This window comes from Symphalangus syndactylus, chromosome 2 (genome assembly GCF_028878055.3).
Source record: "Symphalangus syndactylus isolate Jambi chromosome 2, NHGRI_mSymSyn1-v2.1_pri, whole genome shotgun sequence".
Lineage (NCBI taxonomy): Eukaryota > Metazoa > Chordata > Mammalia > Primates > Hylobatidae > Symphalangus > Symphalangus syndactylus.
The window spans coordinates 131,554,907-131,626,995 of NC_072424.2; positions in this window are offsets into that span (position 1 = coordinate 131,554,907).

Genomic DNA, 72,089 nt, shown 5'->3' on the forward strand with positions numbered 1-72,089 from the left:
TGTTTTTGGTAATAACAATGGTGAAATCTGATTTTGAATCACAAAGTTGACATGTAGTAGATGTCAGAATTTGTGTATCTTTCAGGTGGCAGCTGATAAAAAGCCTGGAATCTATTTTCTTATTAGTCTTTTTATAATTTGTGTATCTGTGTTTGTTAAAAGATTCTCATATTTTTTTACATATGAGAACCAAGCATTAAAATATTTTTGTTATTTTTCTAACTATTGCAGGAATCATCTCTGGTTATATGATTAGCGTTTTTACCATTATCAGTTCCTCAATCAAAGAAAGCTTTTGAATGAAAGGAAATGAAATTTCTAACATGCGCTGGTCAACTTTTGTTCACTGTTATGCAAGACTTCCAATGATAGAATGATTCCAAATTAATATCTCTTCAGGATTCTTTAAATAAAATTAACAAAAAAAGATTATTACTATTTTTAGTGAATGAAAGAAAAACTTTCAAAGCCTACACTGGTAAATTCATAAGAAAAATCACAAAATTGCTTAGAATTTTGATAATGATGCTTCTCAAAAGACCTGATGGGCTTAATTTATGTCTTTGTGTCTAAAAATGATCAACAATCCTTAATAGATAGTAGCACCTCTTTTTCTACTCCTTTATTAAAAAATGGCTTTTCTAAATTGGACAAGAATAAAACTTTACATATTCTAAATATAAAATATATTTAGAAGATGAATCTATACCTGTTGTCTAAATATCAGGTGAATTAGTAAACCAAATTATTAGATCTCTGAAAATAATGTAGTACTACTACTTCTGGCTATGGTAGAGTAACTGGGATCAAAAGTATCCTCTTGTTATTAAAAATAACTAAAAACTAGATAAAATTATTAAAACAACTCTTCTTACTGATGACAAAAGGACAAAGAATTGTGGCCTCTGACAGAAGTGATACAAATGAAGTGAGCACTACAATTGCCCTGACTTTCGGCCTAAATGCACTTTCTGAATTATGGTAAAGAGCGTAGGATCTAAAGCAGACAGGGTACAACAGTCTTTCTAATTTGAAGAAACAAAAACCAGAGGACATGGAGTCAGCTGCAGCAGTCATTTGTGAGTCAGACTACCAAGGAAGAAGGAGCTACAGCGAGTAAAGACTCTAGAAATTTGCATAGTGACTCCTCTATGGAAATCAAAATACATGAACTTACAATGGCCAAATATTTTACAAATTTGATGAGAAACAGAAACCTACTTTTATTCGTTTGCTAGAGCTGCTGTAACAAAATACTACAAATGGAGTGGCTCAGAACAACAGAAATTTAGTATCTAATAGTCTGGAGGCAAGAATTCCGAGATCAAGGTATTGGTGATGTTGACTCCATTGAGGCTATGGGAGAAAATCTTTTTTATACCTGCCTCCTAACTTGGAGTATTTCTTGGCATTTCTTAGCTTCTGTTGTATCACTCTAATCTCTGCCTTTAATGTCACATGGCATTCTCCCTCTGTGTATACGTATTCAAATTTCCCCCTTTTATAAAGCTATCAATCCGAGAAGCTCAGTTCATATCTGAAATAGACACCAGAAAACCCACACCAAGAAACATCATAATCAAATTGCTAAAAACAGTAATTTATTTTAATCATGCAGAGTAAAGGGAACATTAAATAAAAAGGAAAGAATAACTGAATAATTCTTATCTCAATCTATGAAAGCCAGAAGATGCTGAGATGACATTTTTAAAGTTCTTTTGTTCTCTTCTCTTCTCTTTTCCTATCTTTCCTGAATAATTCAGTATTTTTCTTTTCTTCCTTATTCTCTTCTCCTTCCTTTCTCTTTTATTCCAGAAGTATTTAATCCTAAAGTCATGTTTTTCAGAGAAGATAAAGACAATTTTGACATAATGGTAGCCTGATGTGATATGCAGAAACCTAATGGGGTTTGTATGGAGGTTATCCACACAGTGTGAATAGAAAATCTATTTGGGGACATGGCCTGGCACAGGGTGTTGGGTCCAAGTGGGGTGAGGAAGGCATCTATGCTTCCTAGCCCAGCATGGGAAGTCAAAGTCTACAGTAAGGAGTCAATAAACAAACAAAATCTAGAACAGAAATAAATACGTAAGCAAACCAGACCTTGGCTTCTACATGTCATTTTTCTTTTACAAAAACCTTGGTTCTTTGGAGAAATGACTGAATCCAGGGATAGAGCTGGGAAATATAAGATATGCCTGGTACTTCTTGTCATGCAAGTAAGCAAAGAAATATTCATAAAATAAAACAATAGGGGTGTCAGGACAGAAAAGCCAACTTGAATTACTCTGGCTAAATCTGGGACAAATATAAATAATAACACATTAACTTTTCTTAAAGTCTACAAATGTATGATTAAATTAGCAAAGATTAGTAAAGAACAGAGGAGCTGCCTAGTTTCAAAATTACTTATTAATAACAAATGGAAATAGAATAAATTTACAGCTGGAGAAGATGAGCACCACTTAAATCAAGCAATTACAATAAACATTATCAAAAACTGGACAAAGCAAAGTGATTCTACCCATTGGATGTTGTCTTCTTCCATTTTGTGTTGCTGTAACAAAGTATCCAAGATTGGGTAATTTATAAAGAAAAAGTTTACAGTCATGCTTAACAATGGAGACACATTCTGAGAAATTATTAAGTGATTTTGACACTGTGTGAGCTTAAAGAGTGTACTTACACACAACTAGATGGTATAGCCTACTACACACCTAGGCTATTATCCCTAGGCTATAAACCTGTAGAGCATGTTACTGTATTGAATACTGTAAGCACCTTTAACACAATAATAAATGTGTATCTAAACACTTCTAAACATAGAAAAGGTACAGTAAAAATATGATGTTGAATCTTGTGAGACCACTCTCATATATAATGTCTATTGTTGGCTGAAAGCTCCTTATGCAACACATGACTGTATTTGGCTTATGATTCTGGAGGCTGGGAAGTCCAAGATCAGACAGCTCATTTGGTGAGAGTTTTGTGCCACTTCAACTCATGGTGGAAAATGAAAGGGGAAGTGGATGTGTGCAAACAGACCAAATGTGAGAGGAAACTACCCACTCTCAAAGCAATTAATTCAGTCCCACAGAAGAAATAACTTACTCCTCTGAACCAGCATCAATCTATTCACGAAGGATCTCCCTCAGGACCCAAACACCTCCCATCAAGCTCTACTTCCCAAAACTGTCACCCTGAGAATCAAATTTCAATATGAGTTTTGATGGGATCCAAACCACAGCAGATGCAATGAGGACACAGCATCATTTCTTTTATATCCCTACCAAAGACAGACAAACTGAATCTAATCCCAAGGAAACATCAGACAAATTAAAATTGACAATACTTTAAAAAATAACTCGCCTATAGTTTCCATAACAATCAAAGGCATAGAAGTCAAGGAAAGGCTGAAAACCTGAGTCAGATTGAAAGAGACTAAGGAAATCTGACAACTAAATGAAGGGCTTGAATCTGAATTAGATCTTTCTGCTAAAAAGAACTTTATTGGGAAAATGCTGAAACTTGAATGGGGCATGATAAATAGGTGGTAGAAACGTATCAGTGTTATTTTATCTGTCACAGTATTGTGGTTATGCAGGGAATGTTCTTGTTTTTAGGAAATACATTCAAAGTTTTTAAATCTGTTAGAATATCAGATTGGCAGGCCCCTTTCTAATGGTTGAGGAAAAAAATCTTGTTCTTTTCTTGAAGCTTTTCATAAATTTTAGATTGATTTATAAAGCATTGCAATAAAAGTTTACATTCCACAGGGTTACACAGAGCTTTATTTCAAAAAAAAAATCATATATTAAAAATAAATCCTAAAAGTTAAAGTCAGGTGTATTGGGAGAGTGTATTTGTAAAACTTATTGAAAGCCAATTCCACATAGGTACAACTTTTTTAATAAATCAGGCAAATGCTTCTCTATTACACATAAGAATTTAAAAATCAGCTGGGTGCGGTGGCTCATATCTTTAATCCCAGCACTTTGGGAGGCCAATGCAGGTGGATCACAAGTTCAGGATTTCAAGACCAGCCTGGCCAAAATGGTGAAACCTTGTCTCTACTAAAAATACAAAAATTAGCTGGGCCTGGTGGCGGGCACCTGTAATCCCAGCTACTCAGGAGGCTGAGGCAGGGAATTGCTTGAACCCAAGAAGCAGAGGTTGCAGTGAGCCGAGATCTCGCCACTGCACTCCAACCTGGGCAACAGAGTGAGACTCCATCTCAAAAATAATAATAATAATAATAATTTAAAAATCACATTATAGCCTTGTAAAGATCTTGTAGGGACAGAGATATAAATAGGATAACATATTTAATGGTAAATTTGATTAATACAGCTCTCAGTAACACTGTATCAAGATGACCTCAGAAGGCTCTATGAGAATCTTGTGAACAGTTAGTGATCACGCATTTGCATGTGGCAAACACACAAAATATTTGCCTCACAGCAAATAAACCTACTAAGAAAATATATTTATTTGAACTGAAGAGTTTTCCAAGAGTATCAAGATAGACTATCTTTATGATAAAAATATATTTATAGCCATCCTTTCTCAATTTAATCTTGAGTTGTGTAAATCTGGTGCAAATAATGTTGATCTTTGATTTTAGTGTAAGTAGAAAAATGGAACACAAGAAAGACTTTTCTTTCAAAAGATTTATAGTTTCTAAAATTAAAAGACAAACATCAATAAACAAAGCCAACTGTCTGAGATGCATATATTGTTAGTTGAAACATAACTAACCATCAAAAATATTTTCTTGATCTATATACATAAGCAAGAATTAGTAGCACAGCTAAAAACCCCTATTCCCTGGGGATAACATGCACTTCCCATGTTACAAAGGCAATTAAATGAGTTAGCTTTTCTGTTTTAATCCAAAAGTGCCCCAAGACTATTTATTTACAAACGAAGCAGTGGCATACCAAGGGTTCCTTTGTGTCTGTGAAGTAATGAATGTGAGATCTAAATCCAGTCTGCTGAATTTCAGACTTACAAAATTGTTATTATTAAATAAAGAATGTGATTTTTCAAAACTTTCAAATATTTTCTCCAAAATCATTCCATCAAAAATATTTTCTTAAGGAAAAGTCCTAAGAAAGATATTTCTGTGCAAATATTTCCAAAACAGAACTTTCTAGTCTGAATTTTCCCTCTAACTTCTATATGTGTAACATTTTCCTGCTATTTAAATTGTGTAAGTATTTGAGGTAAAATAAATATTCTAAACAGCTCATACTAAAGGTGAATTGTAATTTTTTTAACTAATGAGAGGAAGGAGTATTAACCAGTATCTGGAGGAGCTGCTAGTGCAAAAGTAACCAAAAAAGCTCAAACATTACCAAAATAAGCATAGAAATAATCAAACTCCAAAATGTATTTTATTGATCAACGACTATTAAAATATATAGCCCTATCTTTATCATTCATATCCAATCAAGTGCCATGTTTTAATTTCTTGCCAGAAATATTACAACATTATGTGCATAATTACCCACACACCAACCATTTTTAACGCTTTTAGTAAAACAATAAGAGCTATTTAGGACAAACCTGCAGTCAATATCATATTAAATGGGCAAAAGCTGGAAGAATTCCTTTTGAAAATCGATACAACACAAGGATGCCCTCTCTCACCACTCCTATTCAACATAGTATTGGAAGTTCTGGCCAGGGCAATCAAGCAAAAGAAAGAAATAAAGGTATTCAAACAGGAAGAGAGAAAGTTCAATTGCCTCTGTTTGCAAAAGACATGATTGTGTATTTACAAAACCCCATCATCTCAGCCCCAAACCACCTTAAGTTGATAAACAACTTCAGCAAAGTCTCAGGAAAGAAAATCGATGTGAAAAAATCACAAGCATTCCTTTACACCAACAACAGAAAAGCAGAGAGCCAAATCATGAGTGAACTCCCATTCACAAGCACTACAGAGAATAAAATACCTAGGAATAGAGCTAACAAGAAAAGTGAAGGACCTCTTCAAGGAGAACTACAAACTACTGCTCAAGGAAATAATAGAGGATGCAAACAAATGGAAAAACATTCTATACTCATGGATAGAAAGAATCAATACTGTGAAAATGTCCATACTGCCCAAAGTAACATATAGATTGAATGCTATTTCCATCAAACTACCATTGACATTCTTCACAGAATTAGAAAAAAACTATTTTAAATTTCACATGGAATTAAAGAAGACCATGTATAGCCAAGACAATCCTAAGGAAAAAGAACAAAGCTGAGGGCATCATGCTACCCGACTTCAAACTATACTACAAGGCTACAGTATCCAAAACAGCATGGTACTAGTACCAAAATAGACGTATAGACCAATGGAGCAGAACAGAGACCTCAGAAATAACACCACATGTCTACAACCATCTGATCTTCAACAAACCTGACAAAAACAAGCAATGGGGAAAGAATTTCCTATTCAGTAAATGGTGCTGGGAAAACTGGCTAGCCATATGCAGAAAACTGTAACTGGACCCCTTCCTTATACCTTATACAAAAATTAACTCAAAAGGGATTAAAGACTTAAATGTAAAACCCAAAACCATTAAAACCCTAGAAGAAAACCTAGGCAATAGCATTCAGGACATAGGCATGGGCAAAGATTTCATGACAAAAATGTCAAAAGCAATTGCAACAAAAGCCAAAATTGACAAATGAGATCTAATTAATTCTGCACAGCAAAAGAAACTGTCATCAGAGTGAACAGGCAACCCACAGAAAGGAGAAATTTTTTGCAATCTACCCATTTGACAAAGGTCTAATATCCAGAATTTACAAGGAACTTAAATAAATCTACAAGAAAAAAACAACCCCATTGAAAAGTGGACAAAAGATATGAATGGATAGTTCTCAAAAGAAGACAATTATGCAACCAAAAAACATATGAAAAAAAGCTCAACATCGCTGATCATCAGAGAAATGCAAATCAAAACCACAATGAGATACCGTCTCACACCAGTTAGAATGTTGATCATTAAAAAGTCACGAAACAATAGATGCTGGCAAGGTTGTGGAGAAATAGGAACGCTTTTACACTGTTGGTGGAAGTGTAAATTAGTTCAGCCATTGTGGAAGACAGTATGGCGATTCCCCAAGGATCTAGAAGGAAATACCATTTGACCTAGCAATCCTATTATTGGGTATCTACCCAAAGGAATAGAAATCATTCTACTATAAAGACACATGCACCTGTATGTTTATTGCAGCACTATTTACAATAGCAAAGACATGGAACCAACCCAAATGCCCATCAGTGAGAGACTGGATAAAGAAAACGTGGTATATATACACCATAGAATACTATGCAGCCATAAAAAAGAATGAGATCATGTCCTTTACAGGGATATGGATGAAGCTGGAAGCCATCATCCTCAGCAAACTAACACAGGAACAGAAAACTAAATATTGCATGTTCTCACTCATAAATGAGATTTGAGCAATGAGAACACATGGACACAGAGAGGGGAACAACAAACACCAGGGCCTGTTGGGGGATGGAGGGTGAGGGGAGTGAACTTAAGAGGATGGGTCAGTAGGTGCACCAAACCACCATGGCATGTGTATAGCTATGTAACAAAGCTGCACATTCTGCACATGTAGCCCATTTTTTTAGAATAAAATTTTTTTTTAAAGTCAAAGGAAGAAATGAGAAGTGTCCTTCTTCCCATTCAAGAGTAACTTCTGTCTCTGAGTTTGTTCACTTACTCATTCCACCTGACGTTTACAATTAGCCTATCACGGGCCAGCTACTGTGCTGGAGGCAATAGAGAACAGGACCCAACATCCCTGGGCTTGCTTACCATCAGGGAGGAGGAGACGCATTAAATTAACTGTGAAGCAGATTAGGAAAGGGAAAGTAAGCAGCTCTGGACACAGAGCAGGGAACACTAACTGTGTTTACTGTAGAAATACTCACCAGGGAACTGATGTTAAAACTGAGACCTGAAGGAAGAGTAGGATTTAGTAAGATAAATAGGGAAAGAGAGACCAGAGATTCAAGCAGATGAAAGAGGATGTTCGAAGACGTGGAATCAAGAAAAACAGAATGAGGCATTTGAAGACCTGCAATAACTTTAGTACCCTGGAGCCACTGAAGGGAGAGTGGTGGCCAGGCTGCTTCATACTGGTTAAGGATGAGGCTAGAGATTCAAGTACCACACAGATGATTCAGGGCTTACATTTAAGTCAACTTTTTGAGACTGGAGTAGTTTTTTTAGAGTTATGGGAAGTCATTTAAAAGTTTCATTCAGGAAGTGACCGTTGGTGATGACTCACACTTTTAAAATGTCATGTCCAGGAATTGTTTATTGAATGCTAAACAGACCTAAGAGATCAAAACAAATTTCTGGTGCATTTTCTTGAATAGTTCTGTCATCTTTAGTACTGTTCTACAAATTCCATCCCACTTTGCCTCCTTGAATGGTGATCTCTATTTCTATTTATTTATTTATTTATTTATTTATTTTATTTTTAGATGGAGTTTTGCTCGTTGCCCAGGCTGGAGTGCAATGGCACGATCTCAGCTCACCACAACCTCGGCCTCCCGGGTTCAAGCAATTCTCTTGCCTCAGCCTCCCGAGTAGCTAGGATTACAGGCATGCACCACCACGCCCGGCTGATTTTGTATTTTTTTAGTAGAGATGGGGTTTCTCCATATTGGTCAGGCTGGTCTCGAACTCCCGACTTCAGGTGATCCTCCCGCTTCGGCCTCCCAAAGTGCTGGGATTACAGGCGTGAGCCACGGCACCTGGGTGATCTCTGTTTCTTTGATTCAGTGAGGCCTCTTGTGAGACAGCCAGGTGGGAGGGGCTCCCAGGCAAAACTGCAACCTGCCTGTGTACTGGAGTGGAGACACAGAAAATCATGCCCTTTGCACCAGGGGAGGAGCCTGACCCCTCCTCTTCTTGTGTGGAACCTGGGAGTCAAACAGCAAGGCAGGAGGTGCACAAGCAGGGACTCTGGCCTTGCAGAGAGTCCCTTTTTCTGCCCTGCCTTTTTTTTTTCCTTTCACCCAATAAAACCCTGCTTTACTCACCCTTCAAACTGTCTGCGAGCCTCAACTTTCATGACCACGGGACAAGGACCCTGTCTTCAGCTGAACTAAGGAGAAGTCCTGCAACGCTTGCTGTTTAGACTCTCCTCCCTGCATCCCTATTGGGACAGTGCCTCCAAATCCTTTGTGCTTCCCTGCTCTTAGGGATCACAGTCCTGACCTGCTGGTTGTCCAATGTCTAAAAATGGTTGCCACATATATTCTGTAGTTTTCTACTTGTTCATAGTGGAATAGTAAGTCTGGTTCTAGTTACTCCATTGTGTCAGGGAACAGTCTCTACCTACTGTTTCTACTTAGATGATATGTGTATTTTGGAGGTTTCAGGGGAGCCATGCTCCCTCTCCCCAACTCACTCCTTTGAACCACCAATGGAAGCAACTAGCTCAAAATTGTCTTATAATTTTAGACGTTTCACCAAAAAAAGCAAATTTACATTAATTGTATTCAGTTTACTGTTGCAGAGAAATACATGCTATTTTAAACAATAATAAAAGCAACTACATTATGATCTATTATTTATATTACATGCAAGTTTTGTGACATAGCTCTTCATAATTTTTTAACTTAATTTCTTACAAAATCCTTATAAAAGAGGGCATGGCATACTTGATTTTACTCATGAGGAAATCCACACAGTGGTTCTCCCAAAGTCAAATGAGTAGTAAGTGATAACAAACTTTGAACTTGTCTGTCTACCTCTTTTCATTATCTTCTAATTTACTATAGGTATGTCTCCTAACAAAATTACCTTTCAGGAAAACTTAGTCCTCTGAAAAACATTTCTCTGGGTGACAGTATCTCACTATAATTTTTAAAATCAAGGCAGTCTTGTTCATATTTAAGTATTTTCTTCTAATACATTCAGAATGTTTAAGAGGATCCTAAGAACAAAACTAAACTGAGAATCAATAATGTTTGACTTAAACTACATTCTCAGTTCCAACTAAAGGTTGGACCAATTGGAGCTGCTATTAAGGTTATGTCAGATTCTAAATCTAAATTTAAAATTGTTTCTAAGAACGGAGAAGAGTCTAGCATTTTATGTAGAAACATGCTGTGTTGAGAATGCTTATTGTTAAGACTATTTTTTAAATGGAAGAAATCTAATTTTCAGAAAGAGATGAGCTGACTCGAACAAAAAACTCTCAGTAGCAACATTTTTAAAAATAATTTTCAGATTAGTTCCATAATTAATGAAACAGCAAATTGATATGGTATTGGAGAATATGCAATTGAAAATTATTCATTAGTCAATATTACCGCTTACTTCTCAAAACCTCTGAAAACTTTATAGCCAATAAAAGATTCATTGACTAAACTAGAAATAGAAAACTTCTACTGCAGATACTACGGTTTCTATGGGACCTACTAGACAATAGTGCTGTACTTCCCACAACTAATGTTGTGATTATTTTCCTTTTTTCTTTTTCTGTTTTTTAAGTCTCATTTCTCTTTTTGATATCTACCAGTCTATTTTCTCTTTTCCAATTTCCTTTTAAATTTTTTTTCTATTACTTGGTTTTAGAGAGAGAGAAAAAAACGAAGGAACACAAAGGGAAGATTAAATTATAACTACTACCATTCTTGGCTTCATAAACCATTCATTAGAGTGGATTTATGTGAAAACTCTTTTGTTCTCCTGGAGCTGAGGCTGGTTGATGTATAGGTAAGTGATATTAAAAATTTGCATCAATATTTAAATTAATACCCAATTCAAACTGTAAATTATATTTTTAGTTCAACCATATGAAAATATAAGTCACTCTAACATTACTCAATTTGGGAAGGAGAAATCTTCCCTGAGTTTGTCAGTAACAGAAAGAACCCAGGTAGAACGGCTAGCCATTTCTAATGAGGGCTGCCTCCCATTCCCCTCATGAAGGCAAGCAGAGAGGCAAACAAGTCACAACAGTTTCAGAGGTTAAGGATAACATGCAACATTTGTTTTTTCCCCAAAAATGTGACAGAAAAAAAATCCATATTCTAGAACAAATGAGGTTGGATTAAGAAAAATCAATGATATATCAATGGATGCATCCTGCAACAGAACAGCAAATAAGACCAGAAGGAGGAAGGAAGGGGCTTGGACCAAGTAGCATAGAATGCTGGCAGAAACTGAAGAACCCTGTTTCGGGGTGCAGGTGACAAACAGTGCAAGGGTGGTCGGGAGAGGGTCAGCACCTCCCCCTTGCTGGACCACTGCAGCCAGACTCCAGCAGGGTGCACACAGAAGATGGTCCTCTGAGAGTCTGCCTCCTTAGCAGTCCCTGGAGGCCTCAGGAGGAACAGCAACCCTGAGATTCACAGCACAGAGGTTGTGGCTGAGCTTCCTGTTCTGGAATTCATGGGTCTGGAATCTGAACTCTAGATTGGAAGAGAGCCAATCACGAGTCAGCTCCCTCTGCAGCTGCACACACACAAGAGAGAAGACAGAGAGGATGAGTCGCATTCTCCTGACCCTTTCACACACAACATTAGTCTTCTGGAAAATACATTCTATTCAATGTACTCGAATTGGATGAATTTGATTAGCAATTTTTCTAGAATAAATTGGGAGGTTCAGCTAAAGTTGAGGAGGCAGAAGTATAAGCGAAAAATTTTCTCCTCTGGAAGTCTACTCGATGCGGTACCCATTGAAATTTCCTCATTCAGAAGGAAAGTGACAGAGCAGTCTCCAGATGCCTCATATACACGCCACTAAAGGAACATATTAGTCCGTTTTCATGCTGCTGATAAAGACATACCTGAGACTGGGTAATTTATACAGAAAAAGAGGTTTAATGGACTCACAGTTCCACATGGCTGGGGAGGCCTCATGATTATGGTGGAAGGTGAAGGAGGAGCAAAGGCATATCTTACATGGTGTCAGGCAAGAGAACATGGGCAGAGGAAGTGCCCTCTGCAAAACCATCATGAGACTTATTCTCTATCATGAGAACAGCATGAGAAAGACCCGCCCCCATGATTCAGTTATCAAGGAGCAAAAATTTATTTTTTCATTTGTCTCTCCACTGTCCTCCTCCCGAAGATTCAGCAGCAGAGCTATCAAACAAATAGAACAGGCAGCCAAAAATAGAGCTTCTGGGGTGTTTTCAAGAGTTTCTGGACAAGGCACTCAATCATGAGACATGTCCCCTCCATTAGTGATTGTATGAGTCAGGGTTCTTCAAAGAAACAGAATTCATAGGACATGTGTTGTGTAGAGAAAGATTTATTACAAGGAACTGGTTCATGTAATCATGGAGACTGGCAGGTTCAAAATCTGCAGGGTGGGCTGGCGGCTGGAGACCCATGTATGAGTCGATGTAGCAGTTCAAGTCTAACGTCTGCCATCTGCTGGCAGAATTCCCTTTTGTCTGAGGGAGGCCAGTCTTGTTCTTTTCAGCCCTCCAACTGACTGGATGAGGCCCACTCATATTGTGGAGGACAATCTACTTTGCTCAAAGTCCACCAATTTAAATGTTAATCTCATCCAAAAAATACCCTTGCAGAAACATCCAGAACATTTGACCACGTATCTAGACACTGTGGCCCAGCCAAGTTGACACATAAAATTAACCATCAGACCAGAAATTCTCTCCTGCCAGGAAGCTCTCACAGATACCAAACACAAAGAAGAGGAAGCAGGGCAAAGCAGCACTTTGTAAGAAAATGAGAGATGGTCATGGGCTCTAGGATTGAACCTCTGAGGTATCTGAGGCTGGCCACAAAAACGACATTTTTTTCATATTCTAAGTAAATCTTAAGCAGTCGCAAAGGTGACAGTACAATTGCAGATGAGTTATCAAAGTGGACAATATGAAATGCTTCCCTTATTAAAATGGTAGTATTAAATAGTTGAATAATAATAGTGTTACCATCAGTTTTGAAAGGCCAAACCAATCACTGAAAGAGCATGGTCCATCAATGGAATTACTAAAACCAGAGACTAAGCCAATACATCCTAGGTAGGAAGACTTCTACTCAGGACACCCCAGGGACTGCATCTGGTGCTGTTGCCTACTTCTAGCACTGTCACTTAGCCATAAGAAAATAGACTTGAATGTGCATAGGACAATAAAAAATCCAAATGACCTCCAAATGTTTCAGAAGAAATTTAGCATCACTCTTATCATTACAAAAAGCAAACTGAAACAAATTAATGCTAACATCTATCAATTGAGTGCTCATTAAATAGGCAATGTTCTAGAAGATTTACTACACATACTATTTTTTAAATATCAGAACTTTTCTAGAAGGTAGTAGTATTCTAAGTTTTCATGTGAGGAAATCTAAGTTTTCCAGGTTATATAACCTCCCAAATTCAGGAGCTGGAAAGTAAGTAATTTACCATACATAACTGATGAGCATTTTGCTAATCACTTAACCAGGAAACCAAGGATTGTAACAGAGAAACTGAGAATGTCAAAATTTTTTGATGTTGTATCTGCGTAATCCAGAACTGTGGAATTGTTCATACCCTTTTACCCAAATATTTCATTAAAGTTCCATGTATAAATACTTTCATATAAGTATGCTTATGATTCAACAAAAAACTCTAGGATCAGCCTAAAAATCTAACAGCATGGCATTGCATTAAAAATTATATAGTATATTCACTCTTTGAAAAGATATAGCTATAGCAACCCATAGTTATTAAGACTTTATAAAAATCCAAGCTGGATACCTTGATAATTATATAAACAGAACAAAAGATATAACTGTGATGCTATTGATAGACTGTAAAGAATAGATACAGTGGCAGGCAGACCAATATATAATCAGTCATATTGGAAAAAAGGGAAAAAGATAGATAACAAATACCAACAGTATTTGGAATGGGAGTGGGATAATTTATTTTTGCCATTCCCAGATTGCCTGAAATGTATTCATACAAAATTTAACATTTAAAAATACATACATCCCTAAAGGATTAAATTTGAGCCAATGTGGTTTGATATTGAAAGACAAAATTCTCACTAACTTTGTTTATAATGGAAAACATTGGTGCAAACACTATTAAAAGAGTGACTAAAGTGAGACAGCTATTTAAAGCCAATGTTTCCATCGGCTATGCTAAAGCAAAGATGGAAATAATAGACTCTGGGAACTCCAAAGGAGGGGAGGGAGAAAGGCAGATAAGGAGTGAAAAACTACCTATTGAATACTATCTTCACTATTTAAGTGATGGGTTCACTAGAAGTCCAAACCCTAGCATTATGCAACATACCCATGTAACAAAGCTACACATTTACCCCCTGAATTTGTAATAAATAAACCACCCCTAACATCAGTGTCAGAAAAACACCTCTTTCTCTTTGGGGGGAATAAACAGAGCCATTGATTGGAAATTTGCAACTACTCGTCACATAATTCTATTGAATTTTCCTGCTCTTGGACTTGTCTGCCTCTTTCAAGTGTAGAAGAAGCAGGAGTTCTAATTGCAGAAAGGTTGGAAATCTCACGAGCTAAGGTGGCTTGTCTTGCCAACATGTAGCAAAGACAGTCATCCCTTTTGGGACATTTTGACAATTATGGGCCCTGAGGAAGTGCTCAAGACAGAACTCCTGACTAATCTGACCTTCTAGAAGAGTTGACAAAGAAAAACACATTTGAATATTGGGGAAGACACGTAATTATGTTTTTGACAATTTTCTACTAAATTTGCTCTTAAATATCATCGTTAATATTTAATTAACTTTTAGTTTCTATGTGAATTTTTAAAATAATATTAACAGAAGAACAACCTAAGTCTTCTTTCTTTTCTATTTATAAATATCAGTTGTCAGCTACACCTCCTTTTTAAGTACAAACCCTGTTTTCTTCACAACATCTTCTCACATCTCACTGGAAATAAACATTTCCTTCCTTGTTCTCCACTGCACTTTTTAAGCCTTCATCGTAACACATTTTACAAGTTTATGTCTATCTCCCTAGCAGATTATAATGTGTCCAGAAGCCATGTCTGATTAAGCTGTGCCCCATAGCTGCAAGTACTGTTCCTAGTTTCTTGCAGACATTCATTACATTTATGTGGTCCTAACACACACATGGCTTAAAGCACATGCTTGCCACATGATAGCAGCCTAACAAAATTGCAGGAACTCAAGTGAGTTCAGTGTGATATAATAAAGATAATGATTTTCTAAATATTCTTAGTTTTTTCAACTTAAATTATACTGTCATCTGACTGTGTCCATTTAATACTCTTGTCATTTAAGTAGAATAGGTATTTTATTAGCATAATTTTACAGAGGAACACGCAAAGGCACAAAGAGCATAAGTGACTTGGCCAAGGTTACATACCAAGTAATTGCAAAACTGGAGTTTGCAATGCAGTCTTAGAATGCCTTGCCCTGTGCAAATAGTGCCTGTAAAGGTTTAGCAAATGGGCTATTTGACAAAAATCATGCTTTATAAGTACTTGGAGTATATTCTCTAGTCAAAAATGTAAAAATGTGCTTATGAAGTTATTCACATGGCCTACTTTATGTGTATATGTATTTTACATATATATGTGTATATGTGTGTGTGTGTGTATATATATATATATATATATATATATATAAATATGAAGCTAACAGCTAAGTTAACCTTAGGAAAAAGATTTATTTCAAATTCTGTACTAATATGGTTGACAACTCAGTTTTACCAATATTACAGAGTACAAATGACAAAAAATGAATGCATAAAATGATCAATTTATCCTTTTCTATGAATGGACATGGTCTCTAATGCAAATCTGCAGAGGAGAAGAGCAATTTCTAAAATATTCAGGAGTCTTCAATTTATACTTCATCTGACTTTATCGAGAGGTCAATCTGAGAAAAAATAGAGGTCTGGCAACTGCCAAAATCTGACTGCATGAACTTAGCAAATTACTACTCTACGGGTAAGTGATAATTGAGGGTGACCAGAAAAACTGACTCAATCATTAAATTCAGGATTTTTCAATGATCTCCAAATAAGTACTTGTTCAATTTAGGGGGATGTTTATATTCTGCTTAACTCACAGACACTGAAAAAGACATGGAGCAAGAAAGATGATATGGTTCTCAGATTAAGCTATAAAGCTATGCAGAAGAAAATGGAGAAGGAAGAGAAAAAAGTGAAAGGAGAAGAAGGAGATAGAAGAGAAGGAAGGGGAAGGAAGGGGAGGAAGGAAGGCAAGCAGGTTAGCTTTAATTCCATCACATCTAATACCATCTTACCCCCAAATTATGCATGTCATCTTAGCTGTAGATTTCTTTTATTAAAAAATATATATATATAATATAGGCTGGACGCAGTGGCTCACTCCTGTGTAACCCCAGCACTTTGGAAGGCCGAGACAGGCATATCACTTGAATCCAGGAGTTGGAGACCAGTCTGGGCAACATGGAGAAACCCTGATCTACAAAATATACAAAAATTAGTTGAATGTGGTGGCACACGCCTGTGGTCCCAGCTACTCAGGAGGCTTAGGTGAGAGGATTGCTTACCCTGGGGAGGTGGAGGTTGTAGTGAGCAGAAATCGCACCACTGCACTCCAGCTTAGGCAACACGGCAAGACTCTGTCTCCAAAAAAAAAATGAAAATAGAAAAAGAAATATCTAATGTAATAAATACTGGGCATCTTAAAAATCTGAACCACTAGTACTGTTTTGGTTTATCTTTGTACTGTTGTTCAGTCAGTTTCTAGAAATAAAATGCAAAATTTTACCTGGGCATTTGAAATTTACAATATGTAGAAGAAATAAAACATGTTCAAAAGTAATGCCAAAATGCACATTGCTAATTGTACTTTAATTTCCTACATCGAAAGTCCTCTTTTAATAATGTAATGAAGTAGGATATGGTTTTAATGACTTTCACAGCCTGAAAAAAGTCTAATTTTATTATAAGCTACATTTTAATTTTTATTTTAAAGGACATTCAGATGAGACTGCTATTTAAATTTTTAATAAAACAAAATACAGACTTTAATACGAAATTCATTTCTCAATGTCAAAGTATGTCATTCTAAAGTGCTGTAACTATTATTTAATAGGGTTTTATATAAAGCCCCACACAGGTTCAAAACTAAATTATAATGTTCAGGGAAAGCAAGATGAAATTTTCTATTGGGAAAAACAATGCCGAAAAGTTAGAAGTTATAAGGAGGAAGATTTGAAGGTAGTATAAGGTGGAACTTCTAAATTATTAGAGGAGTCCAACAAATAAATGAACTCCCATGTGTAATAGCTCTTTGCCATGGGAAGGGCTCAAGCACTGGCTTGTCATATTTAGGAAAGTCGTGGAAGGCCTCCTAGAATTGATGATCTTGTCCATCTCTTGTCCTATATTTATCAGTTTCTATAGAGGATGTGACACTCTGACCTTGAAATCAGATGGACCTGGGTTTTGATCCTGGCAGCACGCTAATGAGTTGTGTGACATGGAAAACACAATTTTACCCTTCTTTACTGCCTTCCCCACCTACGAAATGGGTTTAATAATATCCCAAATAAATATAAGTATTAAATGAGATAACAATATGTAAAAGATCATCTTAACCTTTAAATAACACAGTATCAACAACGATATGCTTGCACTGTTCAGGAGTGTTTCAGTTTATCCTAATGACTTAAAAGAAGGTGTAGTCAAAGACATGCAATTTTATCGGACAATAAATGAAGAGCTCAGGATGGACCATTAGGAGCTGTGTACAGCAGGTGTACAGTTGTCCAGTGGTGTCTCTAGGAAGGTTTCCTGATTTTATGGAATTTCCTAAGCTAAGTAATGTCAGGTAAAAGGGGAGGGTACTCACAAGGTGTGAACCCTTCAAACACTAGCACCATCTTCTACTCAGCTCTCTTATATGACTCTGTTGGTTAGCAAACAAATGGGAGTGGTAAGCAATATATATTTGTCTTATTTACAAATGCAATAGCCTTTAGTCAAAGCTCACTAGGTAGAGAGTTAAAAATTACAAAGAACTTCATGGTGGATGGACCTCCTCTCAAGAGTAAGGCTATACCAAAAAGCCTTCTGCCCTTATCCCACATTATTTGTGCAGGATATTGGCAGAAAAAGAGTTTAATAGTACCCCAGCTAGGCACAAAGGGAAAGAGTGTTCCATTTCTGTAGATGACCTAACAGTACTTAGTTCTTTATCCTTTTTTCATCAGTTACCGGTGGAGAGTGTCTAGGTTTTTGTTGTCTTGAACAAAGAATTGGACAAAATGCACAAACAAAGCAAGGAAGGAATGAAGGGATTTATTGAAAATAAAAGTATACTCCACAGAGTGGGAGCAGGCCCAAGCATAGGGGCTCGAGGGCCCCGTTACAAAATTTCCTGGAGTTTACCCTCTAGAGGATTCCTTTGGTTACTTGGGTTGCCTTATGTGAATGAAGAGGATGAAGTAAAGCTACAAAGTCATTTACTTGGCCTATGCCCTATGGAGAGGATATTTCCTGTCATTGCTGAGGTGTGAATTGACCTTATGTTCCCCGCCTCCAGACCCTATTTTCCTGCCTCGTCTCCCATGAAAAATGTGATCCCCATAAATCGTTATGGGAGGCAGAAGAACCGACGATCTTTCTTCTGTAACTGCTTCATGCTGGCATTGAGCATGAATCATCCCTGCCTATTGAGGATCATGGAATGGAACTCTTGCCCTGCTCTGTCTAGTGGAGGCAGAGCCAGGGGTGGTGGCCTAGGTGGTGCTTTCTTGATGGCCAGGGGTGGTGCTTTCACCTGGAACTGGCTGAAACCTTTGTTGCTTGACCATCTGAAGGTTGATGGTCTCTAAGTGAGAGAAAATGAATTTAGTTAAAAGACTGAGACCAGGAGCGGTGGCCCACACCTGTAATCCCAGCACTTTGGGAGGTCAAGGAGGGTGGATCATGAGCTCAAGAGATTGAGACCATCCTGGCCAACATGGTGAAACACTATGTCTACTACTAAAAAAAAAAAAAAAAAAAAATACAAAAATACAAAAATTAGCTGGGTGTGGTGGCATGTGCCTGTAATCCCAGCTACTCAGGAGACTGAGGTAGGAGAATCGCTTGAACCCAGGAGGTGGAGGTTGCAGTGAGCCGAGATCATGTCACTGCACTCCAGCCTGGCTACAGAGTGAAACTCTGTCTCAAAAAACAAACAAACAAAAAAGACTTAATGGGAACTTCAGGGGGTGGATAACTATGCTGTTAAGAGTATTTGTTATAGAGATTTGCAGGAGAAAAGCAAAACCTGGTTTGTGGTATGTTCTAGAAACTATGTGTTTCCTTGAACTTAGCACAAGTGACTCCATTTTGGTTTGGTTTGGTTTGTTGGGGCCTAGGGCATGAGCTCGGTCCAAAACAATGGACTCCCAGAATTTCGTTTAAAAAAATTCCCCCTTTATGGTTAGGTTCTCACTTAGGTGTGAGAGTATGACCAAACTTAGGGCCATAGTGCCACTCTCAGTTACCATCATTTTGGGTTTCCGGCCTCAGCACATAATTTACAGCTTACAGTGTCCACATGGTTGTACATTTCTTTCAGTTCCTGTCATTCCAGTTGAAGAGACACCATATGACATTCTAGAGATGGCTGCATGAAAGCACTTACAACCTTTGAGAGAATCCGGCACACTAGGGATACTATTATTATGACTATTGGGAGGATAATACCAAGAGTTCGTAGTATGTTCCTTACCCAAGGTCCCCACAAAACAAACCTGCTAAAATCAAATAAATCAAAGAATGACTTAACTAAGCAGTTTCTTCATTAATCTGCTACAACTGATTTTCTGTAATATCCAATGTTTTTTCCATAGGGCGTGAGTGCCAGCAGCGGCACAAATACTTCTCTGCTCAGCCAATTCTAATAACTTTCACAAGAGAATTTAAAGTTGTGTCCTTTACAGTAGAATTTGCTATAGAGCCTGTCATGAGGAATACATTTCTAATAATTGTTTCTTTTAATTTAAACCATGGATAAAGAACCTAACAAATGATACCCTTTTGGAACTATGATATGGTTAGGAGGGAACTAGTGTTTTGTTTCTGAGTGATAACCAGACAACATATGTACCATTAAAGTTTCTTACCTACATTGGGCCTTCATCTTTTATCTATTAAAGTATAAGATTATCCATGTATAAGGCCAGCTGCAAACTGTTTCACAAATAAATGCATACCCCATAAGAGCACATAACTGACCTCTTTTCCCTTTTTATTGTTCATAGAGGCATAAGCAAGAAAAAATATTCAAAGATAAGAGTTTCATGATAGTAGAAGCCTTAATCTGTGAACTTGGGAAAAGCTGTTCACATCAAGGACGCCATTCTCCTCTGGGGAGAAACTTCCCTGATTAGTTTTACCTTAAGGGTTCCAATGGGTGCATAATTTCAAGAGTGTGGAGGGACCCTTCTCAATTATGAGATTATGAACCCACAGTTCAAGGTGCCAAAGTTTTGTTGTAGTGTGGATGGGAAGGACAGTCTTTCTTTGATATTCTCAGAAGATTCAAACTACAAAAAGCTTTCTTTACCTGATGAAAATTCACTGTAGCCTAATAATCTACTGTTACAACATCAGCCCTCTTGCATGGAAAAGAGAAAACATGCATTGAAAATAACAATGGAACAAAATCCCTTCATAAAATGTTTAAATGGCCCACTTAAATGTTTAAATGACCACATGTACCTGAAGCAAGTTTTCAGCGGATTGATTCTGTGAACTTTAAGCTGTGATATTCGTTATTTTTATTAATACATTTTGCATTAAATTCTCTTATCTGAAATTAATATGGCTATACAAGTTCATCTTTGGTCACTATTTGCTTTGTGTATTTTTTCACACTTCATGTAAAATCTTTTTTTACATGAAAAAAATCTTTTTTTCTGATTTTGTTTTCTTGAAAGCAGAACATGATTGACTTTTTAAAAATAAGCCATAAGATTTCCATATTTGAATCACTGGGTTTAAACTGTTTATATTTATTAACATAACTGAGGTACATGAATTCATATAACCCTATTTTGTGTTCTTATTTAGCATACATTTCATTTTGTTTGATTTTCCCTGGTCATTTTTAAGTTGAAGATTCAAAGTATCCTTTAATCTCCTTTCCTTCTGTATTTTGGAAGTAATATAATTAGTTTCTATGGCTTTCATGATTATCCTCATGACTCTAATATAGATAGATTCTTTGTGGGTAGAGATATAAATATCTATTTTTTTAAGTAAAATCTAAAATTAATTGAAATCTCTGTCCTCTTCCTAATCAAAGCAGGGACATTATCTGGCTTAAACACACTCAGAACTGCATTCCTACATCTTTACTAGTATCTAAAATTTTAATTAATGTTATTTTTTAGCACAAATTTTTGCTTTTATCCATTGAGTTAACTAGAATTACCAAAAAAAAAAAAAAAAAAAGTCACGCTTTGTATTTGATTTACATTATCTTCTACATACAACCCCTTTTTTACTTTGGGTTTATCTCTTGCCATAATACCTCTTTGGGTGGAATTTTTTAATAAGCTTGCAGAGATGGTAAGTTTTCTGCTTTATGTCTATAAGTTCTGTTTATTTGACCTTGTTTTGACACTAATTCTAAAATAAACTGGATGTCCTGCGATTTAACCCAATTCTGATGCTAACTATCCAGAGTTAGCACAGATCCTAGAGGTTAAGGGAAGTCCCACCTCAGATGCCAGTTGCAGCTCCTGGGGAGTTTCCACACCTCTGACCAGCTATAAATTCAGGAGGTCTCATGACCTCCTCAGAATTGTGAATCATCTTAAAGGACTTCTAGCATTCACTGCCCTATACTTACAATTCCAGTTTTATCATAAAGGATCTGAATCAGGAACTGCCAAATGGAGAGCTCCCACGACCTCTCCCCATGGAGTCAGGGTGCTCTCCCTCCCAGCTCATCTATGTATTCACCAACCAGGAAGCTCTTCGAGCTTTGTGAGGTCTTGGTCTTATGAAATCATTTTCTCCAGACCCTCTCTGCTGTGGGGTGAGGCTGAAATTCCCCACCCTCTAATCACATGCTAGGTCTTTCTGGAGTGCTTGCCCTTCCTTGAAACTATAAAAGGGTGCACTACTTATCACCTGGTTAGTATAAACTCAGGCATGCTGGAAAGAGGTACTTATGAATAAATCATAAAAGATACTCCAACAATCAAGAAATTCCAAGGGTTTTTGAAGCTCTTTGTCAGAAACTGGGATAAAAACCAGAACATATTCTTTATTTTACCACAGATCTCATTTTTGAATTATAGTTTAGCTATATAGAGAACTCTAGTTTGACCTGCATTTTCCTTCAGAAATTCAAGGTATTAAATAATTGTCATCGAGCAACTTTTGCTGCTATTGCAAAGTCACCACACAGTTTAACTGTTGTCCCATTATGTGAATAAGTCCCATATGTAAATAAGTCTTCTTTCTGGTAGTTTCAATAATGTTATTTAACAAAAAGTTGTATGTTGTGCTGGGCACTATTCCAAGCATTTTGCAAATGCTAATTTATTTTTTGTCCTCATGAGAATTAGAGTAGGTACTCTTCAGGTCCCCTATTTTTCAGATGAGTGAACTGAGCTACAGAGATGTTAGGTAACTTTCCAAATAAGCCACAGTGCAATAGGATTTCAGCCTATGTAGTCTGGCTTCAGAATCCATGCAAGTTACATTTACTTTCTATTCATACACACATTTTGTTTTTATCAGTCACCACCTTAATTTTTTTTGGTATAAGAACAAGATAGATAAATACATATTAACATGTCCTGATACAACTATCTTCTAGCAGGAAATAAAACATTCCATGGTATTAAGCAAAACCTCACTATGCTTTCATTATTTGCTTGCTTTCTGATTGCCAGTCTAGTTTATTACTCATATTTTGACAGTTGTTAGCCTCCAATAAATCAAAAATATTGCCCTTTGTCTACTCAGTTAAGCTATCAGTCAGGCCACTATCAGCATACATTAGGGAAAATATCAATTTACAGTAAAGGCGCATCTCATTTTATGTAAATGAAGATAAAACTGGAGTATGCCCTAATATACCTAAAAAATGTAAATGTAAGTATTTTTATGTGAAATTAGTTTTCATCAATTGAATGAACCTGTTTAGTGAGCTTTCACTATTGAAACTGTCCCCACGGAGTCAATAAGAATTACATGCTGGGTTCTGGACAGAAATATAGTTATAGTTAAGCATTAATTAGGTTGCACCTTAGTCCACACTTCCTTGCAGCTGCTTGCTAACCAAAAATCACACACACTAGGTACTGAACATTTGCATCCCCATTGTTCCTATAGATAGAACCTCTGATGTTATAATCATAAGGCTTTTGTTGAAGGACTGCTTAAGATGTTTTTCAGATCCTAAGTTCCAGTGGAATAGCTGATACCAACAAGATACCCTCACAGAGGAAATGAACCAGTTTCTTCATCTCCTCGCTCTACGATTTCACCCTGTACTCTTCCAACAATAAATGATCCCCACACCTCAGCCCACTACTCACCCAAACCCCATACAATCTCTATCCCCAAACTCCTCGGAAAGGTGGATTTGAGGTTTCCTCCCATCTCCTCATTTGGCTGCTTTATGATTAAAGCTCTTTGCTACAAGTGTCTTGGTGTATTGTCGTGCATGCACCAGACAATGAACCTGGTGCATTTACAGCATGAGAATTTCCAAAGTCAACTCATCTCATACATTTTGGTTGGTTGTCAACATAGTGTAATTCAATGAATTCAAGTGAATTTCATACTAAAACTGACTGAAAATTCTCACAAAGAAAACAAACCAGTTTTAACTTTTTTTTAATAAAAGGCACCATTATTTTATTATCTACCATCATTATGAACCTTTTTTGTATATCTACTATGGAAAAGCTTTTGCAAGTTCCTAAAGCAGTCAACTGTTTTGAGAATTGTGTTCCATAAGTAGTTAAGTTTTTTGAAGGTAGAACACGTGTGTATAAAAGTGACCACAAAGAGTACTAAAGGCAGTAAGGAGTTTAGACTTCAGAGAAATGTTTCTAAGGCAAGTTGGGATAACTAGGAAGGTTTTAATAAGACAATGCAGTTAAGCTGTTCTTTGAAGTGATTAGATAAAAGGAGAAAAATATATGAGGCACTGTTTCAACTGGAATAAGTTAAAAAGATGGCAATGTATAGAAGGCAATAGAAAATCTACTAGACTAGGAGTATAGAGCTTTTTGGAAGAATAACATAGCAATGGATGATATAGATGGAAATAATTCAAACTATAGTTTGAAGTTCAGGAAGAAGCCTGGATTTATTTTCTTGAGGTACTGTGGAGCCTTTAAAGGTTGAGGAAATCAAGATGAGAAAATATGCTAGGAAGCTCTATCTGTTCAGAAGGAGAAAGCAAAATAGAATCAGAAGAGATTATAAGCCAGAAAGTCCAACAAGAGTGCCCAAATTGTTGAGACAGTGGTAATAACAGGGATATTCAGGGTCAGAAGAATGCAATATGCAGTCCTGTGAACACCCTCTTAACCTAACAGGCATTCATTCAAGCAACACGTGTTAAGTCACAGTCATATTCCAGGCATTATTCTGAATCCTCATTACATATATAAGTAAAGCATAAACACTCACTGTAGCTGACTCTTTCCACTTCAATATGGAAGCTTTCCACCAAAATCCTTTCCTCTCTCATCATGATCATCAAATCTCCTACACCCTAACCAAACAATTCAATCAGAGGTTTATTTATTTTTTTTTAATTTTGAAATGTTTGCAATATCTTTATTTGTTTTTCAGGTGGTCAATCAAAATTTTATTTCTCTGCTATATAATCCTTGTCCTCTATGAAATCACCTGAAATCCCTGGAAGATTTTCTTCATTTAGTTCTAACAAGAGATTTTCAAATTTTCTGTCACCAAGGCCTTATTTGACACTTTGCTTCATACTTAGAATTGGAAGACTTAATATATGATACAGGAAATGAAAAACAAAGAAATTAAACCTCCCACTGATGGGCTTGTGATGCCTGCAAATAAAATTGTTCAGTGACCACTAGGGGAAACAAAGATGAAAAATCAGAGACAGTAAAATAAGAAAACACAAATTTAGAAAAAAAAAATCCTAATGTAAACCCTAGGAAGTTGTGGTCTTATTTTACCTTCGGCATTTCAAAAATGTTGCACACTGAACCTGGGATTGCAGTAGCTTTTACTGCATTTATTTCCACAATCTTTCTCTTATGCTAACCATATCTTTATTTGTATAACTCACTGTAACCTGCCAGCGTATACTCACACAAATCCATAAAAGGCATGGAAAGAAGAGCAAAGAGTTCATCAGATTCCAGATGTTTCAAAACCACCTGTCCATTGGCATTGTTGACTCTAGGTCATGAATGGCTGTAACATTTCCAGCAGAACAGAAAGTCCCCCAGCTTTGTTTTCCTTAAGGGATTTTAGACCATTTCCACAAAGGCTAACTATTGCCTTTGCAGAGGAGACATGATGCTTAAAAAAATACAGAATTAAAATAAAAGGAGACAAGTGGTGTTTTTATCTCTGTTGATCATCTCCATAATTAGTGTATTACACCTAGGAAAAGAAGCATGAGACTCTCAGGTGGGACTTAGGTGGGGCTCGGGTGCAATGAAACACTGCCTACGTAAACGGATTGGGTTTAGAGAAAAGGAAAAGTAAAGAATAAAAAAGTGCAAAAGGCCAGGGGAGTGTGTGCATCTAAATCTTACAGACACCTGTTTCAAATAATTTATTTTTAACTTCTCTACCAACTTTCTGATAGGTAATACAATTGATAGGAAATTAAATGAAAACACTGAAGAAAAGCTAAAGCTAAATTAAGAATAGCCCATTTTAGAATGACAAATTGTGCCAAAATACGGATGTGCAGCAAGACAGCTTGTCATACTAAGAAATACTCAAATGAGATTTCACAAAGACAGAAATGTTTCAGGAGGAGACATGGTGAGACACTGAAGTGTGCTGTGAAGAATAAAGGAGCTTCAATGTGCAGGAAGAGGAGACAGGAGTATGTGCACCGTGACAGTGGAGGAACCATTTTCAGCACGCTTCATTAGAACAAATGGAGGCCTTGAAGCTAAGCTTGCGTTGGACTTCAACTCAACTTGTGGTGCATTCAGGAGAGAAACGCTCAGGGCAATTTGGGGCAGTTATTCATAATCGGTTCAAATGAGTACTTCAGTACACATATTGTTAGATACCTGTGCATATAATTACTCACTTTTCAAAACATGAATTTCCGTGCAATTGCCAATTGTTTCAAGATACTCTTGTTGATTATCTGAAAGAACTCAGCTGTTGGAGTCTGGCCAGGCATATGTATGCAAATAAAGTAGAAAATTAAAGTCATTATGTGAAAAATTAAAAGAAACAGAGCCACCTGAACCATTCAGAGTACTAACGTCACCCAATGACATGAATTTTCCTTTCATTTCATCTGCATTCACCAAGGACTCAAAAAAACAACCAGCCCCAGGGTTTGGGAGGTCTGGCAAGTGGTCCTGCTTTGTAGGGATACCAACTCCAAGAGAGGTGGCAGTTTTCTTCCTTCCCATCCTAACAGCAACACACTGATCATCAAGGAGGCCCAAAGGACAGAGATTAGCTTTAGATTTCTCACACCTTTACAAGGGAAATGTAAGTCTAAATAAAATGTATTTGAGACTAGGCACTAGATTGCTGGTGCATGTGGATTTTGAGAAGTTAGTGCTGTACATGTACACAGAAATTTCTGTGGAATAAAGAAACAGGGACTAACTATGGGAAAAAAATGTTCCAGACCTTCCAATACAAAATTACATTTTTTTGTTAATGGTATAAGTCACTTGACTGTGAAGTTATTTCCACTTTCTTTCTTGAAGCAATATTGAACGTTTCTCTTACCACCAAATGTCTCCTTTAGTAACTTAGTTGTGATGATTTAAACTCATAATATCCCTTTGGCTTAAACCAGTGGTTCACAATGCTTGGTCTCGATACCAACATCATCGACATCACCTGGGAACCTGTTAGAAATGCGTATTTTCAGATCCCACTCGAGACCTACTGAATCAGAAACTCCGGGATTAGGACCCAACAAATTGTGTTGTATTCCCTTCAGATGATTCTGATGTATATTCAAAATTGAGAACCATCAGCTTAAACCATTAATGATTTCAGTTAATTGTAAATCACTTATCTGAAAAAAGTAACTCATTAAGCAATTATAACCCACTTAAACATACATGAAGTTATCATTTCAAGAGAATCAAGCCCAAGAATCAAACCTGACTCCACTGATGAAAAGGATAGAGTAGGAAGGTCTCCTGGTACCAAGAAAAATGGATAGATGGTGCCAGAATGAGACTCCTAGGGAAGATCAACGGAATTTGGGAGGCTTTAGGCTGGAAGTAACCATCAAAGGAAATGAAAAAGTATTGACAAGGCATGACACATTAACTCTTCCCATAGGATAAAACTTTCAATAATCTGTCATTGGAAGTACTCTGTGCTAGTCCCTAAACAAAATAAACAACATAATTGATAGCCAATCTACAAACATATTTATACATTTGTAAATCTGTGTATGTGTGCATGTTCATATTTTTTAAGTGCTGACTATTACAAAAGACTGCTAAGAATTGTACATATATCATTCCACTTAATAGTAATAACCTTATTTGAAAGGACCATTAATAATCCTGTTTTTACATATGAGGAAATTTAGGTTTAGCACAGAAATTTTGCTCAGGGCCCTGTTAGAAATTTCAGAGAAAATGAAATCTGTCTAGCACTAAGTTCAGCCCTTAACAAATAAGCAAAAGGCAAATGATAGATGATGGCAGCTGGGTGATGGGTGGAGATATATATATATTATATATATGTTATATATAATATATATGTGTATACATAACATACACACATATATTATATATGTGTATATATAACATATACACATATATGTGTGTATATATACCATATATATAATATATAGTATATATATAACATTATATATGGTATATATATAATATATGGTATATATAAATATATGGCATATATATAATATATGGTATATATATACCACATATATGTTATATATATGGTATATATATAATATATGGCATATATATAACATATATAACATGTTACATATACAACATATGTATGTGTATATAACATATTCACATATATATGTGTATATAACATATTCATATATAATATATGTGTATATAACATACACATATATATGTGTGTATATATAACATACACATATATATGTGTGTATATATAACATACACATGTGTATATATAACACACATATATGTGTATATATAACATACACATATATAATATATATGTGTGTATATATAACATACATATATATTATATATGTGTGTATATATAACATACACATATATATTATATGTGTGTATATATAACATACACATATATAATATATATGTGTGTATATATAACATACACATATATTATATATGTGTGTATATAACATACACATATATATTATATGTGTGTATATATGACATATAACATATATACACACATATATATTATATATGTGTGTATATATACCTATATATAATATATATTGGTATATATAAAATATTATATATGTTATATATATACTCATATATAATATATGTGTGTATATATACATATATACATATATATGTGTGTATATATACATATGTGTGTATATATACATATATATGTGTGTATATATACATATGTGTGTATATATACACACAATATATATGTGTATATATACATATATAATATATATGTGTGTATATATACATATATATTATATATACGTGTATATATGTGTTATATATACACACATATATACACATATATAACACATACGTATATATAACACATATATACACGTATATATAATATATACGTGTATATATATAACATACATACACGTATATATAATATATACGTGTATATATATAACATACATACACGTATATATAATATATACGTGTATATATATAACATACATACACGTATATATAATATATACGTGTATATATATAACATACATACACATATATATATGGAATAAGAGAGCGACAGAGAAAGATTGATCACTTGATCAAGGTGTATTAATAACTGTTTTCTGTAAAAGCTACATACTCCTTAAAATAGTAGATTATTCTCAATTTTGACAGGATACTGTTTTGTGTGTATGGGCAAAATCAGTTATTCCTCATTAGAATTTAGCTTTCACAATCCCTTAAAGAATAGATGTCATCTAGTAAAAATCAGTTTCTCTCTCTCATGCTTCTTCTCTATTTTCTCTCTCTGGATGTATTATCCCTTTAGCCCTATCCTCAAAGCCATCATCATAGCTCAGCTGTCTAATATTTCTTCTTGATTTATTGCTCCCATGCTTTCATCCAGTCTATACCCAACTGCCATATTAAGCTTTTTTTTTTTTTGAGACAGAGTCTCACTCTTGTCCCCAGGGCTGCAGTGCAATGGTGCGATCTCATCTCACTGCAACCTCTGCCTCCTGGGTTCAAGCGATTCTCCCGTCTCAGCCTCCTGAGTAGCTGGGATTACAGGTGCATGCTGCCATGCCAGGCTAATTTTTTGTATTTTTCGTAGAGACAGGGTTTCACTGTGTTGCCCAGGCTGGTCTCGAACTCCTGAGGTCAGGGAATCCAACTGCCTCGGCCTCCCAAAGTGCTAGGATTACAGGAGTGAGCCTCCACACCCGGCCTAATATTCTTAAATAAAACTCAGCTGTTAACACATCCTTTCTTTGCACAATAAGGCTCACATCGTCTTCCATATATACTTAATAAAATACACAAGAATTCCTCACCTTTGTAATCAAGTCCCTCCAAGATTGTTCCTAACCTGACTGTCCAGGTGTATTTTCTCTGCTCCTTTGCATAGGCCTAGGCTAAAAAAAATCACTTAGTTATATACAATGTCTGCAACCTGCCCTGTGTTTTACTATCTCTATATCTCACCTTCTACAGTTCCCTCCATGTACAATGTCTCCTACTTCTAAATCTACTTGTTAAAATAATTCAATATTTAATTTTTTTTTTTACTTATTTTTACTTACTAAATTTTTACTTATTTACTCAACTAAAATTTTAACTCCTTGAAAATTCCTCTTACCCTCCACTAGTTGTGATCCCTTTCGGACAACTGTGGCCATTTGTTTCCACATTTTCCATGGCATTTATCACTTCTTCCTTTAATAAATGAAAGCTGCTTAAGGATACAAGTGCAGGCAACATCAGAGGAAATTTCACTAGTCACATCAATGTATATTTCGAGCTTTGCCAAATTCTAGCTAAGTGACCCTAGGCAAGTCATTTAACCTAGCTCTCCACTGACTCACTTAGAAAGTTATAATAATGCATTTTTGCAGGGTTGTTATAGTAATTAAATGAGGTAATATATACCTCTTAATATTCAACCACTAAAAACTATTCTTCAAATATATTGTTTTCATCCAAGATTGATACTATTACTAATTAGTATTGCCTCCTTATGGATACTAGCATGCTCCTTTGGAGAAGTCAGTCATTACATATTAGTTGGATAAAATTAATAATTATTATAATTACTTCTTAAAGATTCTAAAGTAGTATGTTTTTGTACACATATCAGCATATTAGTATACAAAGAATGCTGTCTTTCAAACTACTCTCTTCATGAGGCTCTGAATGCAGATTCAAATTTAGTCTGATACTGCACAAAACATGTTAGAATTGTTCTTCTGGAATTACTGTTAGGGTAAGTTTATATATCACACAAGAAATGTGCTCTCGTTATAGTTATATCACCTTTTGACATAAAACATTCCCCAGATAGATGCCCAACCTTACAAAAGTTAGCTCTGAATAATTTGCAATTGTTGGCAAAAATCAAATCTAAACTCAAAAAGATTTCCTATACTAGATATGGTCAAAATAATGTTATATTGGTTATATTAAGATACATCTAATACCTAGGCTGTACATAAAACGTCATAACTATGATCAAATTTGCACATATGAAGGAAGTGACAACTGTGCTGTGACTAACACCTGATTGATGGTAACTGTAAGTTGCCATCAATTTTAAATCACAAGCTGATTTCAAAGACGTTTTTAAAAATGAAAACGTATGACTGAGAATAAGTAAAATGCAATAATGGCAACCTCTAATACCTGTTACGGATCCTACTGCACAAAGTAAAAATTTACAAAGCAAAAAGTTCTTTTTTGTTCTGTAAATTTCTTCCTTAAATTTTGAGTTAATTTTTGTTTATGGTGCAAAGAATGGATTGAGTATTTTTTGTTTGTTTTTGTTTGGGGGGACCTTTTTTTTCACACATGGACATACAGTTGTTTAAAAACCAATTTTTGAAAACACCCTCCCTAGTCTACTGAATTGTGGAAAGGCAAAGTTGTCTTTGCAACTTTGTTGAAAAGCAATTCACTATACACACACACACACACACACACACACACACGTCTATTTCTAAACTGACTATTCTGTTCCAGTAATCTACTTTATCTTGATGCAAGTACCATGCTGTTTTGGTGACTGTAGCTTTATAATAATCCTTGAAGTCAGATAGTGTTAGCCCTCCAACTTTATTCTTTTTGAGAATTATTTTGGCTATTCAATATTCTTTGAATTTATATGAGACAATTATACCAAAAAAATCTACTATATATGTTTTTGGAATCGTGTTGTTGTATAGGTCAAGAAATTGATAAATACAGTTTTCAGATACATAATCATGGTATATCTGTTTAGTTAGGTTTTCTTCCATTTCTCTCAGTAATGTCTTATAGTTTCATACACAGGTCTTACACAACTCACACCGTATTTAGTCCTACGTATTTCACAATTCTTATTTTGTCTGTTTGTTTTTGTTTTGTTTTTGAGAAGGGGGTCCGTCTATGTTGCCCAAGCTAATCTCAAACCTGGGTTCAGGTGGTCCTCCTGCCTCAGCCTCTGAAGTAGCTGGGGCTACAGGTACACACCACAATGCCTGACACACAGTTTTTGATAGTATTGCAAACAGTATTTTTTAAATGGCAATTTCTGAATGTTTGTGCTAATATTCTAAAATAAAATCAATTTTGTATAATTGATCTTATATCCTGCAACCATACTAAACTCATTTATTCATTCCAATAGTTTTTTGCACATGCCATACAATTTTCTGTGGAGATAATTATGTCATTTGCAAATGAAGACAACTATACTTTTTCTCCAATGTAGACTTTTTAAAAAATGTTTTCTTGCCTTATTGAACATATTATAACCTGCAGAAAATGTTGAATAGAAGTTGTTATGGCAGATTTTTTGCCTTGTTTCTGATCTTACTGGGAAGCACTCTGTCTTCCACAATTAAGAATAATGTTAGCTGCAGGTTTTTTATGTATGCCTTTTATTGAAATAAAACAGTCTGATTATCTTTTAAGATGGCTGAAAGTTCTTATCAAGAATAGATGATGAAGTTTGCCTAATGCTTTATCTCAATCTCTTGAGATGACAGTATGTTTTTTCTAATTTAGTGTGTGATATGGTTTGAATTTGTGGCCCTGCCGAAATCTCATGTCAAATTATAATCTGCAGTGTTTGAAGAGGGGCCTGGTGGAAGGTGATTGGGTCATGGGGCCAGATTTACCCCTTTGCTGTTCTTGTGATATAAGTTCTCATGAGATCTGGTTGTTTAAAAGTGTGTAGCACCTCCCTCTTCACCCTCTTCCTCCTTCTCTGGCCATATAAAACATACCTGCTTCCTCTTTACCTTCCACCATGACTATAGGTTTCCTGAGGCCTCCCCAGCCATGCTTCCTGTACAACCTGCAGAACTGTGAACCAATCAAACCTCTTTTCTTTATAAATTACCCAATCTCATGTAGTTCTTTATAGCAATGAGAGAAGCGACTAAGAGAGTCTGTTAATATATTGAGTCACATTGATTGATTTCTAATGGTAAACCAATCTTGCATTTCTGGGGGAAAAAACAACTTGCTATGATGCATTATCTTTTAATATATTGTTGGATTCACTTTACAAAATGTTGTTGAGAATGTATCTACAATTGTGAGAGATATTTGTAATTTTCCCTTCTTATAATCTTTGTCTAACTTTGGTATCAGGATAATCCTAGCCTCAAATAATGTGTGGAAAGCATTTCACTTTCTACAATTTTTCTGAAGGACTTTGGGTAGAACTGGTATTCTTCCTTTCTCAAATATTTGGTAGAATTCACCAGGGAAGTCATCCGGGTTTGGAGTTGTCCTTGTGGTAATTTTTTAAGCTAAAATATCAAAGCTTATAATAAATATAGAGCTATTTGAGTTACCTCTATTTTTCTTGATTGAACCTTTTTAGTTCGTATTATTTAAGAAAAATTTTCCTACTACATTGTAAAATTTACTGGCATAAAGTTGTCTATAGTATTGTTTTACTATCCTTATTATCATAGTATTATTTCACCATACCCCATGGTCTCTATTCTTTTACTATTTATAGAAAATGTAGAGATTTTTTTTCATATATATGTGTATATATATATAAATAAATAAAATGGTAAAAATAGTATCTTCTCTTTTTTACATGATCAGTCTGGCTAGAGTTTTATTAATTTTCCTTATTTGTTCAAAGAAGATAAAAATTTTATTGATTTTCTCCTTTGTATTTTACTGACTTTTTCTTTAATCATTACTATTTTTTTTTCTTCCTCATAACTTGGGATTAATTTGTTCTTTTTCAGTTCTTAAAGTAGAAGCTGAGGTCATTCATAATCTTTCTTCTTTTCTAACATAGGTGCTGTCTTAGTCTATTTGGTTTTGCTAGAAAAGAATACCTGCACTTGATAATCTATTCAGAAAAGAGGTTTATTTAGCTCACAGTTCTTCGGGCTGTGTAAGAAGCATGGCACTGGCATCTACATCTGTGAGATCCTTGGGCTGCTTCCATTCATGATAGAATGCAAAGGGGAGCCAGTCATGCAGCGATCACATGGTGAGAGAGGTAGCAAGGTGGAGAGGAAGGTGCCAGGCTCTTTTTAACAATCAGTTGTCATGGGAAGCAATAAAGTGAGAACTCACTCATCTCCAAGGGAGAGCATTAACCTATTCATGAGAGATCTGCCTCCATGACCCAAACACATTAGGCTGCATCTCCAACACTGAGGATAAAATTTCAACACAAGATTTGGAGTGGACAGCATCCAAACCATAGTAGGTGTTTAGTGCTATAAATTTCCCACTAAATACTTCTTTAGTGGAATCCCACATATTCTGATATGCTGTATTTTTCTTTTTTATTCACTTTAAAATATTTACTAATTTCCATTTGATTTATTGTTAACTATAGATAATTTGAAATTGGGTAACTTAGTTTCCAAAAATTTAGGGATATTTTTTGAGAGATCATACTGTTATTGCTTACTACATGCCCAGCCATTAAAATATATATGAACAGAGATCAGGGATATATATATATATATATATATATATATATATATATATATATACACACATAGATGCGTTTATATATATGTGTGTGTGTGTGTGTGTGATTACAGATGTGTGTGTGTGTGTGTGTGTGTGTGTATATATATATATATATCCCTGTTCCAATTTTGCTGTTTTGATTCCATTCCTTTCTTTTGCTTTCAAGAATAGCACCTAGGACAACAGATTGTTGAAGCAGCTGATCACAAGATGGACGTTGTGTGACTACACTGATGAGGTACCAAATTGCAAATAGACGCAACCTGTATTTTTGGGAACCATTTTGACTGTGAGGTGACAGAGCTCACAGTGATGAAAAGTGAGCTGGAAATTTTAAAAAGAGATGTGCTTTAAAAATAAAGCACAGTGAAAGAGGTGGAGCAAGATGGAGGAATAGAAGCCTCCACCAATTGTGCCCACCAAAGGACACCAAATTAATGACTATCCACATAGAGAAAACATCTTCCTAAGAAAAATCGGGTGAGCACTCACAGCACCTGGTTTTAACTTCATATTGATGAAAGAGGCACTAAAGAGATAGACAAAACAGTCCTGAATCTCCAAGGCAACCCCTCTCCTACCCGATACATTGGGGTGTGGTGCAGAGAGCCTCTCTGGGTGCTGGAGGAGGAGAACACAGAAATGGTGAGGCATTGAAATCAGTGCTATCTTGTTACAGCAGAACCAAAACCTGGACCAAACTCACCTGATGCCCACCCACAAAGAGAGCATTAAAACCAGAAGTAGCCAGAGGGGAATTGCCAATCCCAGCAGTCCAAAATTGAGTGCCTACAAACCTTGCCACTGAGGGTAAAAGTGCTCTTGGTCTCTGAATAAACTTAAAAGGCAGTCTAGGCCATAAAGACTGCAACTCTTAAGCAAGTCCCAGGACTGATCTAGGCCCAGAGACAGTGGACTATAGAGGAAGCACAGGAAATATTGAGATGCCAGTTGGTGCAGCCAAGGGAGTGCTGGCATCACCACTCCCCTGACCTCAAGCTGCATAGCTTGCAGCTCCAAAAGAGATCCCTTCCTTCCACTTGAGGAGAGGAGAGTCAAGAGTGGGGAGGAATTTGTCTTGCATCTTGGATACCAGCTTAGCCACAGCAGGAGAGGGCACTGTTCAGAGTCATGAAGCTCTCATTCCAGGCCCTAGCTCCCAGATGACATTTCCAGACACATCTGGGATCAAAAGGGAACCCACTGCCTTGAAGAAAAGGACACAGTCTTGCCAGCCTTCATCACCCGCCAACTGAAGAAGAGCTGTTGGGCCTTGAATAACCAGCAGTGATACCCAAGGACTACATCAAAGGTTTTGGTGAGAGACTTGCTGGCTGCAGGTACCAACACTGGCACAAGGGGGTAGGGCACCAAGCGGGCTCTTAGGGTCCCTCATTCCAGGACTTGACTCTTGGATGACATTTTCGGACCCGCCCTGGGTCAGAGGGGAGCCCACTGCCCTAAAGGGTGAGTCCCAGGCCAGGCAGCATTACCACAAGCTGACTTAAAAGACCTTCAGCCTTAAGGGAATGTAAGTGGTAGTTTGGCAGTATTCCTTGTGGCCAGGGTTGTGGTGGCTATGGGATGGACTCCTCTGCCTTTAAAAAGGGGAGGGAAGAGTGTGAAGGACTGTGTCTTGTGATTTGAGTGCCAGCTCATCTGTAATACAATAGAACAGCAGGCAGACTTCTCAGGTTTCTGATTCTAGTCTCTAACTCCCAGATGGCACCTTCTGGACCCACCTTGGACTTGGGGGACACCTCAAGTCCCAAAAGAGAAGGACATAGGCCTGGTTGGTCTTTACCACCTGCCAATTGTAGAGCTCCAGCACCGAGGGAGTGGTTACAGTAGGCCTTGGGCAAGATCAAGAACTGAAGTGGGCAAGATCAAGAACTGTGCTGGCTTCAGGTCTGAACCAGAGCACAAATAATGACGGTGGCCACATGGGGTGCTATGTCACTCCACCCTAGCTTTAGGTGGCTCAGAACAAAGACTCTGTATGTTTGGGAAAATGTAAGGGAAGACAAGACGACTCTCTGCCCGGTAATCCAGAGAATTATCCCAGATCATGGCCAAGACCATCAAGGTGGTACCTTCACAAGTCTGCAAGAAGCTCAGTGTTACTGGGCTTAGGGTGCCCCCTAAAGCAGAAACAGCTTAAATCACAACCACCTAAGTCTTTTCAAATATCTGGAAAGCCTTCCCAAGAAAGACAGCTACAAATAAGCCCAAACAGTGAAGACTACAATAAACCTAAACTCTTAAATGCGCAGACAACAAAGAACATCTACTAGCATTAACACCATCCAGCAAAACCTGACCTCACCAAATGAACTTAAATAAGGCACCAGAAGCCAGTTCTGGAGAAAGAGATATGTGACCTTTTAGACAGAGAATTCACAATAACTCTTTTGAGGAAACTCAAAGAAATTCAAGATAACACAGAGAAGGAATCCAGAATTCTATCAGATAAATTTAACAAAGAGATTAAAATAATTAAAAAGAATCAAGTAGAAATTCTAGAGCTGAAAAATATAATTGGCATACTAAAGAATGCATCAGAGTCCTTTAATAACAGAATTGATCAAGCAGAAGAAAGAATTCATGAGTATGAAGACAGGCTATTTGAAAACAGCCAGAGGAGACAAAAGAGAAAAGAATAAAAAACAGTAAAACACACTTACAGGACCTATAAAATCCCTCAAAGGGGCAAATCTAACAGCTATCTACAGATAACCTGTCATAGGACTTTTTAGCCTTCATAAACATGTGAGTCAATTCCCCTAATAAGTCCCCTTTCATCTATCTATCTATCTATCTATCTATCTATTTATCTATCTTATTGGTGGTGTGTTTCTGAAAAATCCTGACTAATACAGCCCACTCTTCTGTTATAACAGTGCTGTATTAGTCAGGGTTCTCTAAAGGGACAGAACTAATAGGATAGATGTATATATGAAGGGAAGTTTATTAGGATAATTGACTCACATGATCACAAGGTAAAGTCCCACAGTAGGCCATCTGCAAGCTGAGGAGCCAGGAAGCCAGTCTGGGTCCCAAAACCTCAAAAGCAAGGGAAACTGAAAGTGCAGCCTTCAGTCTGTGGCCAAAGGCCTGAGAGCCCCTGGCAAGTCACTGGTGTAAGTACAAGAGTTTAAAAGCTGAAGAACTTGGACTGTGATAGTCGAGGGCTAGAAGCATCCAGCTTCTAGCTGGATGGAGTCCAGAAGACTCAACCAGTCGACTCCTTCCAAGTTCCTCTGCCTGATTTTATGCTAGCCGTGCTGGCAGCTGATTAGATGATGCCCACTCAGATTGAGAGTGGGTCTGCCTCTCCCAGTCCACTGACTCAAATGTTAATCTCCTTTGACAACACCCTCACAGACACACCCAGGAATAATCCTTTGCATCCTTCAATCCAATCAAGTTGACACAATATTAACCATCCCAAGTGTCTACTAAGAGAATTAATTTTTAAAGAACAAAATAAATAAGACAATGACTCTGCCCTCAAGCAACTTGATGAAATTGAAATACTTAGGAAAATACACAAAATTAACATTAATATGAAAATGAGAAATATCTAGTTATGTTAAGAAAGTTCTGAAACCAAAAACACACGAGCGATTAGTTCTTGATTGAGAAGAGTCTCAAATAAGTCATGTATTTGTATCTTACCTTTAATTAGTATTATTTAGTTCTCTAAGGTTTTCACAAGTAAGATTTCATTTACTCTTTACCACAGTTGTAGTGGGTAAAAATCATTGTATCCCTTAAAAATGAAAGAGAAATAGATGTTCAGAAATATTTATTGATTTATCCAAAGTCACAGAACTAGTACTATACAAAACAGCTCAGATTTTCAACCCCTTGTTCAGTGTTATCAAATATTATCTTGGAAAATTTGACAGTAAGAAATTGTAATAATCTCCAATCAACATACCTTTTGTAAATAGAGATTTTGAACTGTTTGAAAACATTATCTTCTAAAGAAGATGTGATAAACACCTTGGAAATATGCTTGTCTTATCATTTGTTCACCATCATTAATTTCAAAGGTTAACTACAGCCCAGAAGCTGTCAGGTTTGACAGATTAATGGAGCTGAAATAAATGGCATGTTGCCCTTGCTACAAAGTACAAGTATTGTAAGTGACATGTCTTTAGATATAATGAAGTTTTAGAACACAGCATGTTGGTAAAGATCTGAGAGTCCTTTATCCTCAGAGGTCCTGCTTTGGGCCTGACTGTGTTTAATACATCAGTTCTAAGAGGAATCGAGATCTGGCAGCTGCTCAGGTCTGACGATTTATTGACTCTCACCTGGAGATAACCCTTATTAAACTCTTTGCTGCCATGTCTTGAAAAAGCATTGTAAAATATTTCAAGACTGCAGACTGTTCTCTGAAAATGGGGAGGGGAGACTTAACTATATTTGACTATATTTTTATAACGATAAAAGCCCTTCAAATAACCTACTACACACACACACAAACACACACACACAAATCCAACCATGCAAACGAATTCTCAAGACAAAATCCTCCTCTTCTAATTCTCCTAATTTGATTGCCATTGTGAAGACACATTAATTTAAAAATCAGTGAACCATCACCATTCTTGTCTTCTCATGTATAGATGGAGCTGTTGTGGGTGACTAAGCAGTAAGAGAAATAAAGATTAGGTGGAAAACACTAGGCATACTTTATCACACTGACAAATGAATAGTGAATGGACCCAGTAAAAGATGGTGTTCACATAGGAACCTACCAGGAGATGAAATTAAAATGTAGATGAAAATGCCTAGTCTCTCCATTGTACCTAGTTGCTTAAAATGATAAAGCCATTTGAGCTGTGGCCTAAGGCAGCGTGGAGAGATTTGGATTAGATGTACACTATAAACTGTCAGAAAAGAAAAGCCTGTGCAGAAACAGTGATGACCACTATAAATGCAGTATGCAGGGAAAGAAAACGTCAGCTCAGTCAATAACATATCTGTCTCCACTGGCCTACCCCAGGCCTCCACAGACACATGACAGCTTATTGCATAGGAAGATGTCACTTTGTGGTGATTTGCACTCCACTGACTCTTACTAGTTATGTGATATTTGGAAAGTTGTTATATTCTCCAATATTTACCCCTTAGTTAAACAGAGATGTAAAAAAAATTGGCCGGGTGCGGTGACTCACTCCTGTAATCCCAGCACTTTGGGAGGCCGAGTTGGGCAGATCACAAGGTCAGGAGATCGAGACCATCCTGGCTAACACGGTGAAACCCCGTCTCTACTAAAAATACAAAAAATTAGCCGGGTGTGGTGGTGGGCACCTGTAGTCCCAGCTACTCGGGAGGCAGAGGCAGGAGAATGGCGTGAACCCAGGAGGCAGAGTTTGCAGTGAGCCGAGATGGCGCCACTGCACTCCAGCCTGGGCGACAGAGCGAGACTCCGTCTCAAAAAAAAAAAAAATGAAAAAATGAAAAAATGAAAAAAATGATTTCACTAGATTGTCACGGAGGACAGGAATAAGATAACGCATGTGAATGAAGAAGCAGAATCTTCAGGGGTACAGAGTTGCAGCCTGATAAATGAGAGCCATAAAACGTCAGAGAATGCTCCTCCCCTTAAAACCTCCTATATGGTGTTCATTTGATTCTTGGCATTACATGCAAATGAGTCTCTTCTCTATCTTAACCTGCTCAACCACATCACCAACTCTTCTCCCATCATGAACTCTTAAATCTTGCCACATCAACCCTCCAACACACCAAGTCCCTTCTCCATGATTCTATACACCCATTACATCTGCCTGAAAAAGTCCTTTACTCCTCCACCTGATAAACTCATCCTTTAAGACTCACAGTCTTCTGTGAAGCTTTTCCATCATCTGCTAGAGTTAGTTCAACCTATCCAATAATCTGATGAGGTCTAATTCATGCTTTTAGACACTCTGAGCTTCTAGAAAGCAAAGGCATTCCATGTATTTACTAATTCCTTTATTCATCCAACTTTCAATGACTGTCACCTCTGTACTGGGAGATAAAAGTACATTTTTGGAGGTATTGGAATACCCTTTACTGAAGCCTTTTCCTTCTGTGGCTGACACTAACACAATAGTTGCTTAATAAGAAGAAAAACAGAGAACTCGAGAGGGGAAAGAAAAATGTCTTTCCTTCAAGCTCCTAATTACTTGACACCATTCCTGCAAAAATAAAGTCATGTGAATCTTCTTTGAACATTTTTCTTTACTTCTATATATAAAAGCCAAGTTCCTCTGTTGTCTTCCATTAAAATTTGTATTAATTTCATCTATAATTTGTTTTTACACTTGTTTGCATGTTTGTTTTCCTCTTCTAAACTGAAAATTCCTTAGGGATGGAAACTCTTACTTATGTCTTAGCACAATGCCTGGCAGATAGCATGTGTCCTATACGTATCAGTTGAATGAATAACCAAGCAATAAATTAATAAAGCTTTTCTTTCCAGCACAACTTCACATTGGTCTTGCCCAGTAGCCAAACATCTTTGGGTTCTTATACTCTAAATCCCAAACCCCAAAACATCTGCTGGTCAAGTCGGGCCTTTAATTTTGAAATGATCAAAAACATGATGATTTAAGTTTAGGATTTCCATCTTCTCCAAAGATAAAGTATTTGTTCCAACTGAGTGAAGTTAACACGAAGAAAAGAGGAAGTATAGGAAATATCAGAGAATATTTATGCATACTGTGGCACTGAAAGGAGAAAATTAAGTGTTTGAATTCCTCTCCACTATGCGTGTGGGATAATTTCCTTTCTTCTAGAGTGCTTATTCACTCCTTTAAGACAGAGAAATATGCTAGCTACCAAAGTTCCCAGTTGCTCTCTCACATAAAGTTATAAAGATCATTGACTTCTCTCTTTTTACCTATCGATTTAATTCTCACCACTTTGATCATTTGGCCTGAGAAAGAATACTTTTCTCTATTATACCTTAGTAATCACACAGTTGCATTTGTGTTCTTACGTTATTGTAAGGTGACTATACTGACATTGAAATAAAGCATATGCTTTACTCTTCAACAAAATCAAAATTGTATTTTTCTAAAAGATGTAATCATTTTCTACTCTGGGATATCGTCTTGTAAGTTTGAGCTGATCTGACCAAAATTAGACACTTATTGACTGGTCAGGAAATGGCAATGATAATCTACATTGAGAACAAACAGACTGTGTTTTGGAAATGACCTTGACTTCATGAAACCACCCTTCTAGTCTGCATTTAACTTGCTTTGTCCTAGTGATTAATTAAAATAATGTCACTGGAAAGGAAAGTCAATAAGACTTGGCTGGGAATAATACTGCTAGCCTGAATTACAAATGATACAGTCTTTAGTTTCATTGAAAGAAGAAAAGCTGCCTCTAATTTTAGTTTGCAAGAGAAAGTACAATTTGGCATTGTGGCCCCTCATTGCTTTGTATAAAGTAATTGAATGTCCACCACACCTTCAATAGTGGTGTTACAGATACCCCAGATCCCTAAACACCTTGAATTTACACTGGCAAAGCCATTATATGTATTTATTCCAACCGTTTTTAATAGAATATCTTCTTCTCACCTGGAGGACTACGTTGGTCTTGCTGTATTATTTTGTCTGGAAAATTAATCCATTCTAGGTTATTAAATCATTTTGGTCAAACAATTATCAAATATTTGAATTTTGGCTACACAGCAGACACTTTAAAGCAAATATATGCAGAAATAATTTATATATCCTTTTCCGTTCTCTCAGTTTTCACTAATAAAATTAATAACTAAGCTTTTTAATTTTTGTAATAAACTTCTAATTTCTCTGTAAAGTCATCAAAAAAAAATCTGTCCCATCTAGTATCCATTTCCTGTTTTGGTAGAAGTACCCTCATGTCATTCATTTCTGTGTGATACAGTTTCAGGAAAAGCCAGCCCCAGCTATCTTTAGAGACATCCCTCTATTCAACACTAGGCTAATCAGCATCATTACATTCTCCTCCTTTTTCTTACAGACTTTCCTTCCCTCCCTCCTTCCCTTCTTTCCTTCCTTCCTCCCTCCGTTTTCCTCCCTCCCCTCCTTTCTTCCATCCTTCCTTCTTCTTAGAGGTTGATTCACTTAAGCCAACCAGAATGAAGTCCAGAACTTTGATTTAAAGGTTTAAAGAAGATAGTCTTCCTTCCTGAAAAGAGCAACAGAGGACACACTCCAGAAGGTGCTGGCAGCCATCTCGGTTCCAAAACCTGAGTGCTGATGAGCCTCAGAACACCTGGCACTGAGATAACACACCCTGAACCATCAGCTTTTTTAATATGCTTATTTGCCTGAATAAAGTATCACCTGGAATTACACTTGCCCTGAAAACACCTGATATATGTCCCTCCCAAAATGTCCTTGTTTGGCTTAGGCCAGTTTCAATTGTTCTTTTCTAACTTTTATTTGAAGTTCAGGGGTGCATGTGCAGGATGTGTAGGTTTGGTTCATAGGAAACCATGTGTCATGGAGGTTTGTTGTACCGATTATTTCATCACTCAGCTATTAAGCCTAGTATCCATTAGTGATTTTTTCCTGATCCTCTCCCTCCTCCTACCCTCGGCCCTCTGGTAGGCCCCAGTGTGTGTTGTTTCCTTCTATGTGTTCGTGTGTTCTCATCATTTAGCTCCCACTCATAAGTGATAACACGTATTTGATTTTCTGTTCCTGCATTAGTTTGCTAAGGATAACGGCCTCCAGCTCCATCCAAGTCCCTGCAAAGGACATAATCTTATTCTTTTTTATGGCTACATAGTATTCTATGGTGTATATGTATCACATTTTCTTTATCCAGTCTATCACTGATGGGCATTTGGGTTAATTTCATATCTTTGCTCTAGTGAACAGTGCTGCAGTAAACACGTGTGCATGTGTCTTTATATGGAATGATTTATATTCCTTTGGGTATGTACCCAGTAGTAGTGAGAGGTGAACCCAGCTGAGCTTCTGGGTTGGATGGTGACTTGGAGAACTTTTGTGTCTAGCTAAAGGAGTGTAAATGCACCAGTCAGTGCTCTGTGTCTAGCTAAAGGATTGTAAATGCACCAATGAGCACTCTGTAAAATCACACAAATCAGCACTCTGTGTCTAGCTAAAGGATTGTAAATGCACCAATCAGCACTCTGTAAAATGGACCAATCAGCAGGATGTGGGTGGGGCCAAATAAGGGAATAAAAGCTGGCCACCTGAGCCTGCAGCGGCAACCCGCTCAGATCCCCTTCCATGCTGTGGAAACTTTGTTCTTTCTCTCTTCACAATACATCTTGCCGCTGCTCACTCTTTGGGTCCACACTACCTTTATGAGCTGTAACACACACCGTGAGGGTCTGCGGCTTCACTCCTGAAGTCAGTGAGACCACGAACCCACCAGGAGGAACAAACAACTCTGGACATTTTACTTTTAAGAGTTGTAACACTCACTGCGAAGGTCTGCAGCTTCGCTCCTGAAGTCAGCAAGACCATGAGCCCACCGGAAGGAAGAAACAACTCCGGACATGCCACCTTTAAGAGCTGTAACACTCACTACGAAGGTCTGTGGCTTCACTCCTGAAGTCAGCAAGACCACAAGCCCACCAGAAGGAAGAAACTCTAGACACATCTGAACATCTGAAGGAACAAACTCTGGACACACCATCTTTAAGGACTGTAACACTCACCACAAGGGTCTGCAGCTTCATTCTTAAAGTCAGCGAGACCAAGAACCCACCGGAAGGAACCAATTCCAGACTCAGTAAGATTGCTAAGTCAAATGGTATTTCGGACTTCAGGTTTTTAAGGAACCACCACATTTTCTTCCACAACGGTTGAACTAATTTACACTCCCACCAACAGTGTATAAGTGTTCCTTTTTCTCCACAACCTGCCAGCATCTGTTATTTTTTGACTTTTTAATAATAGTCAATGGTATCTCACTGTGGTTTTGATGATGATCAGTGATACTGAGCTTTTTAAAATATGCTTGACCACATGTATGTCTTCTTTTGAGAAGTGTTTGTTCTTTGCCCACTTTTTACTGGGGTTTATTTTTCTTTTAAATTTGTTTAAGTTTTTTATAGATGCTGGATATTAAGCCTTTGTCAGATGCACAACTTGCAAAAATGTTGTCCCATTCTGTAGGTGGTCTGTTTATTCTGCTGATAGTTTCTTTTGTTGTGCAGAAGCTCCTTGGCTTAATTAGATCCCATTTTTCAATTTTTGTTTTTGTTGCAATTACTTTTGGTATCTTCATCATGAAATATTTGCCCATGCTTATGTCATGAATGGTATTCCCTAGATTGTCTTCCAAGGTTTTTGTAGTTTTGATTTTACATTTATATCTTTAATCCATCTTGAATTAATTTTAGTTTGTGGTATAAGGAATGGTTCCAGTTTCAATTTTCTGCATATGGCTAACAAGTTATCCCAGTGCCATTTATTGAATAGGGAATCCTTTCCCCATTGATTGTTGTTATGAAGTTCATTGAAGATCAGATAATTGTAGGTGTGCAGTCTTATTTCTGGGTTCTCTATTCTGTCCCACTGGTTTCTGTGTCTGTTCTTCTATGAATACCATGCTGTTTTGGTTACTGTATCCATGATTATCTCAACAGATGCAAAAAAGGCTTTCAATAAAATTCAATATCCTTTAATGTTAAAAACTTTCAGCAAACTAGATATTGAAGAAACATACCTCAAAATAGTAAGAGCCATCTATGACAAACCCACAGCCAATATCATACTGAATGGGCAAAATCTGGAATCATTCCCCTTGAAAACCAACACAAGAAGGATGCCTTCTCTCACTACTCCTATTCAACATAGTATTGGAAGTTCTAGATAGAGCAATCAGGCAAGAGAAACAAATAAAGGGCATTCAAAAAAGGAAGAGAGGAAGTCAAACTATCTCTGTTTTCAGATGACATGATCCTATATCTAGAAAAATCCATAGTCTCAGCCCAAAAGCTTCTTAAGCTGATAAAGTCTCAGAATATCAAATTAATGTACAAAAAATGCTAGCATTTCTATCCACCAACAACAGGCAACCCGAGAGCTATGAATAAACTTCCATTCACAATTACCATAAAAAGAATAAAATACCTAAGAATACAGCTAACAAGGGATGCAAAATATCTCTACGAGGATAACCACAAAACATTGCTCAAAGAAATCAGAGATGACACAAACAAATGGAAAAACATTCCATGGTCATGGATAGAAAGAATCAATATTGTTTAAATGGCCTCACAATCATGGTGGAAGGCAAGGAGGAACAAGTCACATCTTACATGGATGGCAGCAGGCAAAAAGACAGAGCTTGTTCAGGGAAACTCCTAATTATACAACCATCAGATCTCGTGAGACTTATTCACTATCACAACAACAGCACAGGAAAGACCTGCCCCATGATTCAGTAACCTCCCACCAGGTCCCTTTTACAAGATGTGGGAATTCAAGGTGAGATTTAGGTGGGGACACAGCCAAACCACATCAGAAAAAGTATAACCAAGGATGGAACCATTCTAACCTTGTATGACTGCACAGATTGTTTGCCCCTAAAGCTGGCTCTGAAAAAAGTAATAAATCTTTAGTCTAACTCCATACTATTTACAATGTAACTAATTTGTGTAGGTCTTTGTACCATACAGATATAGGACTGAAAGTCTGATTTGACTGCAAATATATAAATGATTTTACACAATATATATAATTTTAAATACACAAAAAGACAAGCAATTGAAATAATATTTAGAAGTAGCTTCAAAAATATATAATTTTTCCATGAAAAGCAACTCAATCATGAAAGATCAGAGACTGTTAATTCAATTGTAGAGTGTATTTGAGCATGAGACTCTTCCTCCTACCTTCTCATGCTACCAGATTTTACTATTTTTTGAGAGGTTTTCAACATAAAAACCTCTGTTGTGGTGTTGTTGCTTGAAGTAACTTTAAGTAGTCATTTCTTAAATTACCACTGACTATATTCCATCATAAATATTAATGAGTCAGTAAATGCTTCTGTCATTATGATGATGAGACACTCATGTTTGGTTGCCAATTGTGGTAACTAAACCTAGGTATGTATGCTTGAGGCTACCTAAAATCAGAAACAAGTTTATAATTCATCATTACAAAATTACATTAAAGGAAAAAAGTCATTTTCCTTTGATTTTATCATATATTTCTTTCAAAAATCATTAATGTGTATAAATGTAATATAGCTATTCACATTCATGTTGAAAAACTGAAAATCACAGGACATATTTCAAATAAAATATAGTTTGGACATAATCCATGGAAGACAGATTATGCTGTGCATAAACTTCTGTAGTCTGCTATTTCTACTTACAATTATATCTTGAGCATGTCTTTCAAAATAATTAAATGTTACTCACAGACTTGATTTCAGTAGTTACATTTTTTCCTATTGTATTTTTTCCATTAACCATTTACTTAATGTTATTATTGAACACTTAGGTTACTTCTAATTTTTTACTATTAATAAATGCCGTTATGTAGAATATCTCATACGTGCATCTTTGTTGCATCTATTATTTTCCTAAAATAAAGTTATTGAGATAGGATTGCAATGGTCAAAGGTTAAGAAGCCAAAGAAGCTGGATTACTGGCTCAAAACACTTCTAATTCCAAAAAATTTTAAGATTATATAATTTACTTTTCTACATAGTGTAAATTTATTTGTTTTTGAAAAATATACAAGTCCTTAACTCACATTGTACACCAAATAAATTCCAGCTGAATAAATATTTAAAAAAAGATAAATGTAACTGATCTAGTTGAAAACTTAGCTAAATATGTATGTGACCAAAAACAGTATTATCACCATGGAAAATATTGATAAATACATTATGACAAGTTAGAATTAAATGTTTCATTAGTATTTCATAATTACAAAGAAAAGATAAAAGAAAAATTGATTTAAGACTGCTTTATCAGTGAATGGCAAAAACATTTAGCATCTTAATAAAAAGTGCCCTTCCAAATAAGTAAGAATTAAGAACATCATTAACTGCCCAATAGATAAAGAAGCAAGGATGCGCAGAAGAATAGGAAATACTGGAAGAAGAAAGGCAAGTATATAGTAATTACATGAAAAATATTTAAGCTCGCTAATAATTAAAGAAATTAAAATAAAAACGAACTTTTTGTAAGATTGGTGTCATTGGTAAATGATAATGCCTAAGGCCAGATGTAGAGCTGATAAAAATAATCTTCAAGGACAATTAAGCACATGTATTAAATCTTAGGAATTGGCCAGGTTCAGTGGCTCACACCTGTAATCCCAGCACTTTGGGAGGCCAAGGCAAGCAGATCACTAGAGGTCAGGAGTTCGAGACCAGCCTGACCAACACGGTGAAATACTGTCTCTACTAAACATACAAAACTTAGCCGGGTATGGTGGCTCACATCTGCAATCTCAGCTACGCAGGAGGCTGAGGCAGGAGAATCGCTTGAATCCAGGAGGTGGAGGTTGCAGCAAGCCGTGATCGCGCCACTCCATCTTCCCCCTGCCCCCTCCAAAACAACCTTAGGAATTTACTTAAGAAAAAAAAAATTAAGTTCATATAGAGATTTATCCACAGTAATGCTTTGATATATAATAATAATAACAACCTGGAAAGAGCCCAAATGTCTATAATAGAAAATTGGTAAAATTAACTGTGGTCTATCCACATAATATCATGCAATGTTGTCATTAAAAGTTTCACAAGGCCAGGTCTGGCGGCTTATGCCTGAAATCCTAGCACTTTGGGAGACTGAGGCAGGGGGATTGCTTGACCTTAGGAGTTCAAGACCAGCCTGGGCAAAATGGTGAAACCCTGTCTCGACAAAAAATACAAAAATTAGCTCAGCATGGTGGCTCCCGCCTGTAGTCCTAACTACCTGGGGGCCTGAGGTGGGAGAATCACACGAGCTCAGGAAGCGGAGGTTGCAGTGAGCCAAGATCATGCCACTGCCACTATACTACGGTGTGGGCGACAGAGTGAGACTCTGTTTCGAATAATAATAATAATAATTTCAAAAAATATGTTTCAAGACATGAGAAGGCATTTGCAATTAGCTAAGTGAACGTAGATTACAAGGTCCATTGATATTCAAACATCCATACATTTATTTCACAAAACAAAGACTGACATTTTACAGACCAAAATATTAGCAATGGTTTTTCTTTTCTTTTTGCCTTTTTGAGTTTTCTTAAAAAGTATGTATTCCTCTTATAATTTTAAGTTTCTAGTCTTTTATTTCAAAACTCCCTCTGTAACAGCTAAGAAACGTATTAACAAAGTATAAACAGCGCAAGCCTGAAGTGAGAGTATGGGAAACTTTTGCTAGTATCATTTTACAGAGGCCCTTGTTTCTGGAACAGAAACATATTTAGAATCCAATCCTAGGCCGGGCGTGGTGGCTCACGCTTGTAATCCCAGCATTTTGGGAGGCCGAGGCGGGCGGATCACGACGTCAGGAGATCGAGACCATGGTGAAACCCCGTCTCTACTAAAAATACAAAAAATTAGCCGGGCGTGGTGGCGGGCGCCTGTAGTCCCAGCTACTCAGAGAGGCTGAGGCAGGAGAATGGTGTGAACCCGGGAGGCGGAGCTTGCAGTGAGCCGAGATTGTGCCACTGCACTCCAGCCTGGGCAACAGAGCGAGACTCTGTCTCAAAAAAAAAAAAAAAAAAGAATCCAATCCTAGCAAACTTTTTCTCCAGTTTGAGAAGAATAACTCATGATAAAAGAACAAGCTGATGTGATGTTTGTAGTGTGTTGCAGGCATTTGTCTGGTGCAATTGTGTTAAGCAAGCTGTAATCTGCTCCTACATACATTGTGTCTTTCTCTAAAAGGAAGAATACAAAATAAATTGAAAATTGTCATTCTTAGCACGTACCAGAGCAGTACTTTTCCCCACTGTTCTTTTTTAAGGCCTTTTAATACTGGAGATTACATCCTCTAGGGTGTGCTTCTTTACTAGTTATCCTTTCTTCTTATTTTCAGGTGGTGGTAGACTTTGTGGGCAGAAATACTGGTAAACAGGTGGGGAGAGAAGCGATGCTTCCTAGTTGTGTCATAGTCACTGAAGCTGCCATTTTAGAATTGCATCTGTGTGGGAATCCAGGACTCAGCTCCTTTCATAACCTTAAATAGTTAAGAAGATCCAGAAAAAGATAAAATCCCCAAAATGGTTCCCAGTGATTTTTGCCTTGTAATGTTCATGCCTCCATGCAATCTTCTCTCTCAATGAATAGGGCTGACTGTGTAACCAATAGGATATTGCAGAAATGACAGAATGTGTCTTCGGAGGCCAGGTAATAAAAGATATTGTGGCTTCTGCCTTGTTCTCTCTTGCCTCACTGACTCTGAGGGAAGATACCCACCACACTGGGAGAACATTCAAGCAGCGATGAGGCCTTCTGTCTAGTCTGCATCAATTTGCAATCCATATGAGCCATCTTAGAAACTCATCCTCCACCTGCAGTAGGTCTTCACATAGCTGCAACTACGTCTAACATGCTAGATGCAATTTCACGAGAAACCCCAAGTAAGGACCTCTCATCTGAGCCACTCACAAATCCCTGACTCATAGAACCAGTGTGGTATAATGTATGTTTATTGTTTGAAGCTGAAAGGTTTGAGGTTATGTGTTACACAGCAATAGCTAAGTAATACAATGTGTAATAAACAATCTAATACATGAATTTCAGGATGCTTCCCTACCTTGAGACAAAAGTACTTACTTTCCTACTGCATAGAAGATTGTAACACCGACTGTGTGTGAGTATGAACATGAGAAAAAAAAATGGATCTTAGTATGAAGCAAACACTGATAAAAAGAGAAAGGAGACAGAAACTGGGACCTTGATGACATTACTAAGCCTTGAAATGAATCAGTACTTTTGTGGAATTTCTAAATTTGTGAAAGAATGAATAATTTACCTTTAAATCATTAGACCGGTTTCAGGTGCATTTTTAATTATTTCCAGCACAACACTGCCTAGCTGGTACAAAATGTACATACAGTCTCTCAAAACATGCTTTCATTCTCCCGCCCCCACCTGCCTTCCATCCTTTTCCACGCTCAAACACATATCTATGAAATCTGTCCTTTTTGGCGAGCCCAAAGAAACTTAAACATGCTACATTCTTTCATATTCCCATCATTTTGCACTTGCTTTCCACTCTCCCCAGAAAGCCCTTTATTCACTTGCTAATTTCTTACAAATTTAAGATCTAGTTAAATAGTGATCTTCTCTGTACATGTTCCTGGACTCATCCTGGAAGAATTAGGTATTTCCTTCTATCTTATCACCTGGCATTTTAATCAAATCTCTATTATAATATTTTCTATATTATACTATATTACGTATCATTCTGTCTTCTTCTCCTACTATTTTCTAATAACCTTAAGAGCAAGAACCATTTCTAATTCAACTTTCTAGCTCAGGAGTTTAGCTGAGCACTTGACAGATGGCAGATGTTCATTCAAAAGTTTTTGAATTAACCAACTGATTAAAAGTGCTCTGCACATATAAGTAGTGCTATCCTAACAAAGTATAAGAATTAGCACCAATTCTAAATTTGAAAAATCTTGGCCCCTATGGCAGTGATTCTCAAATGTTAGTTTCTGCAAAAATTGCTCAGAATGCTTAATAAAATGCCAATTCCCAAAGACCCACCACTAGAAACTCTGATTCCATATTTGTTAAACACAGGGATCCATGTCGATGTTCCACATTTACTAATCCTGTAAGCTCAGAAATATAACTTTACCTCTCTGTTCATCCATTTCTCCATCTGCAAAGTGGAGATGCTAATATTACCTATATTGTTTGATTATATTGTCTTATTTGTCAGGAAATAAATAATATATGAGAAAAATTGGCATAGAGCCTGAAAAATAGGAAATACCTCTATCTTGTGCTTTTCTGGTATCTGAAAAACAATATTATGTATGGGTAAGCACATAAATGCTAGAGCCAAATTTCTTGGGTTTCAATCACGGCTCTGGCCTTGCAGCTGTGTATTTTAACCTCTGGGTCTCTGTTCTCTCAATTGTAAAGTGAGAATGATAATAATACCAATCTTATGGGATTGTTATGAGGATTAAAACGAGTTTAAAAAATACATATAAAGTTCTTAGAACAGTTCCCAGGACACAGTAAGCATTACATGGTCTTGCTAGTCCTATTATTTCAGAGTCATTAAAGCTTTCTTGTAGAACATTTGTCCAGTGGTAGTCCTAGTTTTCTTTCCTCAGTTAAGAATATTTGCAGCTTCTTTTGAGAGGACCTCCACTTCTCAGCAACAGACACAAGCTATGCTTTCCTGAGCCACAGCAAATACCTACAAGCTAGAGTCCCTAGCAGCCTCCTGGAATGTCTATACTCCCTGGCTTCCACAGACCTAACCACAGATGTGGACGTTAGAACAGGGTCATTGAAAGGCTCAGTTCATCTTTTTATTTGAGGGCATATGGTCAACTCCAAATTGTTGTGTGTTGTTATTTTGTTGTTTTTGTGAGAGGCTTGAATTCTACTTCCGAATAGGTGCTCAGAACCCAGGAAAGAATTTATAAAGTAAAGAAAGGTAAGAATCCAACTTTACTTTGATTAAGAAAGAGATCCATTCATCTGAAAATGTCTGAGGAATAGTAAACGTCTACATTATAATTGAAATTAAGTAAATATGTACATATTAGTCAACTAAACAGAGAACTGACTAGAAGAACTCCCATCTTTAATATGATGTTTATATACTATAGTTGTGTGGTCAGCCTATCTTACAAGAGCTAGTGAGTCCTTATAATCCTGCTAGGTGTCTGCTGCCACCAATATCAATGCCTGTAAGCACAGTACCTCACTGCCTCTCAAATACAGTCAGACTTTATTTAACAGTGGCTGTACATTCTGAGAAATGAGTTGTTAGGTGATTTTTGTCATTGTGTAAACATGATAAAGTGTATTTACACAACCTAGATGTCATAGTCGACTATATGCCTAGGCTATATGATACAGCCCTTTGTTTCTAGACTGCAAACCTAAACAGCGTGTGACTGTACTGAATACTAACTGTAGGCAACTGCAACATAATGGTAAATAATTGTGTATCTAAACTTACCTAAGTATAGAAAAGGTACAGGAAAATGCCGTATTATAATCTTATGGGAGCATCATTGTATATGTGGTCTGTCATTAACCAAAATGTTCTTATGTGATGCATGACTGTACATAATACAATATTCAAGGAACCATGATACACTCTGTGAAAGGAACAAGACATGGAACACTAGCTCTTCACCATACTGTAATTTTATATTTATATATATGCACACGTAAGTATGCATCAGCAATTGATGCTTTATGATAAAATATTCTAAGGTTTACCTTTATGTGAAAGTATGATATATATATTTATGTGTTCTCTCTGTAACTTTCCTGCTGATATAGGCAGATTTGTGTTTAAGAGAAGATGGCAGATCAGAGTAATCTAATGGTAAGGCAGACTGACACTTACAGGAATCTCATCAAAGACATCTGAAGATTTAAAAATAAGCAGCTCTCGGCTGTCCAGCTGACAACACGTAACATAGCACTCATGTAATATAGCACTGTATTAGAAATGTTTAGAATAATCAATGCCACTCATGTAATATAGCATTGCCACTCATGTAATGCAGCACTGTATTAGACATATTTAGAAGAATCAATGATTTTTAAATTAAAATGTGAAATAAGATCATTATTTTTTACATGTCTTGAGAGGTCACAAGGTGGAGAGGTAGATATAACCTTCTGCTAAGAAACAGAGGTTCACCTTCCCCAGTATGCCAGCTAAGAGACCCTAGGCACACTTACCCTGCATCCAAGCCAGAATCATTTCAAAAATACCTTACCTAGATGAAGGTTTGGAGCAGGGTCAAATTATTTCTTGAAGTCTATTCTAATTTTAGCCTCCATGATAACTGTATTATATTTTTTCATTTAAAAGAAACATACCAATATCAATATTAGTAATTTTGCATATATTTTAAAATCCATAATTCAAAATGTATACATATGGAGGTCACCTCTGCAGATTTTTGAGTGTATTCCTTTTACAAGCATTTGATCACAGATCTCTCTCCCCTACTAAAATGAAAATTCCTTGAAAACAAGGTAAATGTCTCATAAATCTTAATTACTTCCTGTGCCAGTTATTAAGATAGGGTCTCTCAGCTTCAAACCCCGCCTTCAACACTCTGCTGTGTGGTGCTGAAAGAGGGACTTCCCCGGTCCACTGTCTGGCTGTTAGGCTGTAAGTCCAGAGAGGGTGCTGGAGGGAGACAGAGAGGCTTAAGGGAGAAGTGGGACAAATTCCTTCCTGTTTTCTTTCCTATTCCTTTTTTGTTGGCCCTGCCTTTTTGAATCAAACCCTAACCAATTTTCTTCAACAGGATAAAGGCTATTTGTTTTGCTAGCAACAATTAATTTTAGATTGAAACTTTTCTAACCCTTGTTAGAACTAGACCCTGTGCCTTCCTTGGAGACACTATCCACAGAGTAGTGACCCCTCCTCAGAGGTCAATTTCAATTCCAGCGTCCCAACTCCAAACTTCCAGGCTTCAGTAATTTCAACTTCAGCTCTTTGTTCCTCAACTCTAGGAGTACTAACTGCTTCCTATTGCTCCCTGCATGAGGTCTAAGTGCTCCATTGTTTTTCTATCTGTTCATTAATACCTATTTTACAATTCTTTATATGAAATTATCTGTGCTGAAATGGTAGATGTGGCACTGTATGTACTGTTGACCAGATGCTAACTGGTACTTGTTAATACCTAGCCCCACGCCTGGAATAGAGGCATCTACATCTTAGTTGCACGAATGAATGTCCTATTACTGCATTTTCAATAGAGTATGATACAGCTTTTATTCAACTGTGGCTGTGCCCTTTCTGCATCATGAACTCTACGTCTTGTCACATAAAGCATTCAACTCCAAGGCACGTTCTCAATCTTCTAAGCCTCACAAAATTTCTTTGAAAAGTATTAGATGCTGACAGTTTTTCCACCACCTCTTTTAGTTTTAACTCATGAATTGTTGAAATACAGTCCAATCAACTGGGTGAGGACATAAATGCACTACATTTCGTTGTTCTATACCTCAGACTATTTTATATTAGCATCTTATTAACCATCTCTTCGTCTTGTCGACATAATATTTTAAGTGCAACTACACTTCTGTCACTAAAATTGACCAAGATAGAAACTGAATTACATGTGCTCTGCCCTCTTCCTGTTGCTGTCTAGGAACAACTGCAAGGAAAGGGTAGAATATCTAGAAACAAGTAGAGGAGGCACACACACACACACATGCACACACGCACACACACATGCATACATATACACACAGACACATACAGATGCATACACACATGTGCATACACATGCACATGCATATGTGCACATACACACAGATAAACATGTACATACACACATGTGCAAACACATGCACACACACATACATATACACATGCAGATGCATACACACAGATCACACATGTGCATGCACACATGTACACACAACCATACATGTGCACATACACACATACACAGGCACACACGCACACAAGTGCACACATAAACATGCATACACACATATGCACAGAAAAGTGCACACAAACACATGCACACACATGCATACAGACACACATACAGATGCACACACACAGACACATACAGATGCACATATATACACACACACATATATATGTGCTTAAAGGAAACTTTCAGTGCAAAGAGTGTAAGAAATGTATTTTTAATGCAACAGGAAAAAGCATAGAAGCAGATGGAGAAATCAACAGATGTTGGCTAACCTGGCAGCTAAAAACATCAGAGATGATTTTATTTTATAGGATATGGATAACTAAGAATTGTTTTAGAATCCACTTCAACTTGTGAAAAAAAAGCAGTGCCGGAGAGAACTTTCTTAGAGGAATGTCGCAGTCATAAGCATGGTGCAAGATGTTTTTGTTTTTGTTTTCTTTTTTCATTAGTTATGGAATTTCTGCTGCCTTCATTCTCATGCTCATCAAATCTCCCTTTATTAAGGCAAACTAGTTCTTTCAGTTACAGGATAATCCACCCCCATGAAATTTTTTTCTTTCATATTATTTCTTTCCCTTCCAGATAAAGATTTTACCTCTTCATTATCAAGAACAGTTCTTGCCAATATACCCATGTCAACTTCTAGTCATTGTGTATTTCATGTATATCTGCATTTTTTTGTTACTACAGACATCTGAATTTTTCAAAAATCCATAAATGTTTGTCAACTTAAGAACTGTGGGCTATATTTTAGTCTTACCAACAGATGCTAATAGTTCCTGACAGCTGCATTGTGCTTTATCCATTTCGATGCCATTTCCCATAAAAATATTTTATTTGATTCTCATGACTGTGAAACAGACAAAGCAGATAAATCGTAGACTTCTAGAGCAGGATACAACTATGGAGAACACCCAGTACAAAGTATCCATGACCTTCACTATCCTTTCTCTCTCTCTCTGTCTCTCTCTCATTTGCTCTCCTCACTCTTGTTCTTGCTCTGTCTCTCTCTCCATGGCATAACAAGAAATCTAAAATTAATCCGGTACTAGAGTTGGTTAATTGAGTTGCCAGCAATATCTTCAAAAACCAGGTACCGTATCATCTTTTGTTCTCCATCCTTACATTATAGACCCACATCTTAGGAGTTTGGCTACAACAGGCTTCAGGCATCTATGCCTCTCCCATTTATAATATAATCAAAGATCAAAATAGAAGACTGTATAGCCTCTTCTCGTGTTCCATTTTAACAGCAATAATTCTTTCAAGTTCTCTTCAGATCACACTGGACAGATGGCATCATATGCCCATTAGTAACCCAAGTACCACCAAGGGCATCGAATTTATATGACTGTCTTAGAGAAATAAAGATGAAGCTCTTGGTTGCCCAGGCTCTAAAGAATGCTGGGGGGGTTCCATTTTCCAGGCTATTTTGAAGGAGTGTGACTGTTGTGTAGGCACTAAGTAACACCTGACTTATTAATTAAAAACATAAGCCCCTCTTCATCTGAAAAGCCTATTTACATATTTATAGATATTCTTTTAATAATTATTGTCTGTGGTCATTTCACAGTTAAAATTTTTCAGTACTGACTTTAAGATTAATTATTCAAGCTCTATCATCTTTAATACAATTTATTACAAATAATTTCTCCTATATATGCTTGATAGCCATATGAACCCTGTTTGAATATTTCACAATATCAAGAAGTATTTATTTTATTAAGCAATTCTAATTATCCAGCAGGGCCTCTTTATATGTTACCTTATAAATGAAAGTAACAAACTTGCTGAGAATCAACTGTGCATCCCCGATAACTTCCAACTGTTATTTCTTTGGACTCCTAGACAAGCACAGGAGAAATCTAATTTTCCTTCCATATGACTGTGCCCCTTTAAGGTGAGGCCAGAAGAAATCAAGCAGCCTGCTTAAGACCTTGTGGATACTTCCTAGCAGCACTGAAATGACAAGTCCTCTATCTTACGTAATTTATCACCCTGCTTTTTTAGGTATCTATAGATACATTCATTTTCCTCCAACCATCTAACTAGTGCTTGTTGTATCTTCTTGATGTTACAAGTTTTCAAAAGAGAGCACATGATATCAAATAAAGAACTGTGGTTAAATTATTCTGCTGCTGAGGGATGTCAAAACAGAATTTGCTATTGATAGTGCTGAAAGTGCAATTCTCATCTCCCCTGTCTTTTCTTTATGTATTCCAAACTATAATTTAATTTCTCCAGTGGTTGCTTTGTCCCTGAGTTTAGCCACGACAGATGCAGCCAAGTGAAAAGGAGGTTGCTGGATTTTGTCTGCATGAGCTCAAAAACCTGAGGACAGCAATAATCTGTAACAACATCCCGAGGTAACACTTCTAGAGAAACAGATTCCAGGTTGAATTACTGTCAATGTTTTCCTGCATATCAGCAAGAGAACCTGATATTTGTTTTAATACTTTTCCACTGTCTGAAACTATAGGTATTAGTGATAGGAGACTAATAAATTATCACAATATGCTAATTTTAAAAATTGATTTGCATAACATAAATGTTGATTTGTATATAATTAAAATGCGCTTTTTTTATTTTTCCTGAGAAACAGAAAAAGAAACTTTAAATGCATCAAAGTGCAGAAAGGTGTTTGCTCGAGAAGTGGAGTCAGCAACGAAAAGAGAACGGAGGACTTCCTCATTTCTACCATGGTTAGTCAAATTTCTGTAGAAACAATCATTCATTGGACCATCCCACATGACCAAGACAGGAATAGGGCACAAGCAACCAGAACATTCCATTTTTTCCACTTATTTTGATTAATAATGTCTCATTGCCTACACTATCCAATTTCTGGTGGTACAGTGTAGCCAAGCACACACCCTAAGATCTCAGTAGAAAACGTGTACACTGCTAATGGGTATGGGGCTTCTCTTTCAGGTGACCAAAATGTACTGGAAATAGGCCAGATGCCTGTAATACCAACACTTTGGGAGGCCAACGTGGGCGGATCACTTGAGGGCAGGAGTTCAAGACCAGCCTGGCCAACATGGCGAAACCCCATCTCTACTAAAAATACAAAAATTAGCCGGGCATGGTGGTGCGTGCCTGTAATCCCTGCTGCTCTGGAGGCTGAGGCAGGAGAATCACTTGAACCCAGGAGGCGGAAGTTGCAGTAAGCCAAGATTGTGCCACTGCACTCCAGCCTGGGTGACAGAGAGCGACTCTGTCTCAAAAAAAAAAAAAAAAAAAGTACTGAAAATAGATGGTGGTGATGATTGCACAATTTTATGATACACTAAAAAAACACTAAATTTAATAATAATAATATAATAATAACAGTGCAACTCACAGGCTGTATCTAATCACCACCAAGTACTTCTTTTCCTTTTTCCATTCTTTGGTAATTATTTCTTAACCCATCTGCTTCTCTATGGTGAACTAAAATTTATTTTTATTCAGTTATGTATTCAACCAACAAATCATTGATTTTGTATTCCTTGTATACAGTATATTTTCTATTTTCTTGCATAGTGACCTTAAGTCATTTGCTCAATTTATCTTTCTTAAGGAAACTGCCACTCTTCCAATCTACATAGTTCAGGGGAACTATGAAATAATGCAACACACAAACTTTAGCTTTGGGAGTAGGCTTAGAGCCTGGCCCTGGCTAATCAGAATGTTTCCATAAGATTTGCTCTGAAAACATTTGGAAGGAAAAGATCTCTCTCTTCCTTTGTGATTAAATTTGTAAAGATTACATGAGCCCAAGGCTACCAGCAGATATATTACCATTCCTAAAGGGAGGTATGACTAAGGGTAAATCCAAGCAGAGACAAAGAGATCTAAGAGATACCGAGAAATACAAATGGAAATGGAGAAAGAGATAAAAAATAAAGAATCCACAAAATTATCTGCAATTCTGTATCCTCTATGCAAGAAGCTACACTTCTCTCCCTTGGATTTGTGAAAAATAGGCATAGAAGTACATCCCTCACCCCTACTCCACCTCCAACACACACAAATATCTGATTTTACTTGGAGTTTTTTGTATTTGAAAGAACAGCATCCACTTTAGATAAGTAAAACATATAATAGTTCTTGCTTTTAAAAGAATGTAAAGACTAATAGTGGAAACAGGCCTATAAACAGATACATGTGAATATAGTATGAAGCAGTGCTGGAAGGATGGATAAGATATATATTGAGAAAGGGTAGGGAAGTTAATGTTCAATTATAACTGAGGTGGTGAAGAAACGCTTCAAATGAGATGTAACACTAAGGCTGATTCCGTAACTATAAAAAGGAATTTAAAAGGAGAACTGGCTCAGAAAAAATGTAAGACAGTCCATAAAAAAGAACCAGCAAGAGAAAATCTAGGGACCACAGAAAAGCATTATATATAAAGAAAAATAAAAGTTACTTATAGGTACAGCAAAGAAACAAAAAAGAGCAGTTTCAGAGCAAGGATCATTGTGACTTTAAGGTGCTAATTGGGTGTCCGTACATAAATGTCCAGGAGGCCATTTTCTACATGGATCTAGAACTTAAGAAATCTTGGCTAGGGACAGATTTGAGTCTTCACAGAACAGTGGGCAGTTATAAATGTGGGATACAATGAGACAGCCCAGAGGAAGTGAAGGGAGTGAAGTGAGAAAAGTGCGAAGAAGACCAACCTGTGTATAAGTGCTGAGCGTTCATAGAGGAAAAAGCCAAGACTCTGGCAGGACCAGACTCACTGGGCTTTCTTGGTATTGCAGAATTTTCAGAGACCCAGACCCTTAGAATGAAAACTTTTATTTTCTTCACAATCAAGATCTAACTATCACAATCCCAATACCTCTCTCTCCACAGTTCTCCCTCCTGCCACTACCATCAATGGCGTCTCTGAGTTTTTAGATTTTAAATCATTTTTTAGCGGCCGGGCATGGTGCCTCACAACTGTAATCCCAGCACTTTGGGAGACTGAGGCGGGCAGATCACAAGGTCAGGAGATCGAGACCCTCCTGGCCAACATGGTGAAACCCTGTCTCTACTAAAAATACAAAAATTAGCTGGGTGTGGTAGCGCTTGCCTGTAATCCCAGCTACTCAGGAGCCCGAGGCAGGATAACCATTTGAACCAGGAAGTCAGAGGTTGCAGTGAGCTGAGATCGCGCCACTGCACTCCAGCCTGGTGACAGAGGGAGACTCCGTTTCAAAAAAAATAAAAATAAAAATGAATCATTTTTTAGCACAGTAATCTACTATTTTCTTGTATCTCTTTTGGTCTTTGACTTCTGGACTTCCAATTCCCTGCAGCTTCAGTAAACTGGGCCCTTAACTTGATCTCTTGAGACCTGTATACCTCATCCATATTCTGGCCAAGTACCTGCTAAGTCCACCCACATCCCAGAATGACAAGGAGGATCAGGGTCAAAGAAAATCATGACATGTATATCTAAAAATCATGATAGGGAAACACGGTGCAGAATTTTTAATGATACTCTTTCCTAAGTTCTTTGTCTATCGTTCTGAAGTTCTTCGTCTATAGTTCTGAAATGTTGAATTCTCTCTACATGACAGAGTATGGCTTGCACTCAACAACTGATCCTCTTCGGTAACATCATGTTGTCATAAGAGCAATCACTTGCTCAATAACAGGTTGCCTCTATGACAGAGGATTCAGAATGCTTTTTAAATGGCTTTTCAGAAGTAGGGTTGCTACCATAGAAATGTAAAACTGCAGCAAAGTAGCTGCATCGAAGACAGGGTCATTAAGAAGATACTAGAAAGGAATTTGCTTCTGATAAAGCCCGATGTTTGCTTTTTCACTATACACCCACTGAACAGTGACGTTTGAGACTAGAGCAACAGAAAAGCATGCTGCATGCATTCAGATCAATGGAAATCAAAGAAAGAATACTAAAATTGTGCACTGTGGATTTATCAATTAGTTCAGAAAAACAGCAACAAATGCTAGTGGAGATACCACAAAATTTCCTGGAGAGACTTAGATGCAAATATTCCATCCACCCAATGATTATGTAACTAGAGTAAGTTGCCTAAGCTCTACAAGGCTTAGTTTTTGCAACTATCTCCTTCATAGGGTTGTTACCTAATAATGCCTCCCACATAGAGTTATTTTGAAAAATTAACATAAATAACATAGAAGGTGTAACTAACTAATAAAGTAGTTGGTACATGGATGGTGCCCAAAATATGTCAAATTTGTATAGTATTTTTATATAAAGTTATGACAAGTAATGCAATGGAATTTGTTAGGAGCAAGATATAGCTGTTACTTCTCTACTTCCAAATGTATGTGTTTTATGACCCAGGGACATCCAGAGCAGGAAGATGAGACAAAGCTGACCAGAAAACAGGCCAGATAATTGTTTGTTTTTCAAGTTTTAGTAAACAGTCTCACCCCATAGTTTTGTTTTGTTTTTTACTCTGTTGCCCAGGCTGGAGTGTAGTGGCGTAATCTCGACTCACTGCAACCTCCGCCTTCCTGGTTCAAGCGATTCTCCTGCCTCAGCCTCCCAAGTAGCTGGAATTACAGGCGTCCACCACCATGCCTGGCTAATTTTTTTTGTATTTTTAATAGAGACAGGGTTTCACCATGTTGGCCACGCTGGTCTCAAACTCCTGACCTCAGATGATCCCCCTGCTTCAGCCTCCCAAAAGTGCTGGGATTACAGGTGTGAGCCACCGCACCCAGCCCCTATATTGTCTTTTAAGTATGCTGCCTGCAAATATAAATTCTTCTTTATTACTGCCCCTCCCAGATGATTCCCTTTTCTCCAGCACTGAGGCTCAAAACCCCCAAAAGTATCTTTGACCTCTTCTTGTTCCATTGTACAGGGTGTCCACCTAGGAGATTTTATCAAAAATTCTCTACCACAAGGATAGAAAATTTTAAGGAGTTTTAGAGGAATAAATTGTAGCTTTTAAAATCAGGCCATCTGGAAAGTGGTTCTACTTATGAAATCTACAGGCATGAAGTTGTTGGCCATAAAGGAACTGTTTTGATCCACTTTAAATATAAGCCTAAGGGCTTAGATGCTGCTGTAAAGCAAAATGTTAATAAAAGTTAGCTGATAATTTTGCTGAACATTTGTACTGAACTTCACAGAGAAAGTGTATTTGTAGAAAGTAAAGAGAAAGTGAACAATATTCCAGAAGAGCAAATGCTAGTCAGGAAACCTTAAAGTTATGAGACACCAAAGGAACCCTGGCATGTTTCAGGACTATGTTCTAATTTGCTCCCTATCTCAGGAGCACTGCTGTTTGATTTTTGGATGCTGCCCAATAGTATCAGTATAGTAAGAACGGCATAGATACACAGGGCCAATTACCCGTGTTTTTAACTTCAGCGTTCCATTTTGTCTCCTCTAGCCTTCTTATTGCTTTGTCCCCTGGGAAGTACTAGTGATGTTTTTCATGCTGGGGAGCTGTCAGTTAAATAGTTCTTTTTTTATTATTTCACATCAAATGTTTATGAAAATAACTTTTTGACCCAAGATCATTATGTAATGTGCTTTGATTTATTTCTACAGAAGTGCAAAGCGTGGCATTTAGAGCACCCGAGCAATGGTGGTATAAGGGACATGTTTGTGTCATGCAGTAGATAATGTCTCATCTAAAGCACCACTTTTTCCAGGAGCTGTACAAGCTCTCTACATCTGTGCATGTTTAGATTTATTCTCCATTTTTTTCTGTCTGAGCAAATCCATCATCTGCAGGGGAAAATATGAATATATTAGTCTTGCCAGAGTGAGGCTATACTCCTATGTAAACAAGATGATCTAAATCAGCAGTGGAAGATTCCAGAGCGTGGACTGGAAGGGGGCTTGGAAACAGATATGCTGCATCAAAGGAAATTACCAGCAGCCTCAACCTTGCTGCAGTAGAAGGCCTTTCAGAGAAATAAACCATTTTCATTTTTGATTTATAAAATATTTTAGGAGAATTTTATCTGTGATCACGGAGAAGACAATTTTGAACACACATGAGGTTTTCTTTCATGAGTGAGGTGATGAGTTTTCAGGACCGGCTCCATGTATTTACTCATTTTCTGGTAAAAAAAAAAAAAAAAAAAATGCCACAAGATGTCACCACTTAGTGGAGAAGAAAGTGACTTGAAGCAATGCTACCCTAGGAAACTAATGCATATCCATACCCAGGCTGAGAAAACAGCTTTAGGAAGAATAAATAAAATTTATATATACTATTGAAACATCTCTGACTGTGCAATAATTTAGAAGTACAGCAAAGTTTCATTTTTAAAAAGTCATCTAGAGTGCTGCTGTACATGTAGAAACTGCTCAATAAATATTTAATACTGAACTCATTGTCATGGAATAAACTGGTCCAACTAGTTTAATAAATATAATGGAAAAAATTATAAAGTACATTTTAAAAGCTGAGAAAAACTTGAGGCTGCTTAAAGTTTCAACTGGATTGATTTCAGAACTCCAGGAGGAAAATGCACCACAACATGTAGAAGAAACAGAAGATGGCCAGGCGTGGTGGCTTACACATGTAATCCAAGCACTTTGAGAGGCTGAGGGGGGTGAATCACCTGAGGTCAGAAGAAGTTCAGGACCAGTCTGGCCAAAATGGCGAAACCCCGTCTCTACTAAAAATACAAAAATTCACTGAGTGTTGTGGCGCATGCCTATAATCCCAGCTGCTCAGGAGGCTGACGCAGGAGAATTGCTTCGATCCAGGAGGCAGAGGTTTCAGTGAGCCGAGATCGTGACACTGCACTCCAACCTGGGCAACAGAGAGAGACTCTATCCCAAGAAAGAAAAGAAAGAGGAGAGGAGAGGGGAGGGGAGGGGAGGGCCAGCAAGAGTGGAATAGTGGAATATTTTCTAGTCACATATTATAACAGACATTAGAAATAAATTATTTTAGGAAAACAACGTAATCAGTTCTAATTGGAAAATAAGCTACTGTATGCCTATCAGTTTGTTATACTCTAGGGAGAGAGAAACAAAACCTAGACCTTACTCTAGAGGATCTTACAGCCAAAACCTATTTCTTGAGTTTAAGGCACATCCTAACAGATGGAAAAATCAGAAGTATTGGAAACAGGTGTCTCTTCCTAAACATTAGTCAGGTATATTAAAAACTACAAGTTTCAATTAAAACAATGCTTCTTAGAAACTAGATTTTGATGTAACATATTTTGCACCCTTAAATGAGAAAAGAAGACTCCTAGAAAAAGAGACTATGATAACTCACACCCCAAAGCAAATAAAAACTACTAAACCTTAATATCCATTATTTGGATAATTACCAGGGTAGTTATTTTTAAGGGTAGATAATATAATAACTACAAGCGTAGTTCAAATATCTTGTTCATGAATAATAACCTTCTTAAAGAAGAGAAAAAGTTTTACACAAAAAATCTGGACTCTCTTTCCAGCCCTTCCTACTCAATATGACTTGTATTCACTATGGAAAAACTATAAAAGAAGTTTTTTTTTTTTTCCTTTGGAGAAAATGTAATTTTTAAATCAATATTGAAATGATCCTCTCTTAACTGAATTCTGGAATGAACTAATGTAATATCAGTAACAGGGGATGGATTCCAAGCCCTTTCAGTTTTGTTAGGGGACCTGATTACTTTGAGGTTTGCTGTGGACACGGCATTTGTACGCATGCATCAAACCCCATGCTATGTTGGATTCTACGTTCGGAAATATAAAAATAAAGTGGTAAAGTAGTTCCCTTTGTTTCTGCTTTGAACTAAACAAGTTAAAGTATCCTGGGGGCGGGGGGTGGGTGGAAATGACTGAAATGGAAGGGGAAAGAAAGATGGTTTGAGCTACAGTTTTTTGTTTGCTGTGTGTGTGTGTATGTGTAAGTGCACGCGCACACACGCGTTATTGCCAGGACTTTTCAATATTACATGTGGCCTTAGCATTTCTCCCTTATCTGTGAATGCTCTATACCAGCCATTTCTTTCATCCTCAACTTGACCTCTCTTAAAATCTTATCTTCTCTTACATCTCCTTGTTTTCTTCTTTTGAATTTTTCTCTCTTCTTTAGTCTACCTCCTTGCTCTTTCTTTACATTTAAGACCCAATTGGTGGGCCAGGCGCGGTGGCTCACTCCTGTAATCCCAGCACTTTGGAAGGCTGAGGCGGGTGAATCACTTGAGGTCAGGAGTTTGAGACCAGCCTGGCCAACAGTGAAACCCTGTCTCTACTAAAAAATACAAAAATTAGCTTGGTGTGGTGGTGCATGCCTGTAGTCTCCACTACTCGGGAGGCAAAGGCAGGAGAATTGCTTAAATCCAGTAGACAGAAGTTGTAGTGAGCCAAGATCATCCCCCTGGACTCCAGCCTGGGCTTCAGATCCTTCCATTGCTTATGAAGGTAGAAGAGTTTACAGGGGGTCCAGTTAAAGGGCATATGATTCTTTTGTACCATTCCTGTTAATACTCTTTTACTCAGTATGTTGGACTAAATACACATCAAGCAACTTGACAGACAGATTCAATAATAAAGTGTATATTTACCTGTCTCGCATCTTGTTGCACTTAAATAATTATAATCCACATGTTCTGTGTTGCCAAAATCATTCTGTTAAAATCTTACTGTGTTAGCTTTAAAATAGTTGAGATTAAAAATTTTTCTGAGAAAAGCGTTTTGTTTTGTTTTTTTTTTTCAATTTATAGGTCATTCTTTCCTCTTTAGAGTCTCGAATATACCTTTAAAAGTCTCTTCCTTTAAAATTATTGCCAGAACTCTTCAGTCCAGAACTATTTCTGAAACTCTACGGCCCAACATCCTCCTTAGAGCTCAGGACAGATAGAGGTGCCTGCTTCTGGAATATTTTAGTGTGTGTCATAGATTAAGTGCCCTGGAAATAGTGTGACATGGTGTATTTGTCAGCTTGGGCCACCATAACAAAATGCCACATACTTGGTGGCTTAAGCAATAGAAATTCATTTTCTCACAGTTCTGAAGACTAAATTTTTTTTTTTTTTTTTTTTTTTTTTTGAGACGGAGTCTCCCTCTGTAGCCCAGGCTGGAGTGCAGTGGCGCAATCTCGGCTCACTGCAAGCTCCATCTCCCGGGTTCACGCCATTCTCCTGCCTCAGCCTCCCAAGTAGCTGGGACTACAGGCACCCACCACCACGCCTGGCTAATTTTTTGTATTTTTAGTAGAGATGGGGTTTCACTGTGTTAGCCAGGATGGTCTCGATCTCTTGACCTCGTGATCTGCCCTTCTCGGCCTCCCAAAGTGCTGGAATTACAGGCGTGAGCCACCGCGCCCGGCCTGAAGACTAAATGTTAATGATCACGGTGCCAGCTGGTTTTGTGCCTGGTGAGGACCCTCTTCCTGGTTTGGAGATGGTCTTCTTAAGACCTCATATGGCCTTTCTTCAGTGTGTGTATTCAGAGAGAGGGAGAGAGCTCTTTGCTGCTTCCTTTTATAACGACACAAATCCTAGAAGATCAGGGCCATGACCTTATGGAGGAGCATTCTTGGGGTTACACCTGTAAGGAATTGGAGAAGACGGGGATGGGCAAAAGAGCTGACATGCAATGTGGTTGCCATTGAGACTTCCACCTGCCTAAGGAGAGCTCTGGAACTGGGATAGTCCTTCAGGTTAGCCCCAAGTCATAGAAAACGGTTGGCTGTTCACGTACTCACAACAGTCACTAGTCAAAATCTGCCCTGGGAAAGGGCATAAACTTGATTATTGCGGCTCCATGTGTCCAGGTACAATTCCCTGTGAGGGATGCAGCCATGACCTATCAGTAATTGATATGCCCAGCAGCTCAGGAGAGGGGTGCATTGGTCCTGGGAATGCAATGTGAGTGAAGTACTGCAATATCCCTTGCATTCTCCAATTTGCTTATTTTTATAGAAAGTTAACCCCATCTGGAAAGAGCTTTCTCAGGGTGCTGGTTGGTCTTACTTCTGGGAGAATGTAGAAGCAAGTGGGAGGAAACAACCTGTATTGAAGTTAATCTCAAGGCCATAACTGACCCTCATCATCCTCTCCTCCAGCACTCAGATTGTTTTCACCTTGCCTGGCCCCTCTGTTGGTCCAGCTGGTGGCTTGCCTGGTCGGGGGCCTAGGCCCTTATCCCCAAGGGGTCTGAGTCCCAGTAGTTATTATGTCCTTCTCAGATAATGGATACTGTACCTTTCCATTTAACATTAAAACTGGACAACAGAGCACCAAGAGATGTTTTAGTAGATCACCTGAGCTCAAGCACTTTCCACCCCATCCCCATTGTACAGCAGCAGCCCTGCCTCCTCCTGCTGATCTGAGCTGACCACCCACTGAAATGGTGACTCCTTCACTTGATTGCCAGCCCCTTGCCATGAGAAGACCAAAATAACCAGATGAAAGAACTAGCTTAAACTTTAATGGGACTCTACTGTGTCCTCCAGTGGAAAGCATTACCATTCTGAGAACCAAGATCTTTAGACTCACGGAGACTGTAACTGTGGTAACAGAAACACAAATGCCCTAGAGAAAACTGGGGTGATGAAAAGCAACGCCACTTCTAATTCCATCTGTTGGTTCCCAGATCCATGTATTCTAGCTTAAAGCAGATATAGAACAACATAATAGTCATTGATTTTCAGTGAATACCACGTCCTGAAGTGAGTATCATCCTCACAGGGTATGGTTTCCGACCAAGGACCTCAGTTGCATGTTTTAAACATGACTTTACCAGTATATCAGACTGACAGGTTTTGGTTTCTGAGAATAATGATATAAAACAAATGGAGCGTGTAGTCACACATCCTCTGCTGCAACTACACCTCATTTGTTATCATTTGATTCTCTTGGTCTAAGGACAGGTTACACAGTATCCTGTACCAGCAGACAAAATCTTCAGAAATCCGCAGCTAGTGGTATTAGCAATGGCCTTGCAGTGGGAAATAAAAACTCACACCCAAACTATCTGTGGATTCCATTAAGGATAAATCACTGCTTCTTCAGGGGTAAGAGAGGTCCATTGCAGTCAACTCTCTTGTAGGCTCCATTCCTTGGGTAAAGTGTGTCATACCGAGGGCTAAATATTGGTCTCTGATATTGCAAGCTGGACTTTTGGCAGAGGCTATATAGCAAAATCATTATTGTTGAGAGAAAGCCTGTGCGATTGGGCTTTCACAACCACTTCTGCCACCATGGCTACTTTATGTGCCAATTATGCCAGCCCTGTGACTGACAGAGACTGGCTGATTTCAACTAACCACATGAAAAATAAGTGATTGGTTCATTGGAGGCCTTGCTTGACTAGTGCCTCTGGTGGGTTAACCCGTGATACAGAGATCGTCACATTCTGTGCCCACTCCCATAGGTCTATCCATGTGCCTCTTCTTCTGATCTCTTGGTCCCTGAGCTTCTAATCTTTCTCTTTTCAAATTCCAGACCAAGCATCCAGGACATTAACCAGGGATTTTAATCCTTCTTCCTGATAGAATGGAAAAAAAAATGCATCTCTCAGTGGGTCTGTATCGTATTTCACAGGCTGTGATGTTCTCTAGTAAAGATATGCCATCTGACACAGCAACTGCAATTAAGAGCCACTGCTTGGTACAGTTTATGGTAGTCCACTGTAAATTGTCATTATCCATCCAGTCCTAGTAAAGGCTAGACCAGTTGAATCTCAATGAGGATATGACAGGAAATACTAGTCCCACATTCTTTAAATATTTTAAAATCATGTTTATCTCTGCCTGTCCCCCTATGATCTGCTATTGTTTTTGATTTGCTATTTTTCCTGAGCAGTGGGTCAGTTTCAAGGCATTATACTAGTACTTTCGGTGCCCTTTTCCCTACCTTCATCCTTGGACCAAGAAGACAATAGGAAAATTCTGCCAACTACCACCTCTATCCATCCCTAATGTAAATTCAAAATCTATGAAAATAAAAATCAACAGAGTCTTTAAACCCAGTGGACTCATTATAAGTTGGGCCTGGGCCAGGAATTCATTTATTGCCTGGCTTCCATATGTCCCCACTCAGGAGGGCTAAGTTATTAACGGGTATCAATGTCAATTCAGACTCTATGTCTCATAATCCTGAAAATGTGTAGTTATTTCCCATTTGCCAATGCATGATTATCTAAGTAAATGGCTAGAGATACCTTTGGGAACAGTGGGGAAACAGCTATTGAATATGCTTGTCAAAGTGCCGTAAAGTCCTGGTGGAGACCTGACTTTTTTGTCAGTAAAGCGATTCCATATCTGAGAACTACCTAGGTCCAGAATCTGGCAGCTACATTTGGATTTCTGATCATTCATCCCTGATTTCCTTTGATTGCACGAATAAAGTAAAAATCTTGTTACTTGCCCATCTATCTTGTCCCTGAAATCACAATGTTCTCTTAACCACCTCCACGGTTCTCTGTGGATTGGGACCCCTAGCTACCACTTTGATCTTTCCATTCATTGCAGTAACTGCCTCTCCAGTAATTCTTTCTGGCAATTAGGTACTTTACATGGTCTATATTATTATGAAACCCTATCATCACCATTTTTTACAAGGAGTCCAGTTCGCAGAGGACAGACACAGCAGAGCTTCTAAATGATGAAGTTCTGGCATCCCTCTCAAAAGCACATTCTCTGTTCAGTAAATGGAATGTTATGCTGCAGAACTTAGTAGGCAAGTAGGTTTTCCAACCTTCCACAGTATATCTTCTCCAGGATACCCTATTCAGAGTCTTTTAGTTCTTTCTTCCTTTGTCTGCCCTGATAGTTTGATCATATCCACTTCATTTAATGCAAGACATCACTTTTTAAAATTTCTAAGAGCACCTGCCAGTGTGTTAAACCCCGTATCACAGAAAAGCAACCTGTATCAATTGGTTGCTCCTTGATCCAACATCACTGGAGAGCTCTGCTACGCACATGCTTCCAGCTCTCGCTGTACATAGTAACAGATCACACTGCTCCACTGATACATAGGGCCTCTCTTCCCTTCCCAGGTCTGGCACACATCACCAAGTTGTGCTGCCATTTAACCTCTGTTTTGGTCTGACTGTGAGGAAAAGTGGTAGGAGTAAATCCTAATTGGGAACAAGCATTATTCTATAAGACATCTACCTCATCTGCAATCTATTTATGATCCTCAAGCAAAGGCAAGGATAGGAGGATGGGTTAGAGGGAGTTACCTTCTAAAAAGGGGGAGTTGGCCAATTCTACAGGCCCAGAAAAATAGGAATAATTTGTGTGTTCAAGGTTGAGCTGATCCCAAATCTCAAGGTCTCACTCTTTATTAGGGCCCTAAACTTGGTTAAAAAAAAAAATCCATCAGGTCTCAGAATTCAATCTTTTCTGGATGTCCACTACTCTTATGATTATGTTCTGATCAGGGTCCTTTATCTTTTTGCCCTCTGGTAAGAAGGCAAAATATGAGATTCTCCAGTTGTTGTGGGGTTTATTGTTTTTAATGTTGCCTATAATAGGTAATTGATCACCCTGAGCCTGTAATTATATCTTTTCAACAAATCAGTGGAGCTCTAGTAACCTAATAGCATGGTCCTTATAGTTTTCCCTTTTCTCTCTTGAGAACCAAAAATAACGCATCTGTCAATGCATCTCCTTCCACAGGTATCCGGTCACAGTTCATTACCGGTGAAAATTTTAACAGTCACATGACTGCAACATGCCAGGAGCAATTCAAACACCACCCGCCACCACTGATAGGGTCCTAGTGCCATATAGCTGGCAAGTGATCCATCTCCCAAATTCCATTTTAGATTCTGCTTCCTAGAACTGATACCATTACCTGCCTTCACCTGCCTTTGAGGCAGAGAATTGTGTGCTGAAATATATTGAGATCTCAGGAGGTACAGCTGCAAGGAAGTAAAAGCAGAGGGATTGGGCAGAGGAAAATTCTGACCTACAATGCAGTTGCCACTGAGACCTCAGACAAACTTAAGATCTGGAAATGGGAAGATCCTTCAGCGTTGTCTCAAATAGGTATGAGGTGGAGCCTTAGCATTTTCACTTTCATTGTTGGCCACAGGATGCCCCCTGCAAGCAGGGACAACCTTGACCAATATAGTTCCCATAGGCTGAGGGCAATTTGCAGTGGAGGACACAGCTGCCAACCATCAGCAAGTGGGAGATGGGTGCATGGGCTCTGAAAAGAGAAACAGGGTGGAATATTGCAATACCCACTAAATTAATTCTCATCCTTCGTATTTAAGCTCAATCATCACTCTGTCTGGGAAGTGTCCCATGACCTTGACCCATCCTCCTCCCCTGCCATACACCACACACTCTCAAACTAGGTCAGATCTCCTTATTACATACCTTCTTCATTTCCTGCACTATTCTTCTTATAACTTATTCCACTTTTAGTTATAGGTTCATTGGTGTGATTATTTGATTAAAATCTTTCTTCACCATTAAATTGTAAGCTTCTAAAGGGAGAGACTGTAATACTTTTGTCCACCCTTGAACCTCCAGTGCCTAGCAGAGGATCTGTTATATATTAGTGCTCATTCGATACTTATTTCAATGAATATTACATTGGTGAATGACTATCATAGATGATGTACATAGCTCACTGTAACAATGACATTATATAGTAAACTCTCCTCAATGGATATTGTAAAGAATGGATTTCTGCAAGGAAGTATAGCGGCTTTCCTCTCAGAGTATTATATTTCTGGACAAAATTTGCATCTTCAGAGAGAATGAGACAGCAACCTAACTAGTAAGAGTGTCTTGGTAACTTCTGAAATCAATATTATATCTGATTACCTAGTATTATATTTTAAAAGAGCATGTACTGACAACACCAAATGCTGCAAAAGGATATGGCAGCAAGAACTCTCCTTCACTGCTGGTGGGAATGCAAGATGACTCAGCCACTTTGGAAGACAGTTTGGCAGTTTCGTACAAAACTAAACAGTCTTATCACACATTCCAACAATTGTGCTCTTTTCA